Source organism: Neomonachus schauinslandi, chromosome 11, assembly GCF_002201575.2.
Source record: "Neomonachus schauinslandi chromosome 11, ASM220157v2, whole genome shotgun sequence".
NCBI classification, from domain to species: Eukaryota; Metazoa; Chordata; class Mammalia; order Carnivora; family Phocidae; genus Neomonachus; species Neomonachus schauinslandi.
Window position 1 is genome coordinate 108,365,981 of NC_058413.1, and position 72,089 is coordinate 108,438,069.

The following is a 72,089-nucleotide window of genomic DNA, read 5'->3' on the forward strand; positions in this document are numbered from 1 at the left end:
AAGTAAGATTCTAAAAGGAAGAAATGAATTAAGTGGTTCTTCACACATCTGAAAGCAGGAAGTATAATCAGGACACATGGGGAGTCCTAATTGGATTCTAAAAAATTTTGAGAAACTAGGAAAGCTACTGTCCTCATCTCCCAGGACCAAATATCTCTTTGGTTTTCCTTCTACAGGTCTGTTTGTTATGTTGTTTATTTGTTTCTAATTACTATTCTTTTTTTTTAAAGATTTTATTTATTTATTTGAGAGAGAGAGAATGAGAGAGAGCACATGAGAGGGGGGAGGGTCAGAGGGAGAAGCAGACTCCCCGCCGAGCAGGGAGCCCGATGCGGGACTCGATCCCGGGACTCCAGGATCATGACCTGAGCCGAAGGCAGTCGCTCAACCGACTGAGCCACCCAGGTGCCCTGTTTCTAATTACTATTAATGAGCTTCTTCTTCCTCACTAGCACATTAAAAAGATGGCTACCCATCCACCTCTGAGTAGGCAAGCTGAAGAGGCTGACTACTGTGTGTCAGTACTTCTCCACACGTTTAGGAGAGATCACTTGATTAACCAATCTTGGGATAGAAGATACTGCAAAACTGTCTAGAGATTTTATTTTTATTCACATTATCACAACACAGAGTTCAATTATTAAATGAGATACTACAAATAAGTTGTGAAATGTGTTACAAAAGATTGAGCTGAGCATACTTGAAACTTGCAAAGCATTTTTGTTCTCCACCGTGATGCTAGGAGTGTCAGCAAAGCTTTTTGTTTTGTTGTACTTTGTTTGTTTTAAGTGAGCCTGCTCTTATATTTAACAATTCAGAGAATTTTAGCTAGCGGAGATCTTGATCATCCAGACGGCCATCTAATTCCCAAGACGAGACACTGAGCTCCAGAGAGATTGTGAATTTCCCAAGACAATGTCTGCTATAGACTGTCATTGCAGGCGAAGTGGCAATAGTAATGCTATCCTGAGTTATGGCTCCTGGCAGCCAGGCACCAGAAAGTACAACCAAAAATTAAAAGAGGGAAACGTGTCCTGACCTTGTCCTAGTGTATTTTCTGGCCCTTAAAGAACATTAACAATAAGTAAATTAAACATATGATACTGGCTATGAGAAACCTTCAAGTTTCCACACGGTGAGGATTTTTGAGCACTGAAAGCTGGAGCTTGTCTTGAAAGAAAAGCATCGAATATTAAAAGATGACGGAATAGAGAGAGACAGAGAGAGAGAGAGAGAGACCGAGAACTCCAGAGAGATCTACTTGTGAGGTGTTCATTTACATTTCAAAGGGGATGAAGCCCAGGACAGTGAGGACATTCCAAAAATTGTAAACCAGAGGTGTCTTATCAACCCTACTAAAGAGATTTATTTTCATTCCAAAGGGCCAGAACCAAGGGACTTCACTTTTTATTTTCTATAGAGACTTTTTTCTTTAGGAAGACTAGTTTTCTGTTCTTCTCTCAGGAATGGAGGACTGCCATGCAAGCCATCTTAAATAAATTCAGAGAATCATAACTCTGGTGCTCTTTTCCAGTAGGACAATCCTTATACGGACAGGCCTGAGCATCTGACCCTCATCACATCTCCCTGAGGTGGACAAAAATGGGATATGCAGAAATGATATGATTATTGATGAGATTAATAATATTCCTTGATTCAGACACCTCATATTTGCATTCAGGAAAATAAAAATAAATACAGACATTAAAAATGTATCACTGGGGAATGGTGGTATAAGGAACTCTGTGTACCCTGCCCCATGAAACAACCATAACTAATACAAGTGATAAAAACAAATGAACCATGAGCAAAAGATGAGTGAATTTGTTAGTAGCAGTCAGTTTATGAGAAAAACAAAGCATTCCTTCAGACTGAAAACAAGAAACACTAGAAAGTGTTTTAAATCCACAGGAAAAGAGATTTGAAAAAAGTAATTATTGCATTATAAAAGACAGTTTTAAAATATATTTCTTCTTTCTTCCATTAACTGAGTTATAAAGCAACTGTAAATCACCATGTATATAATTATACTATTGGAATTATATCAATAGGAATATAAATGTATAACAGTAATAGCACAAAAGGGGGGAAGAGTGACTAGAGCTCTACAGGATTAATATTTCTATCTCACTGGAATTGAGTATAAATCTAAGGGAGATTCTGGTAAGTTAAGATGTATACAGTAAGCCCTAGAGCCACCATTAAGAAAATAACTAAAAGTGTGAAAAATCATTCCAGAAATTAAAACTAGAAACTATACATTTAATAAAAAATAATAAAGAATTAACAAAAAAAATTTTATGTATTTCAAAGTAGAAACATATAGAAAACAAAAGGCAAAATGGCATGCATAAACGCACATATATCAATAATAATGTCAAATGTGAATGGATTAAGTAATCCATTCAAAAGGCAGAGACTGTCAGACTGGATGAAAAACAAGATCGAAATATATGCTGTCTATAAAGGACATACTTTAAATTCAAACATATAAGTATTTTGAAATTAACAGGAGAGAAAAGTACATATTATGCCAACAAGCATAAGAAAGATAGTGTCTGTGCTAACATTAGACAAGATAGACTTTAAGGCAAAAAGGTTACTAGAGGTAAGAGGGATGCTTTATGATGATAAAATGACCAGTCCTTCAAAAATACATAACAATTATAAACATATATGCACCTTACAACAGAGCCCAAAATACATGAAGCAAAATCTGACGGAATTTGAAAAGACACTCAATTTAACATTAATAGTTGAAGGCTTCAATGTTCATTTCAGTAATGGATAAAAATAAAAAGAAGGTTGGCAAGGAAACAGAAGACTTGAACAACATTGTAAATCAACCAAACCGAATAGATATGTATAAAACGCTCCACCCAACAACAGCAGAACATACACTGTTCTCATGTGTTCTCAATTTTTTCACTGGGCAGGGGTTCTCAATTTTTTCACTGGACAAATCTCCATAACTTTAAAAGGACTGATATCAAACAAAATATTTTTTCTGACCACAATGGAATGAAATTGAAAATCAATCACAGAAAGAAATTTCATACATAAAAACCATACTCCTAAATAATCAATTGATCACAGAAGAAATCAGAAGAGAAATCAGAAAATACTTTGAGGTGGATGAAAATGCAAGCTACAACATATCAAAACTTCTAGGATTCAAATAAAGCATTCCTACAGGGAAACTGAAAGAATTAAAAAAAAAAAGGGTATCAAATATAAAACCTACCTCCCACCTTAAGACATTGTAAAAATAAGCAAACAGAATCCAAAGTGACCAGAAGAAAAGAAATATTAGAGTCAAAATTAATGAAATGGACAAAAGGAAAACAATAGAAAAAAATCAATGAAGTGAAAAGTTGGTTCTTTGAAAAGATCAACTAAATTGATACTCTTCTAGCTAGGCTGACAAAGAAAAAATAGAGAAGATTCAAATTACTAAAATCATGACTGAATAAAGGAACACTGCAGACCTAACAAAAATTAAAAAGGATTATAAGGAAATACTGTGAATAACCACATGCCAACAAATTAAATTATTTAGATGAAATGGGCAGGTTTTGGCAAAGACACAATGTACTGAAACTGATTCAAAAGAAATATAAAAGACTGATAGAGCTACGAAAACTAAAGAGATGGAATTTGTAATTTCACAACTTCCCACTGAGAAAAGCCTAGGCTCAGCTGACTTAATTGGTGAGTTCTACCAAGCAGTTTTGGAAAAAATACTAATCCTTTACAATCTCACCCAAAACATAGCAGAGGTAACACTTCCCAAGTCATTTTATGAGGACAGTATTACTGTGAAACCAAAATCAGGCAAATGTAAACAAGAAAACTAGAGACCAATTATTTATTATGAACATCGGCACAAGCGTTCTCAACAAAATACTAATAAACAAAACCCAGCAACATATAAAAGGGATTACATACCACAATAAAATGGGATGTATCCCAGGAATGTTACCCTGATTTAACATAGAAAACCAAATGATGTAATCTACCATATCAACAAAGGACAAAACTCACATGATTGTTTCAACAGACACACACACAAAAGCATTTGACTAACTCCAACACCTCTTAATGGTAAAAACATTTTAAAAAATTAGTAATGGAGTCTACTTCCTCAACTTGATAAAGGACATCTAAGAAAAACTCACATTATTATCATACTTAATGGTGAAAGACTAAAATGCCCAAGAGAGGAATAAGGCAAGGATATCTAGGTGCTCCCCTATTTTAGTTCATCTTGCATCGGAGGTTCTAGCAAGAACAGTTATGCAAGAAAGTGAAACAGAAGGCACCCAGGTTTCAAAGGGAAAAGTAAAATTATCTCTATTTGCAGATGACAGGGTTTTGTATATAGATGACCCTAAGGAATCCACTAAAAAATTATTAGAACTTATAAATCAGGTCAGTGAGGTTGCAATATCCAATATCAATATAAAAAATCAATTATATTTCTATAAACTAGCAATGAATAATGTAAAATCAAAGGTAAGTAAACAATTCCATTTACAATGGCATCAAAATTAATATGCTTAGTATTGAATTTAATATGAAGGTGGTGTGAAACTTATACCCTGAAAATCATAAACTATCTTGGAAAAAAATTACAGAAGACCTAATAAGTAGAAAAACAACCCGTGCTCATGAATCAGGGGAGCTACCACTGTTAAGATGGCAATACTCCCAAAGTGATCTACAGATTCATCCCAATCTCTATCAACATCTCATATGGCATTGTTGCAGAAATGGACAACCTACCCCTAAAATTCATGTGGAAATGCAAGAGATCCAGAATATCCAAAATCATATTGAAAAAGAACAAAACTTGTTGTCTCATAGTTTTCAACTTCAGAAGTTACTACAAAACTACAATAATCAATATAGTGTGGTACTGACATAGATTCGACATACCTAGAATTGTGTTTCCAAAAATAAATCCTCATATTTATGGTCAATTTCTTGACAAAAATGACAGAACAATCTAATGGAGAAAGAACAGCACTTCCAACCCCTGGCGGTTGGTAGGGCAACTGGATATCCACACGAAAAGTTGGCAGCTGATCCCCTTCTTTACACCATACGCAGAAATTAACTTAAAAAATGGATCATACACCTGATTATAAGAGTTAAAACTATAAACTCTTGGAATAAATTATTAGAATAAAGCTTTGTTACCTTGAGTTAGTCATATCTTTTTAGATATGCCATGAAATGCACAAGCAACAAAGAAAAAAATATATAAATTGGACTTCATCAAAATTAAAAGCTTTTGTGCTTCAAAGAATACCATAAAGAAAATGAAAACACAGTCCACAGAATGGGATAAAAACATTTGCAAAACATATATATGATGAGGGACTTGTATCCAGGATATAAAAAGAACACTTACCACTTAATGATAAAAAGACAAAAATTAAAATGAATAGACAAATGATATGAAAAGAGACATGTCTCCAAAGAAGTTACACACATGTTTAATTAACTACATGAAATGACATTCAACATCATTAGCTATAAAGGAAATGCCATTCAAAACCATAATGAATACCAATTCATACCCAATAGAATGGCTATAACCTAAAAAAAAAAAAAAAGACAGATAATAGCAACTGTTAGCAAGAAATCAGAGAAATGTGGGAAAATGAGAACCTTCATACATTGTTGGTAGGAATATAAAATGGTACAGCTACTTTGGAGAGAGTTTGGGAGTCTCATATACAGTTAAACATAGAGTGCCCATATAACCCAGCGATCCTACTTCTAGGTACATATTCAATACAACTGAAACCAGATGTCCACACAAAAACTTGCACGTGACTGTCCATTGCAGAGTTATTCCTAATAGCCAAAGAGGGGAAATAACATAAATGTCAATGGAAAAATAAACTATTGTCTCCCCATACAATGCTACTGTATTCATCTATACAAAGAAATAAAGTACTGATACCCACTACAACATGAGTGACTCTTGGAAACATGCTAAGTGAACCAAGGCAAAAGACCACATATTATATATAATATATGTATATAAAATTTATGTAAAATATACAGAATAGATGAATTATGAAAATAGAAAAGAGATCAGTGGTTACCTTAACCAATTTTTTTTTTTTTAAAGATTTTATTTATTTATTTGAGAGAGAGAATGAGATAGAGAGAGAGCATGAGAGGGGGGAGGGTCAGAAGGAGAAGTAGACTCCCTGCTGAGCAGGGAGCCCGATGCGGGACTCGATCCCGGGACTCCAGGATCATGACCTGAGCCGAAGGCAGTCGCTTAACCAACTGAGCCACCCAGGCACCCGAGATCAGTGGTTACCTAGAGCAGAAGGGTTGGGGAGGAAATGAGCAGGGTCTGTTAATGGGTACAGGGCTTCTTTGTGCGACAATGAAAATGCCCTAAAACTGATTGTAATTATAGCTGCAAAATCCTGTAAGTGTATTAAAGTAATTAAATTGCACACTTTAAATAAGTTGTCTGTTACATGAATTTTAATAAAGGTACTATATTAAAAAATTGTTGGCACTTTTTATTGTCTTTCTACAGATTGTATATTGCCAGTGAAAATTTCATCAAGGTCTCAACTACGGACTAAAATGTCAGTGGGCTAGACAAGCCCCAGCCACTGCCGAACCTGAATGGGACTGGCGCCCTCAGTCCCAGCCCACCTCTGCTGGCGCTGGTCTGTTCCCTGCCCAGCCTCCCCACATTGTCTCTCCCTTCCCAGCCCTCACCAGCCCCTAGGCTCCAGGCTTTTCCTTGTAGCTAAAGAAATTTCATGCTGAAAAGACAGAAGAGCTTCTCAATATTGCCAGGAGAATTCATGAGGTTGATGCTGATGGGACCACTTTAGGTCCTATGATCAGACTCTCATTCTGAAAGCATCGCGGTAGCAAGAAGACAAGAGAAATACGTTGGTTCAGTTAGGCCCACTGTCCCTGACATAACTAACTGCTGTGGCTAGGAGAGAGAGAGATCCACACCCACCTCAGATGGTCACGTGCAATTTCTCTTTGACCAGCTGGCTGAGAGTAGAGAAAGGAGGGCTCACAGAGGAAGACCGTGGTCTGGGTGGTGGTAGAGACTAGAAGCACCCCCAAAGCTAAGCAGGAAGTAGCCAGGCAAACGGAGTGGGAGAAAGGAAATTGAAAAAATCAGCAGTCTATTTTATGCACATCCTGGTCAGGTATGTTAATTGGTTTGTTTTATCCTAAGAAATACTGTCTGTAAACAGTTGTAAATATGAACACGGAATGTTCCGATTTGTAGCTCAGAAAATTTATTTTGGCTGCAGTGAGAGATCTATTCCCCTTCAGGCCTGGATTTCCAGCGTCCCCTAGACCTTCTCAGGGCACACCGCCCTCCCCAACAGCCCTTTAGAATTCCCGAGTAATTTTACAGTAACTCATAATCCTCTGACAGCAGAGGCTGAGTTCAGGCTAAAGATCAAGAAGGGACCTTATCAGGGAGATAAAGTATAAGCCGGTAAATCAGGGGCCACCTGCACTCCCAAAGGTAGCTTCCTGGAATACAGCGTCTTTTCTCCACATGGTAAGATCATTTCACTGATCATTTACCTACTATATTCCAGATGTTGTGCAAAGTGCTGTAAGGACACAAAGACTAGACACCCTCCCCACCTTTGAAGAGTGAACAGTGAGGCTGGAGAAGAGATTCCTACCCTCAGTCTGTGAAAACGACCAGTGGAAACGGTCTTCCCCAAGGTCAGGGATCTGCACTTGAACTTGCTCAGCCCTGGTCCCTGGTGTGTAAAGCGCTCCCAGGCACAGAGCGGACATGCGGGGACCGCAGGCTGGATGGCTGAGCTCAGAGAGGGCGTGACCGCGGGCGGCCATCCTGCAGACCATCACTTCTGCTGCGGAGGTAAAGAGTAGCATCAGCCAGCATTCACCTAGGTCTTGAAAGACAGCTGGAACTTACAGCTAGAGCAGGAACTAGATGAAGAAAGCCTGAGGGACTTCCAGGAGGAAGCGCCATTGAAACCAAAACCAAAGACAAGGCGGTAGGAAATGAAGAGAGCATTTAGTAAAAACAAAACTGAATTCTCTAAATTTGGATCCAGAGAAAGGAGTAGAGAAGGAGCTACATAAGAGAAACAATGGCTTTTTAGGGGTGGGGGTGGGAGGTGACAATTCGCTTCTGGCTACAGAGCTGAAGAGCTTAAAGAGAGGAGTACAACAGTCTATTTCTGGATTGGTTTTGTGCCGGTGGGGCAGGGGAGGTGGGGGCCTGGCACTGGGAACCCAAAACAAAGGCAATGACCTTGCCCCACCAAAAACAATCATAATCTGTAGGAACCGTATCACATTTTCATTAAACTACAGGCTTCTATCTTAAGAAAATCAATAATTCTTATTTCCCTAAACATGCCTTACAGAAATATTTCCCTACCCCAATAAATTCTGTAATGAATCACCACCACAGTTTTTTTTTAAGTGAATGACTGAAGGCCTTTTCTCCCCAAGATTTTAATGATACACTAACAAGCAAAAACAAACACACATTTTTAACAAGGACAGTATCATTACTTTTTTCCCCTGAAAGAATGAGTTAAAGTGTTGTCTCCTTACCTTAAATATTTGTATTTTATTTTAGCTATCTTGCTAAATATTTTAACAAATTATTCAATGCAGGTTATGCTAATTTTAAAGCTTCTGCTGCACAACTCAAATAACTAGAAAAGCCATTGTCATGCTGATTCTAAGTAGGTGTCACTATTTTTAGATGAACACTTTAATCATTGTAATTGTGTTAGTAATTCTGATACTTACTGCCCGAAGCAATGAAACTGAAGACAGTTAGCCAGGCCTTTGGGGTCTAGTCTGGTGATATAAAGAAAAAAAATAATAACTGAGAGCTGATTCCTAAGAAAAGTCAGAGACTTCCTCTTATGTACTGAATCCAGTAGAATGCCGCAGAAATATTTCAAATTAAACAGCAGTGCCTTTTGTAGGGGGCTGGTACTCTCAGGAAATGCTTTGAATTTCTTATGGAACAGGGAATATCTCTTGTTTCCTAAAATGAAAAAGATGTCTCCAGGAATCATTAGAAATTGCTAATTATTTTTGGAAAACAAGAAGCCTGAGGGTGATCCAAAGAGCACCAGGCAAACCCAAAAGCCATCTGGCGAGGGTTTCTTGCTTACTGTGGCTCCCCAGCCCTCGGGGGTGTTTCTTAAGGAGAGCTATGGGGTAACTGTCTCGGGACAGCTGGGGGAGAGTTTGATAGGAATGAAGATACTTGAGCTGAATCTCAGATCTTTACAATCAGTATCCATGAGCACCAGTTCCTTAGAAACTGCATTTTAAAAAGCTAATTTTCTAAAACTAAGGTTTCAGAATTCCTTCACAAATGCCAGAAATTGCCATTGTTTTTAAAAAAAAAAAAAACAAACCCATTATTTTAAAAATGTTTTCCAAGCTACTTTATTTAGGGGGGCACATTCAGGTAGATTTTGTGTAAGGACAAACAAAATTAAAAAGAGACCATTCTTTTTGTGGAAAATACGGGAAGGGAAAAGGCTACTCTATGCTCCTTTTTCTCAAAGCATTTATTTTAGGAAAATCATCCTTATAAGTACTCTTTCCTCTCTTTGAAATGAATATAAATCCTTAGGAAAACTAGATAGGCCTTTTGTCAGCTCTATGGGAGGGTCTTTCTCAAGGACCCGAGAGCCCCCTCTTTGGAAGGCAGACATTAAGATGGCACCCCTGTTTCCCAGTTTCTGTGGGAAGACAGGAGGCTCACTTCCCTGGCACTTTGCTCCAATTTTCAGGGCTAGCCCCTGTCACAAAGGCATGGGATCTATCCTCCCTGTGGATAAAGCTAGTAAGCTAACCTGGATGGCCACGCTGAGTACTTGCTGAAGCTAGGATGCCGTACGTGTGACAAAAGGTGCTGCCAAGGCCAGTACTTGGGGACTCGTCGTGGTTTATCTTGGAGCCCCGCGTTGTATCTGTTTGGCTCTGTGAGGAGACGGGATCACTCTCCGTCTTCCCAATCTGCCCTTACTGCCCATGATGTGTATCACGTCCTGACTAATGTTTCTTCAGTAACAAAAGTGCTCTCTTTTTCTACTACATCCATGGAGAGAACACCTGGGGTGGGAGAAGATTTTGTCTTTAATCACATTTCCCCAACGCTTGCCCAAGTGGGCCACTAACAAGGATGTGTGAACTGCCTGGTGTAAGGACACGTCCAAGGGGGTGACAATGGGTAACTGGAGTGGCCATATCCCTGTTAATGGCAGCACAACTCAGTTTCTTAAGCACGAGGCAGTAGAAATAAAACTTAAGCTCTGCCTTATGTATTAGCTGTGCTCTTGAAAAACAAAGACACGAGGACACATGAGTAGTGTTAGAAACCAGACAAGTGGCCCAAAATGGAGTTGCTCACACTAAGCCTCATATCCAGTCTGGGGTCTGACTGTGTAGAACCGAAGCTGAACTGGGTCCAGTGGGAGGTCTCTGGTAACACAATTTTGTTTTCATGTCAAGCAGGTTAACCTCTTCGAATAATCTTGAGCTGCAGGGGCCACAGGGGAGAACTGTTAAACCTAGAGAGGCTCAACCATGTACGAGGCGCCCTAGAGGAAAGGGGGTCTTGGCCAGGCACTCAGCATAAAGGGTGGAGGGAAAATCATGGTTCCTCCTCCGCAGTTTCTGGTGACCAGGCTGAGACCAGCCGGGACACCCCACCTGCCCCAGAGCCTGCAGAGGGGATGCTGGGAAAGCCAGCAGAGGCTAGCCAAGAGCAGGAATCCTTACAAGTCACGGTTCCCAGATCTCCAAAGTTAGCACCCGTGACCTCCCCTGAAATGAATGACGGCAGATGGGTTTCATGTTAATCCTGTCTCAGGCTGTTTTATCTGTGGAAGTGGTGTGATGCGTATTGACTGCTTCCTTCCCACAGAAGATGGAGGCTTTCTGAGGGCAATGCTGGGTGTAGGTATTATAACGTCCTCCCCGCCTGACACAGCGCCAGGCTTGCCGAGAGACCCGATTCCTGTCCGGTGGACAAAGGCGTGCTGTCTCCATGAAGCTGCTAGTTTAGAAAGAATCTTTCATTTCCATTGTAGTGCATTGTGTGAAAATAAAGACCACCCCCATGAGAACAAGCAACAGCTATGTTTTCACACTGTAACAGACTGTAAAGGAGTGTCACCATCACCTGCATGTGGGCAGATACTCAAAGGCAGACTCGGGAAGAATAAAGCTGGAGAGTGGGAAGAAGATAGGGCTTCAGGTGTGCACTGCCCGGAGGCTGCTGGGGTGGGGAAGCTGCCGGGGCGGGGGCGGGCCAGAGCCGGCACCCCCTGTCACTGGGCAGGAACGTGTATTTGGGCCAGAGTTGGAAGCAGAGGCAAGAATTAGAGAAGCTGCCAGTTCTTAACAAGCCCTTGCCACTTTGAACAAATTGTTTTTGGGGGTCACTCTCTGGCTTCCTGGACTGGTCACTAGAGGGTCCCAGACTTAACAAAGTTACAGTTTAACGTGTAGATTTTTTTTTTTTTTTTTGGAAGATGAAATAATCTCTCACTGGTGGTTGCCAAATTTTATTTCCCCTGTGAACATTAGCGGTTTTGTCTCTAAGGTAGTGATCTCGATATAAAATTATCCATATGTAATGACTTCACAAATGCTCTCTGAACCAGTTAAAACATTCTACTGGTTCCGTCATTAATGAATGAGTAGAATAAAGTTTTTGGTATCCGTACACTGTATATGTTTATGAATCATGCTTTTAATCCTTTGAAAAGCATACTTTTAACATAGATGTGTTAAAAACACCATTAGGTGTGCTTTAAGTTTTTCCACTGTTTATTGCCTACATGTCTTCACCCAGGGCCTTGCACATAATATGTGCCCAATACATGTTTGATGAATTAATAAGAATGGCTAATAGTGACCCCATAGATACATTTCTTTCATTCCTTTTTAATCACAGGAGTAGAATCTTATAATCTTTAATTAAAAATAATATTTGGGTAGTTCTTTTTTCATGAACTAGTTAAGGGTATTTGGCTTACTAAATAAGCTGATTAAAATGTGGAAATAAAATGTATATAGTTACTTATCTATTGGATGACAAGAAATAACCTGCATTTTTTAATGAAAAATGTAAATAAGTCATAGTCCCAATGAAAAAGGCAAACGTCACTCTCAAAGGTCCACACTGCCAGGGGATATTTTTCAGAATAGGTATCTTTATAAACTCCAAGCCTAGAATGTGGCCTGAAATAAATGGCACTAGAAATGGATTTAATTTCTCATGACAACATAAACAATTTCAGAGAAAAGTTTTCTACATCCATGCTACCTGATGGAAACCAATCCACAGACCAGCAAAAAAATAAAGTGGCTTTAAGCAGAAAAACACGAGAAAATAAATAAGCTACAGAGACATTGCATGAGGAATAATGACAGACAGAACTTTGAGCTTTGAAACAAACATGTAATTTTAGAAAGTAAATATATTTGTGAAGCAGTTCTATTCAAAATAAAAGCAGTTTCACATAAATTGCAGCAGCAGCATATAAAAAGGATGATATATAATTCCCACTAGGCTTTATCTAGAGAATGAAGAGCTGTATTAACTCTAAAAAATCAATCAACGTAATTCACCCTATTAAGAGAATAAAGGAGGAAAACCATATGATCATCCTAATAGGTGCAAAAAAGCATTTGACAAAATTCAATACCTATTCCCGAAAACAACTGTGCACAGATGGGAATAAACGTAACTTCTTCAATCTGATAAAAGGCATCATAAGAAAAACCTACAGTTAACACCACACTTAATAGTGAAATATTAAACTCTTTCCCGATTAAGATGAGAAGCAAGTCAAGGATCCTCACTATTATTATTTCTATTCAACACTGTACTGCAGGTTTGCTTATGTTAGGAAAACTCCTAAGGTATCTAAAAACACCTACTAGACCTAATAAATGGATTCAGCAAGGTCATAGGCAGAATACAAGGTTAACAGGTAAAAATCTACTTTTAAAATATATATTAGCAGCAAAGATTTCAAATAAGTTTAAAAATCCATTTACAATAGCATCAGGAGACACAAATTATTGAGGACATTTTTATTCACCAGTGATTATGGGAATTCTGTCTTAACGGTCTACATGCATGCTGAACCTTGGGCAGTATTTCATACACAGTCTAATTTCATCCTCAAAACAGCTTTTGAGGTAGATTTTTTTCTATGTTACTTGTCCAAATGACACAGCTAGAAAGAGACAGAGACAGAGTAAAAATATGTACTAAGGGACTCTAAGCTCATCTTGCTTCTACTATATATACCTTAGTGAAAGTCATAAAGTATGTTATTAGTCCATTAATATTCTAATGGATCATTTTTCCATAGATATTGATAGACCTAAAGTAGCTTTGGAAAATTGTGTGTATTTTATTTTATTTTTTAATTTTTGAAGATTCTATTTTTTTTAAGTAATCTCTATACCCAGCATGGGGCTTGAACTCACAACCCCGAGATCAAGAGTCATGTGTGTTCTACCCACTGAGCCAGCCAGGTGCCCCAAATTGTGTGTATTTTAAAGTGCTTTTATTCATTATAAACAAATGTTATAGGATAAGTGAGACTGATTCATGTAGGGAAAAAGCAAAACAAATTTTAAAAGAAGAAAATGGTACTAATAGAAATAAAAACTGGTGTCCTAAAAATGGGGGAAAAAGAAATATATTTCAATATGCTTAGTTTTTTTTTAATGTCTTGAAGTATTCCAACTCACATGGAATTAAAATGAAACATTAAAAAATGCATGCCTAAAAAAATAAACTATATTGCTGTCTTGGCAGTCCCATCTACTGCTTTGGTGACTTCTGGAAGAACTCACACGGCTCAACATAAAGTTATACTCATAGCTAAGATTTATTATAGGAAAGCATAAAGGGCAAGAACAGCAGGGAAAAAATAGACACAGGTGAAGGGTAGAAAGGACACTTAAAGAATTTCTTGTCCTTTTGCATGGTTTGCACAAAAATATCTTTTATCTTCAACTGTGAAGTACAAGGACACATAAGAGAAGTTCTTGCCTGGGAAATTCTTTAAAGGTGGTTGGTCATCAACCTACACGTTACCAGCCATGGTGTAGACCCCAAACTTGGCACCAGGTGTGCATCACAAACCTTAATGTTCACTTTCAACATAGTCACAAACTCTTTGATCTTGACCCACTGCTTTCCGGTGTTTAGAACAACATTGCTACCCAGGAACTATGTGAACATTCCTGCAGTTTAGTCTCCGAGTCTGATAAAGGGTCATCACCATGACTATAGTCGTAAGTGAAAACTAAATGAAGCAGATCGGTTACATGAATTATTTCCTTGAAATTGCGTGAGGTCATCTAAAGGAAGAATGTTGACAGGACTTCTGCTTGGAATTCTGATAAAAGCCTTTCCTGAAGGGTAAGAAAGTGTCAGCAAAGGACAGATCAGGCTAATACAACAGCCTGTCCAAGATTCTAAGGTCAAGAGGTAACTTTTACTGGGCAGCTATAGTCTACGCTAGGACTCTCTACCAGGGGTCAAGATCCCGGGGTGCAGCCTAGGGTCATGAACAGAGCACAGCATAAGAGTCTGAGTTCCTCCTAATTGTGCATTTTTGTGTAGTTTCTTAACATTGGTATTTTGTAATGTATATAAATGTGAAATCACTATGTTGTACACTGGAAACTGATAGATGATAGATAAACAGACTATGGGAGCTACTTTTTGAACTTTGATAAAAATAATTATGTAAGAGATGTGTGTCCCCTAAATATTAAAAAATTTATACATATATCTGATGCACCATTATGTACCCTGCTTTAGCTCAATACGCACTTAACATTTATTTTGGTATACTGATGTGGTCTGAGCATGTTAATAGATGGATATGCATAAAATATTTTTTCTAAATATCATTTTGATTCTGTACATGGAAACGTAAACAGCCTTTAAAATCTTTATTATTATTACCAAAAAGGACATCCGTCATATGGTCCATAAATATCCATTCAGTTCATATTGTAGGCAGTGCCATAATCAAAACACTGCCATTTTGGGAAAAGGAAACAAAGTTCCACTGCAGACTTTATTTAATGAGCAACAGATGCAGAGAACAGAGTCTACACAGTACCTAAGCAAAGAGTGAAAACACAGAGGTGGACTCAGAGGCTATGAAAGATTTGCTGCTGAAAACAAAACTGAGATGAAAACACAAGATATTGTATTTAACAATGAAAGAAGTATTAAAGGAAGGATATGTCATTATATATGTTATTTACTTAGTGTATAAAATTCAGCATTACCAGAAGTATAATCAACCCAAATTGATTTCCGGAGCTAATATGATTTTATTCATTTGTTATAATCTAGGGAGAGATGATAATATTATTTCATATTACATGGAGGAATTTATACAAGAAAAATAGCTCTTATTTCAAGTAATTTATATATTTTGGTGACTAAAAATAATGAAAAATAATGAGGAAACAAAAAGAACAAACAAAAACAAAAATGCCTAAAACCCTTTTAAATATCATCTGGAAAGAAAGAGCAACTATGAAATTACCGATATAAAAATACAACAACAACAATATACAGAGAAATTAATGCCTAGAATTTATAAATGGACATTATCAGGATATACAAAGATGGCATGCAACTTTAAAATTTTTGTCATCAGGGTCAAATCAGGAGGAAAAATGTGGGTTATATTTTTTCATTTAAAATGAAAATAGTTTGGTTGAGCAGAATTGGGGGAAACATACTTCTTTTTCTTTTTTTTTAAACCAAGAATGTCAATGAAAAAACTGGTAAAAGACAAAAGTTAATATTCAGGAATATTTTTAAAACAGATATTCCAGTTATAAAAGGATGAAAAACACAGCACAGGGAATGCAGTCAATAATACTGATATAACCTTGTAAGGAGACAGACTCACTACGGTATTTTGTAATGTGTATAAATGTGAAATCACTATGTTGTACACTGGAAACTAATGTAATACTGTATGTCAGCTATACTTCCATTAAAAATTTTCAAAAAATAAAGAAAAAAATGCAAAGCATACTTCTCATCCACCCTTGAAAATTTACCAATTGACACTCCTTCTATGTCCTCTGAGGATCTTGTGTCACTAATAACCATATTATGTGCAGGAAATAAATGTTTATTGTTTTATGTATCTTCTTCCCCCCAGCTAATCAATCCCTTTAAACAACTTTTGAAAATATTGTGGCATGAAATAAATTTTGTAAAATATTTCTACCAGTAAACGTATAAAATAAGAAGAAGAAGAAAAAAAAAAAAAAAGAGAAGCAACTTTCCAGTTTTGAACCTGGGAGTGTGTTTTGACTGCATTGTTCAAGGAGTTGATCTTAAGTGTTTTAAACCTTGGTTGTATGGAGGCATGACTGGGGGACCATCAAGAGAGAATTTGGAGGGAAAAGCCATCTTGGGAAGATTAGCAGAGGTGGGCACCCAACTACCAAGAATGAGAACCAATACAGCAGAGGTACAAACTACCCCGGGATAATACTTACAGAAAGGTAGGGCCCCGTGAAAAATGCTGCATAGGTGGGTGGGGAATTGGAAGATGTCTGATTTGGAGTTTAGGTGATTATTGATGCCTTTGGTGAAAGCATGTTTATTGAAAGGCAAAGTTGGATAGATTTTTTCTATTATCTATTACTGCACAACAAACTACCTACTAAAGCTTAGTAGCTTAAATCAACCACTTTATTTTTTTTCATTATCTTGTGGGTCAGGAATTCAGAAAAGATTCAGTTGAGTTGTTGGCTTTGATACACTCACAAGGCATCAGCTATGGTGCCTGAGTCAGGAGGATCAGCTCCTAAGATGGCTTTATCATTCACGTGCCTGATACCTGATATTGCTCTTTGATCTCTCCCTCCATGGCCCTCACCACTCTCTCCCCTCACTGAACATAGTTCCGCATTTTCTAGCACCTTCTCACAGCACAGTGATCTCAAGGCAACTACACTTCTTACATAGAGGCTTCCTACCAAAAGGCAGAAAAGCAGAAGCTCAAGGTCAATTAAGGGCTGTGCCTGGAATTGGCGCAAAGTCACTTCTGCCATAGTCTATTTGTCAAAGCCATACATAGTTTGGTGGTGTTCAAATGGCCAAATACTCTGGGTGGTGACATAGGATCTACTGCTTGATGGAGGAGTTGTTAGGTCACACTGAGCAAGAGCATGTACCATCCTGAGGTCATCTTTAGAAAATACAGTTGGCCACAGGAGAGTTAACTACTAGGATGCTGAGGAAAGTTCAGCATGTTTGACAAGCACTGAGTTTCAACAGAAGATACGGTGAAGGGACTGGAGGGGGAGTAGACAGAACTCATACCCTGAGACTAGAGATTTGAAGGAAGCCCAAGATATATTTAATTCAATAGGCCAGTTACTTTCAGTTGTGAAGTAATATGGTCAAACTCGTAGCTTCCTTGATATAACTTTTTTTTTTCCAGTTGATAGGTTATTTGATCTGAGTCAATGAAAGCAGTATGGAGAGACTGAAGTGGGAGGCCAGCTTGGAGGCTATTATGGTAATCCACATAAAGGAGTAGTTTGAATTAAAATTTAAGCAATAGAAATGGGAAAGAGGGAACATACTGAAAAGATGATTCAGATGTAGAGAAAAGCAGAGTAAATGTGAAAGGGAAGCCCACAGAAAATGTTACTGAGATTTTCTGGCTCTAAGCAAGACTGAAGAGATCATAATTTTTTTTCTCCTCAGAGATCTACTGAAAATATACTGCAGAAGTTTTTTAAAAGATTTCATTTAGGCTCACATAATCTTCATAGTAACTGTTGAATATCTGAATATTGTTGATTAACTGTTCTAGAGTACTGAGCACCAGAAAATAGTCACAGTTGGAAGTCAGAGGGATCCTTTTCTCAGGGAGAAGGACCTCTGTGTCCCCAAGGCAGAGAAGACAAAACTTCCCTGTGGGACTTTCTTCTGCTCTACTGTGTGAATCTCCTGAGGATGGAAGGGAAGTTTGGAAAGAGAAGGGGGCCTCTATGGCAGCAGGGCCACAGAACATATGACTTCACAAAGTCCCTTAAACCATTATCTATTTTAAGAAAAATTATTTATTTATTTTTAGAGGGAGGGAGAGAGGGACAGCAGGAGAGGGAGAGAGAGGGAATCACAAGCAGACTCCTTGCTGAGCACAGAGCCCAACACAGAACTTGATCCCATGACCCTGAGATCATAACCTGAGCCGAAATTAAGAGTCAGATGCTTAATCAACTGAGCCACCCAGGCACCCCACCATTATCTTTTTTATTATTTTTTTAATCATTTAGCTTCTTCTTAGCACCTGCTGTTACATGTACTTTTCCTAAAAGATAGTAAGGACTTCTGGGAAGATGGCAGAAAAGGAGGATCCTGAGCTCACCTCCTCCCATAGACAAACTGAAATAACAGCAACACTGGTGCAACTAACCCTAAAAACAACCCAAAGACTGACAGAGCAGACTCTCCACAGTTAATGCTACAGAGAAGGCCACACCAGAATGGGTAGAAGAGGCAGAGACATGGTTGGGAATAAACTCCTGGCAAGACTGAGCACAAATGGGAGGGACACCACAAGCACAGAGAAGTGAGAAAATCAGACCCCACCCCAGGCACAGAGGACCAGTACTGGAAAGATGAGTCTCCATGACCTCTGGCCTTGAAAACCACTGGGGCTTAATTTCACATATTTTTATAATCAGAACTTAACTCCAGGTGTTTGAAAAATCAGCAAGCTTAGCTCCAGGGAAGCAGAGGGTAAAAGTAAACTAAAGCCCCCATCTTTAAAGAGTGAGCATAACAAAGAACCTGGCCAAGATGCAGAAGAGAAGCAGCAGTGTGAAAAGCACCTGGTGTATGCATGAAGATTTATTAACTAATCTCAGAACATGCATTGGAGAGGCAAGGATCCCTACGAGACTCTCCAAGAACAAAAGTGCCATCAGGCACCATTTCTCTCCTGCCCATTACGTGGGCAGCCAGACACACGTAGGCAACAGTGTAAACACTCTCTATCTTGCTAGTTCTGCCTTTTTAAAAAACAAAATATTTTATTTATTTGAGAGAGAGGAGAGCACAAATGGGGCTGGGGAGGGGCAGAGGGAGAGAGAGAAACAGACTCCCTGTTGAGCAGGGAGCCTGATATGGGACTTGATCCCAGGTCCCTGAGATCACGACCTAAGCTGAAGGCAGACGCTTACCCGACTGAGCCACTGAGGTGCCCTGCTAGTGCTGCCTTTGCCTACACATCTACCCCATACACCCTGCCCCACTTGGCAGGTATCCCTCCAATGCAGCTTCTTTTCCAACACACTCTACAAGCAATCCCAGCAGGGATCAATGCCACTCCAAAGTGACTCCTGTCCTGGGGAGAAGGGAAAACAACCAGACGCAACAGTGCTCCGCAGTTGAACGAGCAAACTTTATGGCTGGCAGTGCAAAGAGAGCACCCTGATTGGTGTGAGAACAGCCCCGACAGATAGACGGGGGGCAGACGTCAGAGCTGACTGGCAGTCCTGCCCACGAACTAAAACGTCTCAGAGGGCAGCATAGGGAGAGCGGCCTGCAGCTCAGTGTGACTACAGCACCAGCAGCCAGACCAACGGCAGGCATCTGGTCTGGCTGCTGACACCACCCAACTAGAAGGTCATCATGGCCCAAGACAGGCCCCTTAATAGGGCAGGGACCAAACCCCGCCTGGTGCACCCAGAACAGGAAAAGTGGGCCATTGCAGCCAAATGGAATGAAGGCAAATATGGCTCTGCCACAGTATGGCACAATCAGGAGATGCCCCTGGAGCTCCTGATTCTGGTGAATAAGGAGCACTGAACTATAGGTCACTGCAAGACCTCTTCTTCATAAGGCCACTGCTTTCAGGATCAGGACCACAGCTGACTCTCCTGACACATAAAAGCAAGACTAGAGAGTTGATAAAATGAGAGATAGAGGAATACCTCCCAAATAAAAGAACAGGACAGTAGAGGAGGTAATTGAAAAAGAGATAAGCAACATGCCTGATAAAGATTTCAAAGTAATGTTAATAAAGATACCACTGGATATGAGAAAAGATTAAGGATCTCAGTTAGACCTTCAAAAAAGAATATTTAAAAAAATGTTTAAAAACAGAGAGGAAGAACTCAATAACTAAAATAAAAAATATACTAGGGGGAATCAGTAACAGATTAGAGAATGCAGAAGAAAAATTCAGTGATCCAAAGGACAGGGTAGTGGAAAGCAAATAAGCAGAACAGCAAAAAGAAACAAAAAAAAGAATAAGAAATGAGATTAGGTTAATGGAACTCAATGATATCATCAAACATAGTAATATTTGCATTATAGGGACCCCAGAAGGAGAAGAGAGAGAGAAAGGGGCAGAAAATTTATTCAAAAAAATAATAGCTGAGAACTTCCTTTATCTGGGGGAAGAAAACAGAAATCCAGATCTAAGAAGCAGAGAAAGCCCCCAACAAAATTAATGCAAGGAGGTCCAAACCAAAACACACCATTAAAATGTCAAAAAGTAGTGACAGAATTTTTAAAGCAGCAAGAGAAAAGAAAATAGTCACATACAAGGGAACCCTCATAAGTTGGTCAGCTGAATTTTCAGCAGAAACTTTGCAGGCAAGAAGAGAGTGGCAAGATATATTCATAGTGCTGAAAGGAAGAAAAACAAAACAAAAAACTCAAAAACTTGCAACCAAAAATTCCCTACCTGTCAAAGTTATCATTTAAAATAGAAGGATAGGGGCGCCTGGGTGGCTCAGTCGTTAAGCGTCTCCCTTCGGCTCAGGTCGTGATCCCAGGGTCCTGGGATCGAGCCCTACATCGGGCTCCCTGCTCGGCAGGGAGACTGCTTCTCCCTCTGCCACTCCCCCTGCTTGTGTTCCCTCTCTCACTGTGTCTCTCTCTTCAAATAAATAAATAAAATCTTTAAAAAAAAAAAAAAGAAAAAAAAAATAAAATAGAAGGATAGATAGAGTTTCATAGACAAACCAAAGTTAAAGAAGTTCATCACCACTTACACAGCCTTATAAGAAATGTGAAATGGAATTGAGTATAAAGAAAAGGCCACAACTGGGAATAAGAAAATTAGCAAAGGAAAAAAATCTCATAGGTTAAATGCAAAAATATAATAAAGGTAGTAGATTAATCTCTTTTAAAACCAATATAGGGGTTAGTGCAGAAAAGCAGTAAGACCAATTATATATATAAAAAGCAATCAAGGGAATTACAAAATAAAAGGATGTAAGATATGACATCATATACATAAAATGTAGGAGAGAGTAAAAATTTAGTGATTTTAGAATAGGTTCAAACTTAATTGACTATCAATTTAATACATGTTGTTATACACAGAAGATGACATATATGAACCTAATAGTAACCACAAATCAAACAAAACATCTACAATGGATATACACACACACACACAAAAGAAAGGAATCCAGCATAACAGTAAAGAAAGCCATGAAACCACAAGGGAAAAGACCAAGAGAAAAAGAAAGGAACAGAAAAGAACTACAAAACAAACAAACAAAAACGTGTAAAACAAGTAGCAAAATGACAATAAGAAAATACCTATCAATAATTATATTAAATGTAAATGGACTAAATGCTGCAATCAAAAAACAGTGAGTGACTGAATGGAGAAAAAAGGAAAACCCATCTCTATGTTGCTATAGGAGACTCATGTCAGACTTAAAGACACAGGCAGATTTTAAAGTAAAGGGATGGAAAAAGCATTTATCATGCAAATGGAAGCAAAAAGAAAGCTGGGGAAGCGATACTTATATCAGACAAAGACTTTAATACAAAGATCATAACAAGATACAAAGAAGGTCACTACATAATGATAAAGGGAAGAATCCATCAAAAGGATATAACAATTATAAATATCTATGCACCCAATATGGAAGCACCTAAATAATATAAAGCAAATATTAACAGACATAAAAGGAGAAATTGACAGTAATACAATAATAGTAGAGCACTTTAACACCTCACATCAATGGAGATCATATAGACAGAAAATCAACAAAGCAACAGTGGCTTTGAACGACACATTAGACCAGACAGACCTAAAAGATATGTACGGAACACCCCATCCAAAAAGTGAGGATTACACATTATTGCCAAGTGCACATGGAACATTCTCCAGGTAGATGTTGGGCCACAAAGTAAGTCTCAATAGATTCAAAAAGACTGAAATCATATCATGCATCTTTTCCAACCACAATGGTACGAAACCAGAAGTCAATCACAAGAAAAAACCTGGAAAGAACACAAATAATGGAGGCTAAATAACATGCTACTAAACAAGGAATGGGTCAACCAAGAAATCAAAGACGAAATCATGAAATACATGGATACAAGTGAAAATGAAAATGCAGTGGGCCAAAGCAAAAGTTGTTCTAAGAGGAAAGTTTATAGCAATACAGACCTACCTCAACAAGAAAGAAAAATCTCAAACAGTCTAAACTTACACCTAACGGAGCTATAAAAAAACAACAAACGGTGCCCAAAGCCAGTAGAAGGAAGGAAATAATAAATATTGGAGCGGAGATAAATGAAGTAGAGACCAAAAAAAAGGATCAATGAAACCAGAAGCTGGTTCTTTGAAAATATAAACAAAATCCATGAACCTTTAGCCATAATCATCAAGAAAAAAGAAAAAAAAAAGGAGAGAAAGGACTCAAATAAAATCAGAAATGAAGGAGAAATAACAAGCAACATCACAGAAATACAAAAGATTATCAGAGAATATTATGAGAAATGAATGCCAACATACTGGACAAATCTAGAAGAAATGGAAAACTCCTGGAAACATATAACCTTCCAAAACTGAATCAAAAAGAAATAAAAAATTTGAACAGACTGATAATTAGCAATAAAATTGAATCTGTAATCAAAAAATTCCTAACAAACAAAAGTCCAAGACCAGATAGTGTCACAGGTGAATTCTACCAAACATCCAAAGAGGAGTTAATACCTATTCTTCTCAAACTATTCCAAAAAATAGAAGAGGAAGGACATCTTCCAAATTCATTCTAGAGAGCCAGCATTACCCTGCTTACAAAAAAAGAAAAAAGAAGAAAGAAAGAAAGAAAGAAAAGAAAACTACAGGCCAAAATTTCTGATAAACATAGATGTGAAAATCCTCTAAAATATTAACGAACCAAATACAATAATACATTAGAAAAATCATTTGCCACAATCAAGTGGGATTTATTCCAGGAATATCAGAGTGGTTAAATATTCACAAATCATTCAACGTGATACATCACATCAGCAACATAAAGGATAAGAACTATATGATCATCTCAATAAACGTAGAAAAAGAATTTGACAAATACAACATCTATTCATGATAAATACTTTCAACAAAGTAGGTTTAGAGGGAACAGCTCAACATAATAAAGGCCATCTATTGAAGACCCACAGCTAACATCATACATTTTCGAAGGTAAAAAAAAGAACTTTTCCTCTAAGAACAAGACAAGGATGTCCACTCTTACCACTTTTATTTAACATGGTACTGGGAGTCCTAGGGGCAGCAATCAGACAAGAAAAAGAAATACAAGTCACATAAACTGGTAAGAAAGAAGTTAAATTTCCACTATTTGCAGATGATATGATACTATATACAGAAAACCCTAAAGACTCCACCAAAAAACTACTAGAACTGATGAATGAATTCAGTAAGCTGTAGGATATAAAATTAATATATAGAAATATGTTACATTTCTACACAAGTAATGAAGTATCTGAAATAGCAATTAAGAAAACAGTCCCGGGGTGCCTGGGTGGCTCAGTTGGTTAAGCGACTGCCTTCGGCTCAGGTCATGATCCTGGAGTCCCGGGATCGAGTCCCGCATCGGGCTCCCTGCTCGGCAGGGAGTCTGCTTCTCTCTCTGACCCTCCTCCCTCTCATGCTCTCTGTCTCTCATTCTCTCTCTCTCAAATAAATAAATAAATAAATCTTTAAAAAAAAAAAAAAGAAAGAAAGAAAACAGTCCCATTTACAAATGCACCAAAAAGTATAAAATACCTCAGAATAAACTTAACCAAGGAGGTGAAAGACCTGTATTCCAAAACCTATAAGACATCGATGAGAGAAACGGAAGATCACACAAACAAATGGAAAGATATTCCAAGCTCAGGAACTGAAAGAACCACTATTCTTAAAATATCCATTATACTCAAAGCAATGTACAGATTTAATGCAATCCCTATCAAAACACTAACAGCATTTTTCACAGAACTAGAACAAACAATCCTAAAATTTGTATGGAACCACAAAAGAGCCCGAATAGCAAAAGCAATCTTGAAAAATCAGAAAAAAGCTGGAAGCATCACAATCCCAGATTTCAAGATATACTACAAAGCTGTGGTAATTAAAACAGTTTGGTACTGGCACAAAAACAGACACACAGATCAAAAGAAAGTAATAGAGAGCCCAGAGATAAACCCATGTTTACGTGGTCAATTAATCTTCGACAAAGGATAGAAGAATACACAACGGGGAAAAGATAATCTCTTCAACAAATGATGCTGGGAAAACTGGACACATGCATAAAAAAGAATGAAACTTAACCACTTTCTTACACCATACACAAAAATAAACTCAAAATGGACTGTTTTCCTATTTGGGGTATTAACCTCTTACCAGATATGATGAGCTGGAGAAATGTATAGAATTGTTGAATCACTATATTGTACCCCTAAAGCTAAAATAACAGTGTATGCTATGTTATATAACTTACATAAGTATATTATATATACTTAATTTTTTAAAAGATGACATATAGGGAAAATATAAATATATTTACCATTTATATATTTAATTATAAATATATAAAATTAGAATAAATCATATAAAATATAGTATATAAATACATAATGTATATTATATAATACATTTAATATTTATGTTAATATTTAACAATTATAAATGTTATATAATATATATTTATGTATGTGTATATAAATATAAAAATATGGGGGCAGGGCACAGAATGAGTCTCTGTCGAGTAAAATCTTACTCCAAACACTCTCTTATGCATAACATCAATATTTAATTACATATTTATGCAATTATATGTCAGTTTTCATTTTATTTTATTAGTTGGTTTACAATTATGCATCCTTTATAATTTTCTATATTTCAACTGATAGCAACATTGCTGATCTTAATATAAAACAGTAAAACCCCAGTCTTCTATGACTTACAAAAGTTTATGTATAATATAACATAACATAAAAAATATATATTATATATTAACATGTAATAAATATATAGTCACAATATATTATATAATGTGAATTTTATACCATTATGTTAAAATATATATTTACATATTATATATAATTATATTTAATTTAATATATAAAATTATATTATCATATATGTTATTAATATTAGATTATGTATCATACAGTACTATGTTATATAGGATTATATATACATAAGTATATGCATATATGTATTATATCTGTATATAGATAGATTGATAGATAATTCGTTTGTCTTGCCAGTAGATGGCAAGGTGTTTGGCCTAGAGTGGGAGCCCCACATGGGGCTGGATCCCAGGACCCCAGGATCAGGGCTTGAGCCAAAGGCAGAGGCTTAACAGACTGAGCCGTCGAGGTGCTCCTAACTTCTACTTTAAAATTAGAATTCTTTTTGGGGTAGTAAGTCTCTGAGTTGGCTACCAAAATTATAAAAATGTGTTTTTTGTGTGTTTCTATTTTGATTTGCTTTAAAGTTAAATCAGTTGTTTCAGCAGCAAGGGGTGATAACGGAGGCTTCTTCTGAGTCTATGACGATGTAACCTTGTTTCAATTCTGTTCTAACTTCAATGCTTTTCAAAAGTACAGAAGGTAAAAGGAATCTAACTCCTTTAAGAAAGTGGGGCAGCAGTTCCTCCAAAGCCTGGAATCCAGTAATTCCCCTCCCACTGACTCAGCCTCCCTTCCAGCTTCTGCCCAGTGATCCCTAAGGCCATATGCATGAGGAGTAGCATGATCTTCGCAGCACTCCTCAGCCCATGAAAATTCTACTCTAGCCTTTCCATTAAGCATGTGGGAGTTGTGGGATGAAATCAGAAATTACCTTGCTGTGATGAGCACTGGGTGTTATGCGCAACTGATGAATCATTGACCACTACATCAAAAACTAATGATGTACTATTTGGTGGCTAACTGAACATAATAAAAAAAAAAGAAATTACCTTTATTTTTCTCCCACACATCATTCAAATCAACTCTGTAGCTCATGAGGTAGGTCTGGTTTCCCTGGGATCCTCTGAACATTAAAAAGTCCTCCAGTCATGTTTCATTCTAATCATAGTCTCATTTTAGCTACTGAAATACCTAGTCTTATGGGGTAACCATGAGGTTTTTGGATACATTATCACTAGGGATCTCTCATCTTTCCTTAAAACACTCAGTGTTTTCCCCCCGTGTGTCATTTAGGGCTTTTCATTCATTTGCTGGGCTCCTGGCAGCCCAGCCTGAGACTTTCTCTGTGGTCCCTTTAACCCAGTGGCCCTGTCTATTCTTGGAAACATCCTCCCTGCAACCATGTGTTCTCCGCTTCAGTCTGTAGTGGTGAGTATCTAGACTTGCTCTCAATGCTGACTTGACCTTCATCACCATCTAGAAATCACATTTCCTTGCTCTTCTGTTGAGTCCCCTGTTTCCTGGGTTCCAGGAAGCTGATGTCTTATTTTGAGGGGCACATATCTATCTGAGAAAGAATGCATCACCCTTCTGTAAATTGTTGACTCCAAAGGATTTATATACCATGCACATAGGAAACATTCATTTTCTGCTCCTACTGAATTATGAAACAGCCTAGGTATAAGCTTCTACATTTGGAAACCTGGCCCTAATCCTGCTCCTGGCTATTTGATTTTTGAAAAGTTTGCTATGAGGTGTTTGTGTGTGTGTGAGTGACTATATCCTGGAAGTTTTTATAATCTTCTTTTTATCCCTACATGATATCCTGAAATTTTATCATGTACCTTGATGTAGGTCATTCTTCAAATACTGTGCTAGACACTTGGTAGCATTTTCAATTTGGAAACTCGCATTCTGGATAATGTTATTCCAGGTTTAAAAAAATTTTCCCCCTCCAATGCCTCCTTCCTTTCTCTTTGTGAGTCTTCTCCCCTAGATTGGCACTCTGATTTCTTACTCTCTCTCTGATTTTCTATCTCTTTGTTTACTTTATACCCTAGAGAGCCTTGTTGCTCAGTGTGCCTGGGACTGACACCATCAGCATCACCTGCGTGCTTGTTAAAAATGCACAGTCTCAAGTCCAACCCCAGAAACACTAAATCAAGAACTTGCATTCTGTCAGATTCTCCAACTGATTTGTATGAGCACTAAAATTTAAGAAGCACTGCTTGAGAACCAGCTTCACTCATTATGTAGAACTTCTACATTTCTGCTGTCGCAGTATATTCCCCTGTTTTCCTTTTTGTTTTCTGGACATTCCTTTTTATAATAGCATTCTTTCTTTGTTTTATGAAAAAAATGTCTATTTTATCTCTGATGATATAATTATACATCGTGAAGCTTTGTGGAGGTTTTTGTTTTTGTTTTTCCTTCTTCTGTTAGATTAGTCTATTTCCACCAGGCTTATAAGCCTGCGTGTTGTCAGCATTCTGGTGAATTTTGGGGAGAGAGAGCTGAAGGTCAATCATCAATTCAGAATACAGATTTTTTTTTAAAAGATTTTATTTATTTGAGAGAGCGAGAGAGAGCAAGCGAGCATGAGTGGGAGAGCCAGAGGGAGAAGCAGACTCCCCGCTGAGCAAGGAGCCTGATGTGGGACTCGATCCCAGGACCCTGGGATCATGACCTGAGCTGAAGGCAGATGCTTAACCCACTGAGCCATCCAGGTACCCCCAGAATACAGATTTTACTTAAGCCTCTTTGTATTCAGTAAGAGTGAACGCCCTTTGTCAATGTGCCTGGTGTCTCTGAGCTCAGAGCACATTGCATGACCATGTCCAGAAACTAGATCCCCTGTCTGCTTTGCCAGGGAGGGGAGAGGGGGACGCTGCTGGCTAGCCTCTGAGGTCTGCTTTCCACGCCCCATGTACCAATGTCTCTGTGTTTACTATCACCTGACATCTTCACTCTGGGAGGTACGATGTGTCCACTTCCAAAACTACTTTGGAAGTTTTGGGAGCACAAGTGAGCCTCCTTCTTAGTTTTGCTCCTGTAGACACTTAACGTTTCAAGTTTCTTAACTTGAACAAAGCAGTTGCTACTCATATCTCAGCTCTATAAATTCAAAACCTTTATTGATGTGTCTTGTCTCTGGTGTGATCTTGTATCTTTTTTTTCCTTTTGAATTTTGTTTTTTTTTTTATTTTTTTTTGGGGGGGGGGGGGGGGGGATGTGATAGGAGGCATTTTTGTAATTGTGTCCTGTTTGTCAGAATGTCTATGTTCTTTCTTTTTAACTTTAAAAAAGATTATACTGTTTCCTATTGATTATATTATGATGAGCTAAGACAGAAAATTTAAAAAGATAAAATGCTTCACCAAGGTGGAAAAAAATACTAATGAGGATCAACGTGAAACCATATTTTCTGACTTCAACTCTCCTGGTCTTTCTGCTATTCTATCTATCAAGGATGGGTCAGCTAACTACTGACCAGGGGCCAAATTCAGTCCACTGTGTGTTTTGAAAATAAAGTTTTATAGAAACACAGCCAATATATATATTTTTTTAGGTACTATCTGTGGCTGCTTCCACATGAAAATGGCAGAGTTGAGTATTTTTCAAAGGGACTGAAAAGTCTGAAATATATATATATATATGGGCTAGACATGTACAGAAAAAGTGAGCCAATCCCTGTTGCAAATCCGTGTGTAAACACTGCCCTGATCACTCTGTTCCGTTAGCCCCATCTGCGCCTTTGTACACAGAACCTCCTCTGGAAATCTCTATTTCACTTGTACTAAGAAGTGTGTGTGTGTGTGTGTGTGTGTATTCAACTGGCTCCTCGAATGATTATAATTAAGATAGAGAATCTCTGATTGTCTTTATCCTCCAAATAACCCAGGGTCAACATTTTTTCATTTTTTAGTTCATTTTGGTTAATAAAAATATTTAGAGTTGTCTAGATACCTAACAGATTTTTGGAAAAGAACATCTGGACAGTTTCTTCAGTTCTTTGGTCCAAAACGGCTTATATAGATGGGGACTTCGGGAACGTCACCACAAGCCATATAAACACATCTGGATTTGGGAAAACAGCATCACTATGTCCTTGTTAAACAAACATCAGCATCTGTCATGTCTGCATATCTGCTTCATCCTAAGTAATGTTGGTCTTGTTAAGCATGGACATTCAAACCAAGTCTAAGGCTGTTTCTCATTCATCTGAGAATTCATTTACATGGATCTTTTCCTAGCTCTGAACCCACAAAACAAGTAAATCCAAAAAGGTAATCTAGTGGCACAAACAGGCAATTCTCCAGCATGAACTTAGTGGTTTTACTATTTTCATTACGTTTTTAATTTGTGTATCATCAGGAGTGCTGTTTTCAATTCAAGGCATGGCTGTGATGAAGAGTTTTCATGTTTACAATTCAAACCACAAGAATCATCATTTCCACATAATGGAATGTACTGTTCTGCCATCAAAGACAAATTCTTTGGTAATTAGCTACCATATAATAAAACCTCACATTCCAAAAAAATGAAAAACTAAGTCAGCAATAGAAGAGGACATTTCAAAGTGAAAAGAAAAACCAAAATGTGTTGAAATACTTCTGTTTGACAAAATATTACCAGAAAGATATTGAAGCAGATTCAGAAAGAAGAGCCAAACAGTATTACAGATAGCATTATACAAAACAAAGAGAGGATAGTACAGTTAGTCCAAAAGCACCTGGACCGAGCATCAGGAGACCTGATTTCCAATCTCACCTCCGCGCTAACTTGCTCTGTGATGTTTCCTCCTCATAGGTATTAGCTTCATCATAAAAAGCTAAAACACAAACAAACACAAGCTCGTGGGCTGGATTAGATGACTTCATAGAGTCCTTACAGCTCTCTCAATTTTAAAGCCCCAGCTATACAATTTGCTGATAATTTTGTTACATAGAAAATATTAATAATCGTGTAAGCTTAGTGTACGAAGAAAATCCTCACTATGTAGTCTAGTCCAATAATGACTGATAACATTTGTCCCTGTCTGAAAATTTCTGACCAGACCTTCCCTAGGACTGATCACTCTGAGACATGAATAAATCTACCTTGAAGTTTAGCTTTTGTTTTTGTTCCACTAAAATAAAATCGTATCTTTTTATGCTTCCCCCGATAATTCGGGTATGCCACACAATACGCATACTGAAGACCTTTGCATATCTGTATGCCATAGAGTAACAAACCTAAGTAACATTTAAATACTTATATTTCCATGCTAAGCAGAAGAAATATTGAACAGAAACATTAAAAAATGAGGCTCACCAAAAATGCCCAGCGTCGCTATATGAATTATCAGTTAATTGAGGTTCTTGTACAGATTTTGATTACGGGTCTTCAATGACTGACCATTGTCAAGAAATTTGGAAATTAAATTTGGAAAATAAGCAAGAGCAACAGTTTCCAAGGGGATGAAATATTCAAAGATTGTGGATTACCACCTCCTAGAAAGGAAGTAAGGTATTCACGATTTCTTCAAGAGAATACTATTGTCTCTTCTACTTACGCAGGTCACAGGGGCCTAACGGAGAGGGGCTCTGACAGCAGGTTCAGGTTACACGTAGCCCTAGAGATATTTCCAGTTTCATCACATCAGAGACGGAATTTTTAGCAAGACAAATGCCCTTACATTCATAACCCTGAGGAGGAGGGAAAAAAAGGAATACTTCCTAACTGAAGGGAAATGAGTAAGTCAGCTGACTCAGGAAGCAGCTTCCACAAGTGATCCTCTGAACAGAGACCTAAGGAAATGGCTCTCTGATTAGAACACCCCAGAGGAAAACGTCGGAAGCTGAACATCCTTGCTAGGGCCAGGAGTGTTTTGACGGATGGCATACGATTAGCCATGCGTATATTAAAATATACCTAAAAAGAGCTTGAATTATGTTATGAAATAATATTTTTAAGGCTTTTAAAAAAACAGATTTAGTTTCACAGCAAGGTGCAGAGGGGAAGGTGCAGAGATTTCCCACATACTCCCTGCCCCTGGCCCCCCCACCATACACAGGAATAACCTCCCTCATTACCCACATCCCCCTCCAGAGTGAACGTATACTACAGATGAGGAATCTACACAGACACTTCAAAATCACCCCAAGTCCATTGTGCACCTGCAGATTTGCTCAGCATGGTACGGTCTCTGGGAGTGCTCACACATAAAACAACAGGCATCCGACATTACAGCATCACACAGCATGTTCTCAGGGCCCTAAAACCCTCTGTGCTCCACCTGTTCATCTCCCCTCCCCCCAACTCCAACCCCCGAGCCCTGAAAACCCTTGACAATTTCTCTGTCTCTGCAGTTCTGCTTTTTGCAGAATATCATACAATTTGAATCATGTAGTAGGTAGTCTTTTCAGACTGGCTTCTTTCACTTAGTAATGTGCATATTACTAAGTACTACATATTACTTAAGTCTCTTGCACGTTTTTTCAAGGCCTGATAGCCCTTTTCTTTTCAGGGCTGAAGAGTATTCCATTGTATGGACGCCAATTCACTTAATTACATTTACCTAATGAAGGACAGCTGGGTTGCCTCCAAGTTTTGTCAGTTATGAATAAAACTGCTAGAAGCATCCACATGCAAGTCTTTGTGCAGACTGAGGCAATACTTTTACCAAATTTTGGGTTTGTAGCCTGTCCTGCCCAGATGCTTAATTCATGTTGACTCCCTGATTGTTAACATCAGGTATTCATTTCAAAGAAAAGTGGGTTGACAATATTGCTGTGTTGTGTCCACCAAAAAAGATTATGTTGAACTCTTAACCCCTGGTACCTGAGAATGTGACCTCCTTTAGAAACAGGGGTCTTTGGAACTGTAATCTTGTTACAGTGAGGTCAGACTTGGGGGGTGAGGGGTGGCTAATCCAGTATCACTACTGTCCTCATAAGAAGAGAGGACAGACAGGGCGCCTGGGTGGCTCAGTCGTTAAGCGTCTGCCTTCAGCTCAGGTCATGGTCCCAGGGTCCTGGGATCGAGCCCAGCATCCGGCTCCCTGCTCAGCGGGCAGCCTGCTTCTCCCTCTCCCACTCCCCCTGCTTGTGTTCCCTCTCTCGCTGTGTCTCTCTCTGTCAAATAAATAAAAAATCTTAAAAAAAAAAAAAAGAAGAGAGGACCGACACACAGAAACATGGGAATGCCATGTGACCAGCCAGGCAGCTGCAGGCTAAGACAGAGCAATGACTTCGGGCCACCACCAAAAGCTCTGAAGAGGAAGCAAGGATTCCACCCAGAGTCTCAGAGGGAGCATGGCCTTGCCAACACCAGAATTCTAGACTCCCACATGTGAGAGAATAAATTTCTCTTGTTTTAAGCCACCCAGTTTTTAGTATCTTGTTACAGCTGACCTAGGAAGCTATACAAATATGAAAATTAAGTTGAAGAAATTCAGATTATTGGACCCATCTTCCACATAAAAGTTTTTGGTTAATAACAGCTACTTTGAATACAAAGAAAATAGGGTGGCATATTTGAGGGAAAAAAACATGTGAATTAAGTAAATCTTGAGGGTGATTTCTGTAACCTCATTTTTTTCCAACACAATATAAACAGTTGGTTTTCATGGAGGAGGCTATATGGGAATTCAAACTGCAAATAACCAACCTGATTTTTTTTTGCTTTAATAAAGCATATTGATCAATTTGATCAGTCTCCTTTTGAATGCAGGTTTTCATGCACTACCTTCCTAAAACCTGGAATAAACCTGAGTTTCACATGCCAATGTATTTAGGCATTTCTTTCAGTTTCATTTTGTCAGCCTTCTGGAAAACATTAGTGTACAATATTTCTGATTTCATATGGGAACTAAAAACTCATTATGGAGAGAATAGTAAGTAAATTTTTGGTTGGGGAAAGACTTGTTGGCAGCAAGTTTAATGAATGTGCCATGTTAGTCAGGCTGGGTCACCTATGTTTTAATATATTAGCTAGATGCCCTTAAATAACAATATTCTGCAAATTTAAGATACTGAAACCCTTCTAAGAATCATTGTCCAACCTAACATGAGTCATACCAGCAATAAATAGAAAATGCATAAGAACTAACAGGAATAAAACAGGAGTTGCTTTTTGACTAAGCATCTGGAGTTCTGTTATTTGTAGAAGATGATGTTACTTGTAGCTTTTAAACAATCTAAACATTAAGCTTTAAACTGGAATGGGCTTGCTTTTTTCAGAGCTTTGATCCTTCTAGCTATTGTGAAATCTTCTTGACCTCTGAGAGGCACAGTGCAAAAAGAAATTGCCTAGAGAATGTTCCTTAGCAAAGTAAACTCCACACAACTGACCACACTTGGGGGCTGGGGAAGAAATCGATATTTGTTGAATAATTATGACCAGTATCACTGATTGATATGTCACTAAATGTAGAGACTGTCATTAACAAAACACACAGATTTCTTCCCTCTACTTCAGTCTCCACAAGAACATGAGAGAAGAGTTACTCAATGCCATCTTTTGGATGAGAAAGCCAAGGTTTGAGACTTTGTGTCTGAGTGCCTAAAACAGAGGAGGAGTTCAAGAAATGTTTGTGGAAGGAAGGAAAAAAGGAAGAAAGGAAGCCAAAAAAAAAAAAAAAGGTAACAAAAGGAGGGGAGGAGGGCATTGGGAAAGGAAAAGAGGAAGGAAACAAGCTAAAAATCAAGTTCCAAGACTCAGAATTAGGTAAGCATTCCAACACATGTATTTTCTTTGGTATTGTTTATGTATTTTTCTTTAAGCTCTATCAATCTTTATATTCACATGTGCTGAGAAAGAGATCCTCTCCTTCTCTCAGGTAGCCGAGAGAATATTAAGCACAGAGAATAGATGTTAAGAACTTTATGTGGCCTTATATGTTTTATTCCTATCTTTTGTAGCAATTTTACATCCAAAAATATTAGGTGGAAATAGGACAAGGAAAGTTACAGAAGAAATTACATAATACAAGTAAGAGATCTAATACAAAGAATAATGGTTAAATGAAATTATTCTATTGCAAGATTCTATTTTACATTAAGTGATACAACATTAAATCTAGGTAGATTAGGATGAATTAAAGAAGCATATTTTAATCCCCAGAATTATTTTTTAAAAATTTTATTTATTTATTTGAGAGAGAGAGAGCACAAGCAGGGGGAGCAGCAGAGGGAGAGGGAGAAGCAGACCCCCCGCGGAGCAGGGAGCCCGATGCGGGACTCGATCCCAGGACCATGAGATCATGACCTGAGTTGAAGGCAGACGCTTAACCGACTGAGCCACCCAGGCACCCCCAGAATAACTAATTTTTTAGTTATAAAAAATAAATTAAGAACTATTGTGATAAATACATCAAATTACTTTTATTTACATTATATTAAATGTATATGTATTAAACACCCAAATTAAAAATGAGACATTCTCCAAATGGTTAAAAAACCCAAATTCAACATTTTGTTTTATATAAGAGATGAACTTTAAATATAAATACAATTTCAGTTGAAAGCAAAAGTATAGATAGAGATATTATGGAAGTATTAAGCCTAAGAAAGCTGACATGCTATGTTAACATCGGACGAAATAAACTTTAATATAAGGAATATGATGAAAGAGGGGCATTTCATAGAAGTAAAATGACCAGTCTAGACAGAAGACACAAAAACCCTGAAAATGTTTGCACTGAAAAGTAGCTTCAAAACACATGAAATTAAGTGGACGGAACTAAAGTGAGAAAGAACAAGAGAAATCCAAAATTACAGTTGAATTTAACATTGCTAATTCAACTGTTGTTAGAAACTGATAGGACAACTAAACCAAAGTCAGTAGGTACACAGAGGATCTGAACAACACTACCCAATAAATGCCCTGATATGACTGAGATTTGCAGAACACTACACCCAGTAACTGCAGAGCACACATTCTTGTCAAGGATATGTGGTCCACCGGTGTATATTCTCTGGTAAGGACAGCATTATATTAGAAAGCTGTACAATTACATACCTTGAAACTCATTCCCAGTATCTAAACATTTAAACAACTTACTTCTGCATGAGCACTGACGGTTGAACAAAGAAATCAGAAGGAAAATTAGAAAATACTTAAGATGGAACAACAATGCAGGTTTAACACATCAGAGTTGACAGGATGCCACTAATGTGGTCAAAGAGTTGTTTTTGAAGAATTATACTGGAAAACAAGAAAAGTTAAAAAGCAATGATCTACTTTTTTTACCAAAACTCAAAGTACAGAGGAGGCAGAATATTACAGTACAAAGGCAGAAATCAGTGAAACAGAACGTGATCATTAGAGAAAAGAATCAAAGCCAAAAATGGATATATTGAACAAAAAAAAGTATTAAAACTGATAAACCTACAGAAAGGCTAAATTAAAAAGAGAGGGAAAACAAATTACCAATCTCAGGAATGAAAAATGAGGTATCACTCAAGCTCCTTTGGTTTTAGAATAAGGAATATGATGAACTATGTGAAATAATTTGGCCACTAAGATGAAATAGGACAAATTCCTTTTAAAATTAGCAAATGCTGAAATAGAAAATTGGGATAAGTTTTTTTTAAAGAAAAAGGTTGAATTATCAAAAACTTCCTCATAAAGACAACAAGTTCAGGGGCAAGTGGGTGGCTCAGTAGGTCAAGCGTCCAACTCTTGGCTTTGGCTCCGGTCATGACCTCAGGGTCATGGGATAGAGCTCCATTTGCGGCACCATGCTCAGCAGGGCGTCTGAGTTTCTCTCTCTTTCTCTGGCCCTCCCCTTGCTCATGCACTCTCTCTCTCTCTCTAAAAACAAAAATGTTCAGATGGTTTCACTGGTGAATTCTAACAAATAAGGAAGACATATGACCAGTTGTACGTAAACTTTCAGAATATACAGGAAAAGGAACACTTCCCAGCTGTTCTTATGTGCCTGGCATAATCTTGATACCAAAACATGAGAAGACATGAGAAGAAATTAAAAATTTGGACCAAAATCTCTAAAAATATCAATTTAAACATTATTAAGAAAATATTAGCAACTAACATATAATACTATATAAAAGAGTAAAACTCATAACTACAAAGCAGAGTTTGAAAGAATGCAAAAAATGCAAGATTTGTTTAAAACTGAAAATTATCCAAGGTTAATCATCACACTAACATAATAAAAGTGAAAAACACATCTCAAATCACCTCGATAAATACAGAATAAAATATCTGACACAATGCAATACCTATCAGCATTTTTTTTTAAAGAAGATAATGGAAGGAAAGTATCTTAGAAAACTAGGAAGAAAAGGGAAATTTTAGGCCCAACAGAGGGAGACAAAGAAGAATTACAGCTAACAGAAATACTTACTGGTGAAATACTGAATGTGCCCCGACTAGTGTCTGAAATAAGGTAGGATGTTCATAATCGGCAATTCTGTCCAACATTGTACTAGAAGTTCTATATAGTATAAATAAGTAAGAAAAAAATTAATAGCTTAAAAGTTTGGATAGGAAGAAGTAACATTTCACTGTTTACAAATGACACAACTGGTTATGCAAAAAGTCCTAAGGACTATACAAAACAACTATTTGAATCAACAAATAAATTTAGCACATCACAGGGGAAAAATTATATTTGTAATTACCAGCAACAAATAATTGAAAAATAAAATTTAAAACTCCATTTAAGGAGCGCCTGGGTGGCTCAGTCATTAAGCATCTGCCTTTGGCTCAGGTCGTGATCTCAGGGTCCTGGGATTGAGCCCCACGTCAGGCTCCCTGCTCAGCGAGAAGCCTGCTTCTCCCTCTCCCACTCCCCCTGCTTGTGTTCCCTCTCTCGCTGTGCCTCTCTCTGTCAAATAAATAAATTAAATCTTAAAAAAAAAAACAAACTCCATTTAAAATTATTTCAGGGGCAGACCAAGATGGCAGAGGAATAGGAGACCTGGATTTCGTCTGGTCTCAGGAATTCAGCTGGATAGGGATTAAACCATTCTGAACACCTACAAACTCAACAGGAGATCGAAGAAAAGAAGAGCAACAACTCTCTCATCAGAAAAGCGACCACTTTCTGGAAGGTAGGACGTGCGGAGAAGGGAATCCGAGGCGATATTCGGGAGGATAGACGGCGGGGGAGGGGCCTCCGGCGGCCGCTTCTGGCGAGTGATAGAGCCGCGGAGCACAAAATCGGAACTTTTAAAAGTCTGCTCCGCCGAGGGCCGTCACTCTGGTGGCTAAGCGGGGGGTGGAACCCTCCGGGACAGTGTGGTCTCAGGACCCTCGGGGTCACAGAAAGACCGGGGGTGCCTGAGTGCGGCAGAGCTCCCAGGTATCGGAGCAGGGAGGCCGGCTGCAGAGGCGGAGCCCAGGCGCGGGCTCTCAGCTCGGGGTTGCCATAAACCGTGATCCGCGGCAGAGTCGGGCCCCTGCTCCTCCAGCAGGGACCCAACAAGCGGCAGATCCGGGGAGACTCACCTTCCTCCCCCGGGAGGAGCCACGCGGGAGTGCACCGCAGGGATCTGCTGGGTTTGGAGACTCCACATGAGGTCGGGTGCCGGAGATAGAAATGCTCGGTCACAGGCCGGGTGAGCACGGAGTGCGGCCGGAGACCGGGGAGACGGGAGTGACTGACGGCTTTTCTCTGGGGGCTCACTGAGGAGCAGGGCCCGAGTTCTCGGCTCCTCCGGGGCAGAGATTGGGAGGCCGCCGCCATTTTCACTCTCCGCCTCCAAAGCTGTACGGAAAGCTCGCAGGGAACAAAAGCCCCGGAGAGCAAACCCGAGCAGATGACTTAGCCCCACCCGGCAAGGGCGGGGCAATTCCGCCTCCGGCAGAGATATCTGGGAACCACGGCAACAGGCCCCTCCCCAGAAGATCAGCGAGAACAGCCAGCCAAGACCAAGTTTACCGATCAATGAGAACGGCAGAACTCCAGCGCTAGGGGAATACTGCACATAGAATTCATGGCTTTTTTACCATGATTCTTTAGTCTTTCAAAGTTAATTTTTTTTAACTGTCTTTTTTTCTTTTTTTATGAATTTTTCTTTTTCGCTTTTTCAACCAACATCTTATCAATCCCTTTTTATAAAAAACATTTTTATTTTTCATTTTTAGAGTCATAGTCTATCCCTTCATAGTAGTTACCCTTATTTTTGGCATATGTATATAAGTTGTTCTCTCTTTAAAATTTTGAGATACACTTTCTTCTAACAGATCAAAATATACCCTAAATCTCTACTGTATGGCTTTGTTCTAGTCTCCTACCTGATCACATTCTCTCTCTTTTTGTTTTTCTTTTTTTTTTAAATCCTCATTTCTTTTTTCAAACAACTTCTTATCAATTCCTTTTATAAAATTTTTTATAATTTTCATCTTTACAGTCATATTCCATCCCTTCACTGTATCAACCCTTATTTTTGTACATGTATGTTTTTTTTTTCTTTAACATTTTGGGAGGCACTTTCTTCTAACAGACCAAAATACACCCAAAATCTAGTGTGTGGCACAGATCTATGCACCAGCCTGATCATATTTGATCATATTCTGGTTTGGTTTTTTTGTTCTGTTTTTGTTTTTATCTTTTTCTTTTTCTTTTTTCTTTCTTTCCCTTTCTTTCCCCCCAGTTTCAGGTCTTTTCTGATTTGTTTAGAGTATATTTTCTGGGGACGTTGTTACCCTGTTAGCATTTTGTTCTCTCATTCATCTATTCTCCTATGGACAAAATGACAAGACGGAAAATATCACCTCAACAAAAGAACAAGAGGTAGTACCAACTGCCAGGGACCTCTTCAATATGGACATTAGTACGATGTCAGACCTAGAGTTCAGAATCATGATTTTAAAGATACTAGCTGGGCTTGAAAAAAGCATGGAAGATATTAGAGAAACCCTTCCTGAGAAATGAAAGAACTAAAATCTAACCAAGTCGAAATCAAAAAGGCTATTAATGAGGTGCAATCAAAAATGGGGGCGCTAACTGCTAGGATAAATGAGGCAGAAGACAGAATCAGTGATATATAAGACCAAATGATGGAAAATAAAGAAGCTGAGAAAAAGAGAGATAAACAACTACTGGATCACGAGGGCAGAATTCAAAAGATAAGCAATACCATAAGATGAAACAACATTAGAATAATTGGGATCCCAGAAGAAGAAGAAAGAGCGAGAGGTACAGAAGGTATATTGGAGCAAATTATAGCAGAGAACTTCCCTAATTTGGGGAAGGAAACAGGCATCAAAATCCAGGAGGCACAGAGAACCCCTATCAAAATCAATAAAAATAGGTCAACACCCCGACATCTAATAGTAAAACTTACAAGTCTCATAGACAAAGAGAAAATCCTGAAAGCAGCTTGGGACAAGATACCTGTAACCTACAATGGTAGAAACATTAGATTGGCAACAGTCCTATCCACAGACACCTGGCAGGCCAGAAAGGACTGGCAGGATATATTCAGAGCACTAAATAAGAAAAATATGCAGCCAAGAATACTATATCCAGCCAGGCTGTCATTGAAAATAGAAGGAGAGATAAAAAGCTTCCAGGACAAACAAAAACTATAGGAATTTGCAAACATGAAACCAGCCCTACAAGAAATCTTGAAAGGGGTCCTCTAAGCAAAGAGAGAGCCTAAAAGTAACATAGACCAGAAAGGAACACAGACAATATGCAGTAACAGTCACCTTACAGGCAATACAGTGGCACTAAATTCATATCTTTCAATAGGTACCCTGAATGTAAATGGGCTAAATGCCCCAATCAAAAGACACAGGCTATCAGATTGGATTAAAAAACAAGACCTATCGATATGCTGCCTGCAAGACACTCATTTTAGACCCATAGACACCCCTAGATTGAAAGTGAGGGGGTGGAAAACCATTTACCACGCTAATGGACACCAAAAGAAAGTTGGGGTGGCAACCCTTATATTAGACAAATTAGATTTTAAACCAAAGACTGTAATAAGAGATGAGGAAGGACACTATATCCTACTTAAAGGGTCTATCCAACAAGAAGATCTAACAATTGTAAATATCTATGTCCCTAACATGGGAGCAGCCAATTATATAAGGCAATTAATAACAAAAGCAAAGAAACACATCGACAACAATACAATAATAGTGGGGGATTTTAACACCCTCCTCACTGAAATGGACAGATCGTCTAAGCAAAAGATCAACAAGGAAATAAAGACTTAAATTACATACCAGCCCAAATGGACTTCACAGACATATTCAGAACATTCCATCCCAAAGCAATGGAATACACATTCTTCTCTAGTGCCCATGGAACATTCTCCAGAATAGAACACATCCTAGGTCATAAATCAGGTCTCAACTGGTACCAAAAGATTGGGATCATTCCATGCCTATTTTCAGACCACAGTGCTTTGAAACTAGAAGTCAATCACAAGAAGAAAGTCGGAAAGAACTCAAATACATGGAGGCTAAAGAGCATCCTACTAAAGAATGAATGGGTCAACCAGGAAATTAAAAAAGAATTAAAAAAATTCATGGAAACCAATGAAAATGAAAACACAACTGTTCAAAATCTTTGGGATGCAGCAAAGGCAGTCCTAAGAGGAAAGTATATAGCAATACAAGCCTTTCTCAAGAAATAAGAAAGGTCTCAAATACACAACCTAACCCTACAACTAAACCCTACACCTAGAGAAAAAACAGCAAATAAATCCTAAACCCAGCAGGAGAAGAGAAATAATCAAGATCAGAGCAGAAATCAATGAAATAGAAACCAAAAGAACCGTAGAACAGATCAACGAAACTAGGAGCTGGTTCTTTGAAAGAATTAACAAGACTGATAAACCTCTGGCCAGACTTATCAAAAAGAAAAATGACCCAAATCAACAAAATCATGAATGAAAGAGGAGACATCACAACCAACACCAAAGAAATACAAACAATTATAAGAACATATTATGAGCAACTCTATGCCAGCAAGTTAGATAATCTGGAAGAAACGGATGCATTCCTAGAGATGTATCAACTACCAAAACTGAACCAGGAAGAAATAGAAAACCTGAACAGACCTATAACCACTAAGGAAGTTGAAGCAGTCATCAAAAATCTCCCAACAAACAAAAGCCCAGGGCCAGATGGCTTCCCAGGGGAATTCTACCAAACATTTCAAGAAGAATTAATACCTATTCTTCTGAAACTGTTCCAAAAAATAGAAATGGAAGGAAAACTTCCAAACTCGTTTTATGAGGCCAGCATTACCTTGATCCCAAAACCAGACAAAGACCCCATCAAAAAGGAGAATTACAGACCAATATCCTTGATGAACATGGATGCAAAAACTCTCACCAAAATACTAGCCAATAGGATGCAACAGTACATTAAAAGGATTATTCACCATGACCAAGTGGGATTTATCCCTGGGCTGCAAGGTTGGTTCAACATCCGCAAATCAATGAACGTGATACAATACATAAACAAAAGAAAGAACAAGAACCATATGATCCTCTCAATAGATGCAGAAAAAGCATTTGACAAAGTACAGCATCCTTTCTTGATCTAAACTCTTCAGAGTATAGGGATAGAGGGTACATACCTCAATATCATAAAAGCCATCTATGAAAAACCCACAGCAAATATCATTCTCAATGGGGAAAAACAGAGCTTTCTCCCTAAGGTCAGGAACATGGCATGGATGTCCACTATCACCACTGCTATTCAACATAGTATTGGAAGTCCTAGCCACAGCAATCAGACAACAAAAAGAAATAAAAGGCATCCGAGTTGGCAAAGAAGAAGTCAAACTCTCACTCTTTGCAGATGATTTGATACTTTATGTGGAAAACCCAAAGACTCCACCCCAAAACTACTAGAACTCATACAGGAATTCAGTAAAGTGGCAGGATATAAAATCAATGCACAGAAGTCAGTGGCATTCCTATACACCAACAACAGGACAGAAGAAAGAGAAATTGAGGAGTTGATCCCATTTATAATGCACCCCAAACCATAAGATAACTAGGAATAAATCTAACCAAAGAGGCAAAGGATCTGTACTGAGAAAACTATAAAATACTCATGATAGAAACTGAGGAAGACACAAAGAAATGGAAAAACTTCCATGCTCATGGATTGGAAGAACAAATATTGTGAAGATGTCAACGCTACCTAGAGCAATCTACACATTTAATGCAATCCCCATCAAAATACCATCCACTTTTTTCAAAGAAATGGAACAAATAATCCTAAAATTTGTATGGAACCAGAAAAGACCCCGAATAGCCAGAGGAATGTCGAAAAAGAAAAGCCAAGCTGGTGGCATCACAATTCCGGACTTCCAGCTCTATTACAAAGCTGTCATCATCAAGACAGCATAGTACTGGCACAAAAACAGACACATAGATCAATGGAACAGAATAGAGAGCCCAGAAATGGACCTTCAACTCTATGGTCAACCAATCTTTGATAAAGCAGTAAAGAACATCCAATGGAAAAAAGACAGTCTCTTCAACAAATGGTGTTGGGAAAATTGACAGCCACATGCAGAAGAATGAAACTGGACCATTTTCTTACACCACACACAAAAATAGACTTAAAATGGTTGAAAGACCTCAATGTGAGACAGGGGTCCATCAAAATCCTAAAGGAGAACACAGGCAGCAACCTCTTCGACCTCAGCCCTAGCAACTTCTTCCTAGAAACATTGCCAAAGGCAAGGGAAGCAAGGGCAAAAATGAACTATTGCGACTTCAGCAAGATAAAAAGCTTTTGTACAGCAAAAGAAACAGTCAACAAAACCAAGAGATAACCGACAGAATGGGAGAAGATATTTGCAAATGACATATCAGATAAAGGGCTAGTATCCAAAATCTATAAAGAACTTACCAAACTCAACACCCAAAGAACAAAGAATCCAATCAAGAAATGGTCAGAAGACATGAACAGACATTTTTCCAAAGAAGACATCCAAATGGCCAACAGACACATGAAAAAGTGCTCAACATGGCTCGGCATCAGGGAAATCCAAATCAAAACCTCAATGAGATACCATCTCACACCAGTCTGAATGGCTAAAATTAACAAGTCAGGAAATGACAGATGTTGGTGGGCATGCGGAGAAAGGGGAACCCTCCTACATTGTTGGTGGGAATGCAAGCTGGTGCAGCCACTCTAGAAAACAGTATGGAGGTTCCTCAGAAAGTTTAAAATAGAGCTACCATATGATCCAGCAATTGCACTACTGGGTATTTACCCCAAAGATACAAATGTAGGGATCCGAAGGGGTACGTGCACACCAATGTTTATAGCAGCAATGTCCATAATAGCCAAACCGTGGAAAGAGCCAAGATGTCCATCGACAGATGAATGGATAAAGAAGAGGTGGTATATATATACAATGGAATATTATGCAACCATCAAGAAGAATGAGGTCTTGCCATTTGCAACAATGTGGATGGAACTGGAGGGTATTATGCTGCGTGGAATAAGTCAATCAGAGAAAGACATGTGTCATATGACCTCATAATATGAGGAATTCTTAATATCAGGAAACAAACTGAGGGTTGCTGGAGTGGGGTGTGGGGTGGGAGGGATGGGGTGGCTGGGTGATAGACACTGGGGAGGGTATGTGCTATGGTGAGCGCTGTGAATTGTGCAAGACTGTTGAATCACAGATCTGTACCTCTGAAGCAAATAATGCAATATATGTTAAGAAAAAACAAAAAAGAAGATAGCAGGAGGGGAAGAATGAAGGGGGGGAAATCGCAGGGGGAGAGGAACCATGAGAGAAGATGGACTCTGAAAAACAAACTGAGGGTTCTAGAGGGGAGGGGGGTGGGAGGATGGGTTAGCCTGGTGATGGGTATTAAAGAGGGCACGTTCTGCATGGAGCACTGGGTGTTATGCACAAACAATGAATCATGGAACACTACCTCAAAAACTAATGATGTAATGTATGGTGATTAACATAACAATAAAAAATAAAATAAAATAAATTTATTTCAAAAACATAATATAAAATTAACAAGACATGTTCAAGATCACTATACCATGAACTACAAATCATCAAAATAAAATTTAAAAATACATTAATCGAAAGATATACCATGTGTTGTGTTGAAATACTCAATAATGTTAAAATGTCTACTATCCCCTAATTGATTTATAGATTCAAAATTTCAGTCATAATCACAGAAAGTTTTATAACAGAAACAAATTGACTGAAAAATTTATATGGAAATCCAAAAACTTAGACTTAATTTTGATAAATTTTTAAAAATTTTTATTTATTTGAGAGAGTGAGAGAGAGTGAGAGACAGAGAGAGAAGGAGCAGGGGGAGGGGCAGAGGGCAAGGGAGAAGCAGACTCCCCGCTGAGCAGGGAGCCCGATGCGGGGCTCAATCCTGGGACTCCAGGATCATGACCTGAGCTGGAGGCAGACGCTTAACGACTGAGCCACCCAGGAGCATGTGATATTGGCATAAGATGACTGAAATCAACGAATTAAACAAAATAAAGACTCTGAAAGACCCACACATGTGGAAGTCTGATTCTTAGCAAAGGCATTAAATCCACTGATTTATGGAAAAAAAAGTTATTTTCCATAAATGATGCTGAAACCACTGGCTATGCATACGTGAAAAGAAAAGAAAACCATCACCCCATCACACACCATACAAAAAAGTAATTTGAGATGTATTGTAGATTTAAGTAAATATGTCAAAACTAAAATACTTCTTTTTTAAAAGATTATTTATTTTAGAGAGAGAGCAGGGAGAATGGCAGAGGGAGAGAGAGAATCTCAAGCAGACTCCCTGCTGAGCACAGAGCCTGATGCGGCGCTCAATCCCAGGGCCCCGAGATCATGACCCGAGCCAAAATCAAGAGTCAGACGCTTAACTGACCGAGCCACCCAGGCAGCCCGAAAACTAAAATACTTCTAAAGGAAAATATAGGAGACAATTTTTGCTACCTTGGGTTGACAAATGTTTATCAGAAAGGACATAGAAACCAGTTACAAGAAAATTGATGAAACAGCCTTTGTCAAAATGAAAAGCTTCTTCTCATCAAAAGACATTGATAACAGACCAGGGAAAGACCTGGAGAGAATACTGAATAGTCACATCTCATGAAAGACTTAAATCTAGAACATAATTTCTACTACTTGGGAAAAAATAGTTCCGTAAATAAATGGACAAAGGACTTGCACAAAAAGAAGTTATGAAAATGGCCAGTGACACATAAAAAAGTAGCTCAATATTTCTGGTTTTCAGGGAAATTAAAATTAAATTAATTATAATGAGATACCACTGTACATACAATAGAATGACTAAAATTAGGATTCACAAAATTGCTGGTGGTAATGTAAAATTACACAATTTCTTCAGGAAAATAAAGTTTCTTTTAAAGGTAAATATTTATCTCCTTATGGCCCAACAATTACACTCCTAAATATCTGCGTAGGGAAATAAAAATTTGTTCATAAAAATCATATAATATTCATGGTATCTTATTTCACAATAGTTAACAAACATAAATGTCCGTTGAAAGGGGAATGAGCAAACAGTAGTGTATTTGCCCCATGACAAACTATTTAGGAACAAAGAGAATGAAGTACTGCTACACATCAATGAGTCTGAGTTATTACACAGAGAGGAAAGAGTTGGACACCAAAGAGTACATATGATCCCATTTACATAACATTCTAATCTAGGAAAAACTAATCTACGAAGAAAAAAATCAGAGTGGTTGCTTTTAGGGAGGACTGAATCATAAAGGACACAAGGGATCTTTATCCCTAATGAAATATTCTGTATCTTGATAGGCATGTGGGCTACAGAGGTGTTAATTCACCTCTAAAACTCCAAAACTCTACTCTAAAAACACACTGAATTATAAATTTAAGATTTGTACATTTCACTGTATGCCAATTTTACCACAAAAGGGAGCTGTAAACAAATAGTGACTTTTATTAGTAAGTTTGCTTTTCATAGTGATAAAGGGGTAGGAAAGCTCAAACTAACGTCTGTTTCTTCCACACTTTAGCAAATGAATAAATACATCGGGAATAATGGAAGCCAGTTTTCTCACTATTGAGGAGGGACACATACAGAAATGACAGCAGCTGGAAAGTACTCGGTCTTACTGAGCCAGAGGTGGTAAGAGATTATAGAAAGTACACACTTACTGAGCCAGAGGTGGTAAGAGATTAGAGATGCATATGAAGAGACAAGTGCAGATACATGCTTACATGCATGTGCATATGCATACACGTGCACTCTCTCATGTGAAAAGGCCTGGAGGCAACAGCACACCCACAGTAATGAGCATACTTAGGACCTAGGTCTTCTTTCGCACATGCCATTCAACACAAAAAGGAGCCAAGGCTTTTTGTAGAAATGCTTGATTCCAGGGCTGGGGAAGGAAAAGTTCAAGATGAAGCTGAAAATGTTCAAAGAATCAGAGACACGGCAAGATGGTACTGGAGCCTTCTTGAAAGGACTTCCAGTGGCCAAATCTGGGATAATTTTAGCAATAACATAAGTAATGAGAATCACAGATTATGTAGAGGCCAAGGGCAGGTTTTACTTTGGCATGAACATTATTTTGAGTTCAAAGTAATCAAAACCCAGCAAATGCAGGAAGGTCCTCAACTGTCCTTAACTTAGGTTGGAAAGAAGAGTCTGTACCAGGAAGAGAGCTATTAACAGAGACTCCCCTTTACCTAAAAAACTCATCCACATAATAGGGCAAACTTTGTTTTTCAGAACATCTTCCACTTTCCTGCTAACGGCCCTCCTCTCCTTTGTGTCCTCAGACCCTACCCCAGTCCTGAGCTCACATAGGCTTCCTGCTGCCTCACTGTCTTCGGAATTCCACGTCTGTGTGGATTCCCTGTATGTATGCCTAGTAAACATGATCTTCTCCTTTTAATCAGTCTCATGTTAATTTGATTCTAAGTCCAGCTAGAAGGACCACAGGGCAGAGGAAGATCTCCCTCCTCAACACATCTTTCCACATATTGCTAGTGTGGAGACACAGCCATTAACTAAGTGATAAAACTAACATGGCCAATATCGGGATGAACTAGCATCATGTGCCTCCTTGTGTGATGCACTGGGAAGAACAGGGCATCTATTCAGTGGTGCCTCTGCCAGAATATAAAGCTAATTCTGAGGAAATCTTAGACAACCCCGAATCTGGGAATATTCTTTTCAAAAAATAAACCCAAAAAACAAAAACCCAACAGTCTTCAAAAAAGTTAAGATCAAGGAACAAAAACAAAGTTAAAAAACTGTTCCAGGTAGAAAAGGGCTTAAGGAACATACAATTAATTCTTAAAGGTGATTGTTAACTAGATCTTGGACCAGGGAAAAACATCAAGCTATAAACATTATTGTGATAATCAATAAAATGTCGTCTCCACAATGTGTAATGTGTAATGTGTAAATGTTGTATTTCCTAATTTTGATAACTCATCTTTGGTTTTATGAGGGTATTTTTTTGATCTTAGGAAAGAGACAGGAAAGTACATAAGGGTAGTATGGACCAGGATGTCTCCAACATACTCTGTAATAGTTTAAAAAATTCATATATATAAACATATGAATGAGAAATAAACAGCCAAATGTAAACAGTTGGTAAACCTGGGCAGGTGTGTTGGAGTTCCTTGTTTTATTTGTGCAACTTCTCTGCAATTTTGAGATATCAAAGTGAAAAGAAACAACAAAAGAAAGGAAATTTAGAAGAATTCTACGTAGGTGGGTTGGTAAATTGAAAGCTACATCTGGTTGACAGATGGGGCCCATTAGTCAGGAGAGTGAATTTTTAGGGAAAGGCTATCTTTTTCAGGAGCAGCAACTTCTGTATGGTACAACCAGAACAACTTACAATTCAAGGGGACCCACTTAAGGATCCCAAAGCCATGTGGAAGTTACGTCCCTGCTATCCACACATTGGCTTTCACTGCAAACAGCAAATCCTTTTATTCCAAAGGCTGCTTCAAGGCCACTCTTCACACCCAGCTGACTACCTACGTCCTACTTTCCCAAAATAGCAGGTCTTTCGCAAGCCTTAACCCTATCGTTTCCCCCATGTTCTCCATATCTCCGTGTCTTCATGCTCAAGATACTCCTATGGCCATCAGCTACCATGAGCTTCTTCCTGCCTCAGAAGCAAAGCAGTTCCCTTTTCCAAATTCAACTTCTTTCTTTCCAAAACAACCTTTTATTCAACTGTTGAGATCACTCAGTCTGGCCTCCTACATAAGGATCTCACTCTATCACACTGTCAAGGAGCTCCCAATCCTCCTCTTTCCGTTTGCATCTTTATTGTATCTTTAATCTATATGAATATATTTTCCATATGTTTACATATATGTACATATGTGTGTATATATGGTCATTTCCTTGCCTTATATGCATATGGAGTATCTACATGTGTACTATATATACACACACATACACCTATATATGCTATTTCCTTACCATTAAAAATAACCAATACACAAACCCAAAATTCCCCTGAATGTGCTGTCTCTTCGATCTTCTTTTGTACCTCCTCCTTTAGACGCTGTAACCTCGCTACCTCCAACACTGTTGGAGTTTTTTAAAGTCTTTATTTTTTAGAGCAGTTTTAGGTTTACAACAATACTCAGAGGGAGGTACGGAGACTTCCCATGTACCCGATGCCCCTCCACACACACAGCTTCCTTCATTATCAACATCACTTACCAGATGGCCTTTTTTGTTTTTTGTTTTGTTTTGTTTTTCTTTACTAAGGGTGAACCTCCATGGACACATCACACTCATCCAAAGTCACTGGTGTAACTTAGGGTTCATTCTTGGTGTGCATTTTGTGAGTCTGGACAAAAGTATAATGACATATCCATCATTATAATAGAAAGAGTATTTTCACTGTCGTACTTGCTCTGTGTATTCATCTCTCAATTTTTGAGTGATTGTGTTTACTATGTACCAGGATGTCCATGTGGGTAAAATGTTCTAAGAAAAGGTCATTGATTCAATAGTCACCATACACCTCAGACTTCAATGCTGCTATTAACCTCATTATACAGAGAGGGAAAATAGAAAAATCAAAGAAATTAACTAACTTATCCAATGTCATGGGGCTACTTAGTGGGAGAGTGGGTTTGGGACCTGGGAGTCTGACTCCAATGTCCATCCTAGTCAGTATACTATGTTCTACAATCCTAAATTCTTTCACTGCTTGCAGCATGATTCCCTCCCCACGTCCTTCATGCAGAACTGGACAGAGTCTCCTCAAGTCAGCCGCCACTCTCCTCAGTGTCTCCGGGGCTTGGTGTTGCTCAGAAAGAGTAGAACCCTGGTTGAAAAGCTCAGCTGCTGGAGCAGGAAAGAAATGAGCTTGAATCCCAGCTCCCCTACTTCTTAAGTTGTGTGATTTCAACACTGACCACTCTAAGTCAGGTTCTTTATCTGCATTAAATGGGAGTACAAACAGAATCTACCTGCTGTGGTTTCCCTTAAGAGTGACATCAAATGTGGTCCTGCATGGTCAGCCCCATGCTTACCACTTCTGTGTGCCCCACTTACGTTCCAACAAATGGTAACAATGGTACAAACTAAACATAAGACAGTCTGATGGGACTGAGAAAAGAGACCAGTGCATGCTTCTGTCACTTTAACTTACTTTGACAGAAGAATATCTTCAGCAGCAGATAGGAAAAAGGGAAATGAGTTAAAGGGCAGGCAGACAAGAGGTCTAAAAACAATGCCTTAGAAAATAATTGTGGTAACTAAGAACACTGTACACGGAGAAGAGGCTTGGGAGAGTCTCGAATATCTGAAGACCGTTACATGGAAGATGAAGCAGACTGCCCTGTGTAATCCCAGAGGAGGAAAAAATGACCAAAGGACAGAACTTTCAAGGAGGCAAATGGTGATTCAATACAAGTAAGAACTAAAAATTGTCAGCTGCTGGTTGCTTCCATGAGAATCCCTGGACTGAGCTGGAAGACACAGGTAGGAAACGGACCAGAGGTTCTAAAATCTGCCTGCATGACAGTAGCAACTGGGAAGCTAATCAAATGTGCAAATGTCAGGACCCTATGTTCAAGAGACTCTGATTTAAGAGATGCAGGATCGGGCAGTGGCATCAGTATTTCTAAAAATCCTCCCAGATGAATCTGACATTCTGCCATGGCCAAGAATGAGTGGATCAAATGGTCTCCAGGATCCAATAAAACTCTCTAATTCTGGGATGGTTTAACTGGACTGAATTTCTGCTTTAAAGATGAAAAGGTGTAATGGAACCGCATTCCTTTTATCACAGTCATCTTCTGAAGGGGCCAAGCATAAAGATAAATCAATAAGATTGCTTTTCTCTGGCCCATTTTCTGCAGTGGTCCTTTTCTAAAATTGTGCTCAACTGAGTAACAATTGCTGCCCCAATCCATCAAAGTGTCTCGCTCTGAATGGCTGTTTCAATCCTCAATGTTTTATCCCTGTGGTCTTCAGACATGCACTTCAGACTGCTTCTCTGGCTCAGTATACCTGATTAACACCATTCTATGTGGCTGAACCCTTAACCATGAAGCACCCCCAAACTTTCATTTCTGTTAAACCCTTTTAATTTGAAAAAACCCTTGTTTATATACTTCCAGAATATAGCTCTCGTGAATTTTTCCCCATCTATAATGAGGACATTCAGTGGATCTTAAAAATTGTATTCAAATTCTTAGCATTTTGACTATTGTCAACAAGGGCTGATGATCTGTCACCTCACTCATTCCGCTCTGAAATCATCTTCTGTTCCTCTCCCCATCATTTACTCTCTTGTAGGTTCATGGCCTTTCTCACTCTGCCTCGTGCTTACCAAGAACACTTCTTCTCTTTAGGATCACTGCTCACTCTTCCCTCTGACTCCTGCTCTCTTGCTGGAAAGCTAGGTAACACTCTCCCACTCTCTCCTAACCACTCCCACTCCGTCAGAGATGCCATCCATGACCAACCTAACTCTCTAATGCCTCAACATTTCCTCTAATAGCGCTTCTCCCTCCATGCCATGGTTTTAACTTATTTGCCTTTTCTTTCCATCTTCTTCCAACTAATAGGTAAGCTCCATGAGGGCAGAGACTCGGTTTTGATTACTGGTTTATCCACAGTGCTCCTAACGGTACCTTACACTAACAGCTGCTCAGTAAGTATTTACCGAATGGAGGCGTAGGAGAAAGAATGGATAATGGGGAAATTTCATTTCTGGGGATTAGGATTTGCCAGTCAATCTAGGTCTGGTGGTAGAGCTAAGTTTGGAGTATCCAGGACTCCTGCTTTTCTCTGTATCAAAGATACTGGTTGCAATAAGAAGAGTCATTTTAAGGAGGAAAAGGGATTTGAGAGCTAGCTGAATAGAACTTTAGATTTTCACTGTTTCCATGATGTTGTAAAAATGTGTAGTAGTTAATTTAACTCATAATGGAATACATGAGAGAGTCGTCATGGGCAAATATGGAGGCGTGCAAAACTACAAGTTATAAGAGATGCAAATTCCAGGCCAGGCACAACAAAGGTGCACGCTGCACATTGTTATGCTTTCGAGGTAGAATATTATGTTGGTTTTTACAAAGCATTTCCCTAAAGCAATAAACATAGTAATTCAATTATCAGTTCAATTTAATTACTGGGTAATATACTTAATTGATATACTCTAATTTCAGTCCTGTTAAATGTAACAAATCTCTGGTGTGAAATAATTTTAACAATCAACATAAAAATAGTGATCACATTAGTGTAATTTTATATTCTGCGTAGATCGTACAGTTTAGCTCAACCTATAATTAAAGCTTACATTACAAATATAAATGGTTTGTATACGTAAGTAGTTTGAGTTTAAAGCAGTTACCCTTACAAATACATTCCATAGATGCATTTATCAATTGAACTTGATTTCTAAATTCTCTGGAGGATATATTTGGGGAAAAAAGTGTTTGAGCTAGCAGAAGTCTCCATTTGTTTACAGAATTTTTGGAGCGCCTGGGTGGGGTAGTCAGTTAGGTGTCTGAATCTTGGTTTCGGCTCAGGTCATGATCTCAGGGTGTTGAGATCGGGCTCTGCGCTCAGCACGGAGTCTGCTTAAGACAATCTCTCCCTCTCCCTCTGCCTCCCCACCCCCCTGCACTCTCTCTTTCTCTATCTCAAATAAATAAATTACTGTTTAAAAAACATTTTTCAACACTGCTGCTATACATGTAAGCCATTTACCAAGGCCAGTTAACCCATTTCGTTTCTAGATTGACTCCTAATATTTCCTATATCCCTATGTTGACAGCACGAAAGTAGGCCCTAGTCAAATACCCTGCTGTTCTCTATACAGCAAAGTCCTATATCAATTCTAAAATGAGTCAATATGAATCTGAATTACTTGTTCTCACCCATTACCAGATTTTGTTTAAATTGAAATTATATGAAAATTTGTATAGACGTGAAGGGAACTGATAGGGAAAAAGAACTTAGGTAATCAAATATCCCTCAGTACATGCAAGCCGATTATCCTTAAAACCATAATGCAATGATTCAGATAAACTACCAAAGTAGGAAGAAGGAGGAGGAGGAGAAGAGGAAGAGGAAGAAAAACAGTAAGAAGAAGACAGGGAACTTGAAAAGCTCTCGTCATGCACTGGGACAAAAACGTACCTGGGGAGATAAATTATGACACTAAACCCAGTGCAAAAATATTAAAGCCCATTGCCCCCTGAAATATACATTTTCCTCAACTTGATTTTATAGTGACTCTTTTGCCAAAAATGTGTGATGATAACAGGGCAGAAATGAGTCAGCCGGAGGCCATGGAGACCACACACTTGTTTTACGTCCTGTTGCAATTTCAACTTTTCTGAGCCCGTGTCTTGTCTTTTCTTTTTTTAAAGATTTTTTTTTATTTATTTGAGAGAGAGAGAGAACACAAGTAGGACATAGGGGAGGGGCAAAGGCAGAGGGAGAAGCAGACTTCCTGGTGAGCAGGGATCCCAGTGCAGGGCTTGGTCCCAGGACCCTGAGATCATGACCTGAGCCGAACAAAGGCAGATGCTTATCCAACTGAACCACCCAGGCGCCTGTAAGCCCGTGTCTTTTCATCTGTAAAGCGGTATTAATAATATGTGTCCTCCAATCGTCCTGAGGTAGTTTCGAGTGACAGGGTAATGGAGTTAAGTTAAGGACTTGTGACTGCAAAGTCAGGAGGGGCCCAGGGAGCTAGATGTTTGGTTTTCTGTCTCTCATGATCCATATCCTGTCAATGGGTGGGCATGGAGAATCAAATTTTACATAAAGCAGGACTGTGTCTGGGTAACATGTATGGCTTTAACCACCATCTCGTCTGCCCTCATGACCCACGGGGATGCACTCACACACTCACACACGCACACATCAGTGCTGTAGCCGTCCCGAGCCAGCTACCTCTCTCTCGGATACACGAGATGGTGGTCTGCAAATTGTACCCATTATTCTCTTCCAAACCTTTTTCATGGTCCTCAAGGGAAGAGAGCTTATATTCTGTAAACTGCTGTGCACTGATTTAAGAAAATTAATACATTTTATTTTTAGAGTTATAGGTTTACAGAAAAACTAAGCAAAAAGTACAGAGTTCTCCTATACCCCGACCCAGCTTTCCCTATTATTAATAACTTGTATTAGTGTAGTATGTTTGTTGTAATTGATGAACCAATGTTGATAGACTGTTAAGTAAGGTCCAAATTTACATGAGGGTTCTTTCATTGTGATGTACCTTCTATGGGTTTTGAAAAATGTACAATGTCATGTATCCAGCATTACGGGATCCTACAAAATAGTTTCACGGCCCTAATAACCCTCTGTGCTTTACCTGCTCATTCATCTCTCGCCTCCTCCTCCTTCCTCTACAACCACTTTTTTTTTTTTTTAACTGTTTCCACAGTTTTGCCTTTTCCAGAAAGTTGGAATCAAACTGTATGTAACCTCTTCAGACTTTTTTTTTTTCACTTAGCATAATGCATTTAAATTTCCTCCATGTCTTCTCATGGCTTACTACATCATTTCTTTTTAACACTGAGTAATATTCTATTCTATGAATATAACAGATTGTTTATCCATTCACCTATTGAAGGACATCTTGGTTGTTGCAAGTTTGGGGCAATTACGAATAAATAAAGCTTCTATAAATCTTCCTGGGTAGGTTTCTTGTGGACATACATTTATAATACCCCAGGCAAATATCAAGAAACAGAGCTGTTGGCTCTTGTGGTGAGGATATGATTAGCTCTATAAGAAACAACCCAACTGTCTTCCCAAGTGGTGGCCCTACCCCCTCGAGCAATGAGTAATTATAATTCTCTGTGCTCTACACCCTCGTCAGCATTTGGTGTTGTCAGTGATTTGGATTTAAGCCATTCTCGTAGGTTTCTAGCAGTTTGTCACTGTTGTTTAATTTTCAGTTTCCTAATGACACATGATGTTGAGCATCTGTTCATATACTGGTTTGCCATTTGGGGATCTTCTTTGTTGAGATGTCTGTTAGGGTGTTTTGATGGGTTTTTACCTAGGCTGCTTCTCTTATCAATGAGTTTTAAGAGTTCTTTGTATATTTTGGATAACAGTCCTTCATCAGCTATGTCTTTGCAAATTTTTTCTCCCAGTCTGTGGCTTATATTTTTAATCTCTCAATACAGTGAAATGTAATTCAGGAAAAGCACTGTCCTCTAAGTGGACCACCAAACAGAAATATTCATTGAATGTGGCAGGCACTGTGCAGAGGAAATAATGCTGAGGAAGACGATCTTTGCATTCATGAAGCCCAGAATGCAAGGAGAGAGAGAAAACAGATGAACATGTGATTATTCCACAATGCACGTTATGGCAGGGATGACGAGGACATATTCGGGGCAAACATCACAGACCAGAGAGAATTAGTCAAGGCTTGTTGAAGGAAGTGCCTTGGGATCTGACATTCAAAGTATGTTAGTGGGGAGGAAATGACTCTGCAGAAGAAGGGGTCCCTTTGAGGCAAGGTGTGGACAAGGGAAGTCCTGTGGTCTGTGGAGCACACTTGAAGCCTTTGGGTGTCAGAGGCAGGGAGTGACACAGATTGTACGTGGAGGGCCTAGCTGGGATTCCATTGTGGAGCCCCTCTTATTCCCAGTTAAAGAGCCTGGAGTTTGTCAAGGGTGTCATAAATCTGGAGAAAATTAAAACCGACCTAAAACCAGAGTTCTGTGATGAAAAGGAAGGGCAGGTACTAAAGGCCATCAGTCAGCACACTGGAGCGCATCTGAGCAAAGTGGACTGCAGTCCGAAGCGGAGCCACGGCTGCCCCGGGGGAGGGGAGCGCCTCAGAGAATTTGCGGAAGCTCACCCGCAGGGCACGGATGTTGCATTAGGCAAAGCACACAAAGAAAAGAGAAAACAAGGAATCACACACACAACTGAAAACATGACAAGGAGGTGACAAGTTTGAAACATGTCCTGGTGGCTAATTTGTATCAAATTGTCTCCATTTTTAGATTCTGTCTCCATGATGTGAATATACAATGATTGACATAGTGATTCTTTTTTATTTATTATATTAGTATATTTTGTAAAACTCCAAGTCAACTCTGGAGGATATCTCCTTAGTTTCCAAGACAACTAAACTGGAGAGATTAATTTGCATTTAAAATATTCAAGGAATTTCTGCCAAGGCTCGCCTTCACTGGGCAGCTCACTTACCTAAATATTGTTCATTTAAATGTGCTTAAGAGCATCAGAAATGATAATTTGGCCTCATTAAAAAAACCTCAGCTTAGCTAAGCTTCCATTTGGGACGGAGAAAACTGGAAGGAACATTGCTTCCGCGTTAACAACAAGAAAAGAACAGACTGCAGAATCACATGTTTTCTTGAATGTACCAGAAAGCTGGTGTTGTGTGGCAAAAAGTAGACTGAAATCTAAAGAAAGACATAAGTTTCCTGGAAAGGACAGTACACGAGCCCAGGATTATCCGTGGCAGAGCAAGGGAGGAAAATACATCGGGTGCCATAAAAAGCATTAAGAATTCAGCTACATTTTTAACACATTCCTAAAGGCAGAGCGCAGGTGAGCTGAAGTATGCAACAGGACAAGCTCCCAGAAGCCACGGACAGGCACATTCTTCATCCATAGCCATGAACCTCCACTGGGGGCTCACCAGAAAGTCTGGAACCAGGCAAGAGGCCATCTGGCAGTTTCTTACAAACATACATTTACAATACAAGTGAGCAGGCCTACTCCTATTTACCCAAGAGAGAGAAACACTTTAATTCATACAATATCCTAGATCTTTGTATCTTTGTAGAGGTTTTATTCATACCTATCCAAACCTGGAAACGGCCTACTGTCCATCAAATATGGAATAAACAGACTGTAATGCATCCATACGTAATAAAACACTAGTCAGCAAGAAAAGGAAGTACACTTTGGATAAACGCCGCAATATGCAGGGACCAAACAACATGCACCAACCTCACGCGCGGTATCCTAAGTCCAAGAAGGCAGAGCGGAAAAGCTACATATTAACCCAAATTCATTTATATTACATTCTGCAGAGACAGGCAGAGGGACAGAAAACAGAGCAGTGCTGTCCACAGGATGCAGGGAACTATTCTGCACTTCGGATGCACTGGTGGGGACCTGACCGTACATGTGCATTTGTCACAACCTGGAACCGTGTGATCAAAAGGGTGAATTTCACTGGATGTACACCATCCCATTATCAGAGGAGAATGACATAAGAAACTCTCCTCTGCTTGCACAAACTGAGCAGTTGCTGCTGCCTTGATAGGTGAGAAGAGAAGAAGAAAGCGATTTCAGCTTCGGCGGTCAACCAAATACCCACGCTCTAGATCTCCTTGCGATTCTGCTCTTTTTCTTTCAAACCGAGCTGCTAAGGGCTGCACAGTCTATTTGGAAAGCTCAATTCAAAACGAGCCGAACTGGCTGGGAATGAAATACAGGCCTATATGTTTAAATTTGGAGCAATGTTCTAGAAATACTCTGAACAAAATACACAATACTCTGAACAAAATGCCGTGTATTTATGACAAAAGAAACAAGAACCCTTTACTGGTTTTGAATCAGCCTGTTATTTTTAAGACAAATAAAAGGCCTTGAACAAGTGCTACCTATTACCACGTAATTTTAGAAAATATATTTTCCCTCCAGTAAAATAATGTAAAATTAGGGCCAAAAAGGTTGTGTATGTGTGTGTATGAGCGTGTCTGTGTGTGTGTGTGATTAGCTTACATTTTTATAAACTGCTAACTGGGACAGTATCTTTACGACAGATTAAATCTGCTGAGAAATGCAAAAGCAGGCAGTCCCCTTGGCCTCCTCAAAATAGACATATGCCATCTATAATCTTCTCTTGATTCTTATTTGCATGAAGGCAAAGCAACCAGGACTGTTATGGGGGAGAGAAAAAAATTTAAACAACGTGCTTTTAGTTGAAAACCTGAAGAAAACCGTGAGTGAGCGTATCAGCACCGTGCGCACCTGCCACAAGGGAGCACCGAGGCCCACCTGATATCACAGATGTCATTCGGGAAGCAACTGCTCTTTCCACACTGTCTGGCGACTTGGCAGATGCTTCCAGAAGCAGCTGGTGAGGGGAGCGGCTCTGAGCTGCCTTGAGGGCTGTCATATGCCTTGGTGGTTGTTGAATTAATCGTCCTCTCAGCTCTCCTGACCCCAAATACTTCTAGATTGCTTAGATTCTCAAAACAAATGAATCAATGAATGAAATGAAATAAAGTGAAAATCATTTTATGATTTCGGCCATCTCACAAAATCACACGGCGACCGTGCCCAGATTGGATAGCGTGTGATTGAGGGTGAGCAACTGACCTTGCTACTTTCTGTCCTGAGTTGTGGCCGGCGTGTGGGGCGGGCGCTGGCTGCCCACCCGCCGCGGGGGAGGCACGGAGCCACGATGAGGCCCACGCCCCACGCTCAGGTGCTGCAAGCCCACAAAATCACGGCAACAGCGATGCACCACCACCCAGCACCGTTTTATCCCTGTGTCAACACCAGACCACGAAAAATAAGAGCTGGGAAATCTACTTCAAGGCACGGGGACAACTTTCACAGAGGCTGGATATACCTGATCTGATTCTTAAAGAGTAAATGTGAATTTGCTGGGAGATCAAGGGAAAAAGGCATTTCCGGCAGAAGCGGCGGCACGGACCGAAGCAAGCAGATGGGAAAGCACCTGACCTGCCAGGAAAAGGCCAAAGAGTAGCAGTGACTCAGGAGGGATGCATGAACAAAGGTCCAGGGGCAGATACAGACCAAGTTGAGAAATGTGTATTCTAGATGTTGCTCTCTGACCACAGGGCACGTAGGACCCTGGGCAGACAAACTGATGGAAGTCTGCAGGGACAGAAAGCACGGTAGAGGGAGAACTCACACGCACTAGAAACCTCCCAGCGATCTGTGGGCTCTCTGCGTGGGCCAGGCGACCACGGCACCTCTCGTCCCTGCTTCTTTCCATGATTATCCCATTATTCTCTCTCTCTCTCTCTTTTTTTTCCCTAGACACTCTCCCTTTGCATAGCAACTCAATCCTGAAATCAAAATTAACTTCATCTCAGGTCCAACCAGCTGGTTGATCTCCCTCCTCACCTCATTATTTGTTTCCTGTAAGATGCGGCCTATTTGCCCTTCTGTGGTCCTTCTCAATTTGAGCCCCGGAGGCAGCCCTCAGCACAGAAATTTCTTTTTCTCTTTAGTTGTGTGTTTTTTATCTCCATCCTTTCTCCTGAAAACCCATTAAGTGTTGTTGGAAACTCCGGATTAACATTCTCTGTCTGTCTTAACTTCTCCGCCACTTACACCATGTCCTCATCCTTTTGCATTTCAGTATGAGAGAACTGAGGTCAAGGTTTTATTGCCTCATTACGTTTTCTTTTGTGTCCATTCAGGTAAGTCCATCTACTGAGGAGTGGTCTCTCTTCCTCTCCTCTCTTTTACCTCTTCCTCCTCCTCCTGCTTTTCTTCTTTCAGTCAGGTTAGGGTATGCTATGTTGTGAGAACAAAGCTTTCCTGAAATTTTAATGGCTTAAGACATTAATAATTTATTGTTGACTCAGTAAAATTATGCCAGGCAGGGAAGTGCCTCCATTTTGGCGCTCTGAAGCCAGACATGTGTACCTTCCTGCTCGGAATGACAGGGGAGGAGAAGCTGAATGCATGGAATATTATTTGTAACTGGGCTACGTAACTCTCACTGCCATCCCACGTCTGTAACCCGGCCACTCAGTCTAACTGCCAGGGGGTACCGAGAATGGGTTCACAAAAAGGAAAATAAAACGGTATTTGATAGCGAACACACAGCTTTCTCTCTGCCGAAGTTTTCATCTTCAAAATGTCTACAGGTGATAGCATCGGGAATCTTGCTTACACAGCACTCAGATTTATCTAAAGTTCCTTTTACTTTCTTGTATTCACTATGACTGCCTCTGTTGCACCAATGGGTCCTAAGGCTGTAACTGACATTCGTTATCTCCTTCTTCTAAACATTCTGCTGTTCTGGGAGGCCAGATCTTCATCCTTGATGGGGTAACTCGGATCTTCATCCTGGTTACCATGCCTTTCAGACCACACTTTACAACGGCCCACCTGTATTTACCAGCAGGCATGAGAGACCACGAAGAAGCTCAGCATCCCTGATTCCAGACACACTCCTCTCCACCCCCGTCACAGTGCAGCAAACTTTCACCTCAGTAAGTCAATCACTTCTGCTAGAATAATAACTCCTGTCTTTTCCTGCTAACCCACCGGCAAAGGAGTGGACAAGATATGCAGTAGCAGACACACCTCTAGGTTTAATGGAACCCTACTCCCCTAGCATGAGCATCCTCCCTGCAAAACCAGAACTCCAGTCAGGCGGAGCCTGATGTTTGGGGGAAAGGTGGTAGAAATTACCCAACTGAGTCAATGACATACAGTGATGGTAATACTTTCTTTTTTTAGGATCTATTTATTTATTAGAGGGAGAGTGCACGTGCACACACACGTGAGTGGGGGGAGGGGCAGAGGGCGGGAGAATCCGCACGCAGACTCCCTGCTGAGCACGGAGGCGGTACTCTGACTTCTCAGCTCAGAAGCATCTATTCTACTATAGAGGATGCAGCACCATATGATAGCTGTCGGCTTCAACCCCAGTCCTGCAAGGATTCATCCCAAAGAGCTCAACTCAAATGTACCTTTTATGAAGTCATTCTAATGTTCTATTAGGAAACAGTTTCCAAATGATGCAGTGTAATTCAGAACCAATGAATCTCACTGTCCTATTTTTTTTTTTTTAATACCTCTTTTACTGTCAAATAGGTCCATTAGCCCAAGACCACGTTAGGAAAATCCATGATCATAAAAGAGATACTCCGTGAGCCTGAGACAGTGAAGACAAACCCATTCCCAGAAAGCACTTCAATCTCAGTAAAGATAGAACACAGGTGATCTGAGGTGATTAATAAGCCACTAAGTAGCTGGTCAGTGTCCACGAGGGGCTGTGCCGCCCTGAGGGCTCAGTGTCAGTCTCTGATCCTGCCAGCCCGGAGAGTCATCATTAACAACGGCTTTGTCAGCCTAGATGCGAGGAAGCCCTGCTGTTGTTCCCGAGCTCAGTGTCCACCCCTGGCCTGTAACCAGCCCTGGACCAGTTCACCGGGCTGCTTCGAAAGCCATGAGGCACCGAGGACAAAGACCGCCTGCCTGTCGATGGGAAGTTTATTATACCCACTTGTTCAGTGATTCCTCTATAGTATTCGCTTTCCTTGGAGCTTCCTATGGGTTATCTAGTGTTGTATCACAAATTAGCCCAAAACTTAGCAGCTTAAAAAGGCATTTACTGTCTCGGAATTTCTGTGGGGAAATAAGCTGCCACGTTGTAACTTCTCCTATTGAGAGGCCCGTGTGGCAAGGAGCTGATGTCCCCGGCCCAGAGCCAGCAGGTACCTGACACCCGCCAATAGCCACATGGCCCACTCACTCCTGCAGACCCAGAAATTTCAAGGGTATTTGGATGTTCAAGGTTTTAAGACACATCCACACTTAGGTTCCTCTATCACACCTTATCATTCCCATAATACTTGTTGGGACTATGAATTCAGCTTGCTTCTATCACGATCAGATCCCAGTCTCATACACTGCCTGCAGGAAACAGGGTCCCTCTAAGTGTTAACCATAGATGTCTCCTGTTCTTCACATCTTACCCTGAGTGGTTAATTACCTGACCTGAGTCTGTAGTTTTTCCCTCCTATGCTTTGATGGCAGTTAACTCAAACCAACAAACCACACCACCTTTGTAAATACTACTGTCTTCACATCTCTTAAATGCTTTTCTTTTTTTTCCCACAAGCCAGTGAGCTAGGTAGAATAATGTCCCTAAAGATGTCCCCATCTTAATCCCCAGAATTTGCAAAGTTGTTAGTTTACATGGCGAAAGGGGATTTGCATATGCGATTAAGTTAAGCAGCTTGAGATGGTGAGATTATTTTAGATTATCAGGGTGGAACCAATCTAACCACACTGTCCGTGGAAGCAGAGAACTTTCCCCAGCTGGGGTCAGAGGTAATGTGGCTATTGGAAGAATGGTCAGAGACAGGCAGTATTCTAGGTTCTGAAGGTAGAAGGAAGCCAAGGAATGAAGGTGGCCTCTTAAAATCTAAAACAGACATAGAAATGGATGTGCTCTGACAGCCTCCAGAGGGAACACAGACGTCCTGACACCTGACACACTACTGAGACCTCTACTAGACTTCTCACCTATAGAAATCAAAAATCACAAATGTGTGTTAAGTCACTAAGTTTGTAGTCATTTTTTTAGGGATGCAACAGAAAACGAATACATCAGTATATCCCATTTCATCCCCTTTTGTCCTAATTTCTCCAGGAGAAAACATCAGTAATTGCGACGTTGAAGAGTGCCAGGAATTACCTCCAGCAAATGCAATGGAATCACTGGTGACATAGCTCTAGAAACGGGTTCATCGTTAACATTTCAGTCTGCGGATCTGTAAGACTACTTCCAGCCCAACTCTCTTAATTTGGGTTCTCCTTAAGACACATCTTGAAAAAAACAACTGGAATGTGAGTAGAATATTTGGTAAGTGATCCCAGGAAACACCAGTGGAGAGAGGTAAGTAATACAAGGAAGGGAAGGAATCCAGTGACAGATACATGACCACCGTGGGCACCCGGAGCTCAATCCTACTGAAACACTGAGGAAGACAGAGGAGAACACGCCCTTGGAAATTACTCCACCCAAGAGATGGGGAGACGAGCTAATGACCCAAACGTTCCCATCAGCCACGGCTGGAGGGATGGTTGATCCTGAGGGCTATTGATGTGCCATCAAGAGGGCAGAAGAGTCTCTGGCGGTCAGGGGCAACTGAGGCTGAGTCAGAGGTGCTGGCATTTGGAAGCTGGCCCAGAGTGCAGAGAAACAGACATGCTGAGGAGAGAAGAGGGAGTCACTTACAGTGTCTGCCATGACCATCCATCCATACTTGTTTCACTACGGGACACCCATCGCGGCCCTTCTGCTCCATCCGGGCCATTGGCTGCTCTCTATGTCGCATGCGCCTGACCTGGACCTCATCTGGCCTCCTCAAATCGGTAACCCTCTCCCCCGACTCCACTGTCTTCTCACAGAGTTTTAATTTACCCTCAATTCTTTATTCTCTATTATTTCATCCAAAGTCTTGCAACGTGGCTCAAAAACTCCCCAGGATTGCGCCCCACTTGTCCCTACTTCTTTTGTTTCTAGGACAACTGCATCTGTATGTGTTCTCACAAGCAATAGGTATGAAAAGGCAGCATTTGATATATTTTCCCGGCCCATCATCCCTCTGCTCGTTCTATTCCTCCTGAATTCTATCCCCGAGTTATTCCTCCTTTCCCGGATAGAGTACATGCTTTCAGTGCCCCATTAGCCCTGTCCCCACAGCCTTTTATGCCTTGACTCACCTCATTCTTCAAGGCCCAGCTTCGTCTGTGATCCTTTTCTCACTGCCTGGGTAGAATCATTCCCACGTCAGGGCTGCAATGGTGCTGTTTCTTCTTCTGTGTGTTTGACCCATATTACAGTTATTACCTCTAATGTCTGCCAATAAACGGTGAGCTTCCCAGGTCATGCGCACACCTGAGTGTGTTCGCCGCGGCGGGTGTCGAACAAACAGGCCTCTGGTAGCACGCGATCAGAATCGGATTAACTAGTCTAAAAGATGGGATGAGAAACGGTGTTAGACAGAAGTGTTGTTCCAAAAGACGGACACCCAGTCGAGTACTCTCAGGACTAAAGAACACATGACTTTAGTCATCTTTTAGAACAGGCTTCCAAAAGTGATAAATTAAAATGAATAAATGTTAGAATGACCACTTTGTCATGACCTAATTCTCCTTTTTCCCTTAATATTATTTCAAGTACTGCCTGTGGACTTGATTTACTTGATTCTTCAAGTATCCTGGAAGAAGGACTCTTTTGATTACAGTACAAATGGGAGGCTGCTCTCCCACGGCAGAAAAATGGTGCCAAGTTGCTGCAGACAGGCAGGCCGCTATCCGGCCTCGGTGAAGGAGCCGGATGGAACCGCACACTGCAGCCTCTGTCTTACGTTTTAAAATGATATTTGAAAACAAAGCAAAACCGAACAAAACTGAAGTAGATTTAGCAACAAGCAGCAAAAATGATTAAATGGATAAAAGCAGCCCCGTGCGAGAAAAGGTTAATGGAGCAAGAGATATTTATTTAAAAAAACAAAGACCCAGGGTGACGTTAACTGTCTAAAAGTATATTAAAGGTTGTTTTTTTAAATGAGAATGCTGAGCAACAGCTCTATTTGAACAATGCAAAATGAAAATGAAAAATAAATTTCTCTAAGAGTTTTCTTAGATAAAAGTTGAATATGTTTGATCACTAAAAATATTTGTCAAATACACAAAATATGTATGTTTAGACACATTCTGCCTGACACCTTTCAAAGTCGCTCTAATGGACAGATTACACATTTACCCACCTACGGAAATGACCCTATGACAATGTGCCCAATGCCTTTCACATTTTAGGAGAATTTTTTTTTTTTTTTAAGAGAAGAGGATTTGGATTAGGTATCAGATTTACAAAGCCAAAGTGAAATGAAGGATTGAAGCATTAATAATGTGATAGATGAATGAATCTAAACAGTGATGGTAAAAACATAAAGATATAAGAGCCACACTTTCTAGTTGTAGTTTACTTCTTCACGGAACTTCTAAGCAGGATTTAGGGATTTTGAAGCTGTTTAACACTGGGACATCATAAATGCAAATGAATGGTTTACTGTAACAGTGACCTGTGTATTTTCTCTCTGTGGGCACTGAATAGTTCAGATTTAAATCTGGAGGGAGCACCCTGTTGAAAGTCGAGAAGTAGCTAGGATCTGGTGCTGGCTATGGAGTATGTAGGAAAGGTCAAGAAGAATAAATCTCTCCCTTCCTGAATTATTCTGCACTGTGGTTATTTAGACAGCCAGAGAAAGACAGTGATAGAAGGCCCCACAGACCAGTTTGCTACCTCTCGGGAGCTTCCCAGGTATTATCTGAAATCAGCCCCTTACGTGGAGCTCAGGAAGAGACTAAAGGAACAGGTCTCCAGATTGGTAGGTGGTGGGTTAATAAGCAAGGGGTCTTTCTTACAAGGCTGGTGTTGGGTGGCCACAAGATGAGTAGATCTCTGTACCTACCCACCAAATCTTAAGAGATTATTTGGAGGCCTTAACTGGGTTTGGTCATGCACACCACTCAGATGGTCTCAACACTACACCACTTTCTTGAGGCCATGCCCTTGGACAGCTTCAGGAAGCTGGGAAGGTAAGAAGAATACATATTCTAAGGACAGGGGAGTGAGTGAGGAGCCTCTGACTGCCCCAGTCCAGATCACTGGTAAAGCGGTGGTCCCATCAATGAAATACGGTGAACAAACCTACAGGCTCAGCTTACGTGGGAAGATTCTGCAGACAACAGGGACTGAGTATTACGGGAGCATTGCAAGCTGGAGGAGACCGTAGGAGAAGAGGATATTGCAGGTTATTGTGATTTGCATATTGTATGTGTACATGTGTGGGTGGGTGTTTATAGTTGCAGGACAAAAGCAAAGGGGAACGCACATGTATCATATGCTAATTATGCAAACTACTTTCTATGTGCACTTTGAACGGATCTTCTGCCTACGTTGGTTTTGTAGACGCACACAGAAGCCGTCTGAAAGATACATTTACGGAGTCCTAAAGACCTTCCATGTGTTGATACATTTCATTATACAGTATCTTAAAACATCACATTTGTTAATATCACGATCAATCTCAACAGAAACATCTCTGAGTATCGAGAATCTCTCAAGACCATGGAGGCAGATACCATTTTTCCAAAAAACCTAATTTTTGCTTGAAAGCCCCAATATTATCCTTGGCAGCTGTCTTCTTAAAGGGATAGGTTTACTTCATCTTTCACTTTGTTGGGTTTTCCTTTTTTAATCGAAAATATCTGCAAAATACTCAAGTGTGAATAACCGTAGTTTGCCAGTCTGCTGGAATTTCAAGTAAACGACGCTTCATGAATAAAGGGACTCCCTCAGCTAGCAACTGAAATCATCACACAAGGGTTTTACTGAGAGACGAGCACCGTGCTCAGGCAGGCATCGGAAGAGCTTGATGCCCATTTCTTACTTTGTCACACGGAATATTAAATGACACATCATATACTCAGGGGTCAATACTTAATAAAACTAGTAATTTTTATTGCTTTATCAAGGTCATTCATAAATACAATTGGCGCACGCGTGTGTGTGTTGCTCGGCAATGAGAAATGCAATGACTGCATGTAGTTTGTGGCCCTGATGTCTGATAAGTTGCTGGCAGTTTTATCCACCACTGTTCTTGCACAGTCAGTGAAAATGTCATCACAGTAAAGGAGACCTAGTGTCTTAGTGTTATTATAACAATCCTTGTGACTTTGAGGAGTCCCTTAAATGACTTCCATGCACACCTGACCCCGTCTGGCCCAGAGCCCAAAGTTCTAGGGAGAGTGTGCCACTGGGGAAGAGGGTATCTTCAGATGGGACCCCTGCCAGCGGATGTCACCAGCCCCACGTCTGTCCCCATGTTAGAAACCCGTGGAGAGGCGGTGCACACGACCACGTGGAGCCAGGGGCATCTCACGCTCCTCCCTCAGTGTCTTGGGCTGTGAAACACCTGTATTCTTTCTCTGATGACATTTCGTCTCTCCCACTGGAATGTCTCATCTGCTCATTCTGGACCTCTGACCCCACCTCGGTTACTTGGTTTCTCAACCTCAGCTTTCTCCTTCTGCCTGGCCATCCCAGAAACCATTTTCCGAGTCAGTTTCCAGTTCCTCCCTCCCGGAGTTTCTCTCAGGGGAGCAGGTTCCTCCTGAGCCCTCCCCTCTGGAAGCACCGCCTAGATGTGCGAACAGAAGAAAGCCGGAAATGTCCCCCGTTTACTGGCAGTAACTTTCCTGTAGGGGAACACTCACCATTATTTAATGCCTTTAAGATACAAGGTTTTTATCAATTGTGACTTTGCCTGACAAATAATTTTCAGAGATTAATGGCTTGTGAGAATTCAGAAAGCGTACCTAAGCAGCATTTCCCAATTCCCAAACACAAGAATCCTATCAATAAAGAAACATGCATATATGTTATCCATGGTAAGTAGTGGTGATCCCTGAAGGTCTTTCCTGGGAAACAAGCCACTATATTTTAGGTCTGTATTCTCTAATAGACACAATCAACTTCAGTTAACTTTTAAAAATTGGGAAAACAGTTCCTTAGTTTCCAAGTTATGATTTGTTTTCATATTCCTAGCTTTGGAACTTTTGTTCCCAAGGCTGTCTCTGAATTTTGTCCTTAGGACAGAAATTCAGACTTTTGGACTTGGAATGCTGGGTTCATTCGGACCATCTGTGAATTCTCCTATAATTTTTCATGTATTAAACCCTAATTCCTTTTTAACCCTTTGTTACTGTGGTTATTTTATCATTAGTTTTGGTGTTAAAGAAAATTCATGAGCCATATACATAGCTGTTTCTTTTGTGGTTTACTACTTTAAAACTTGGTCTCTTTAATCAACCCCTCAGTTCTGTTATTTTAAAATTAGAAAAAAAAATAGTGCCTAAGTTCTATGGCTGTTGATGAACTCTACTGACAGTCAGGCCTATGACAAGAAAGCACCTGTTACGTCTCTCTTTAACATGGAACAGTGTAGACAAGGTGGAACCCTTCATTTAGACGGACTATAGGATCTCGAACATTAACTACATTTCATCATCTTTTATTTTCAGAAACAACAATAGTGGGAGGCAGATAGTTGTCAATAATAAAAAGTTTTGCTGGCCCACACTGTGACTATAACTAAAACAGAGACAGTATCCTCTTTTCCATCCTCCTGTATACACATTGACTCTGCCTCAACCATCAGGAGGGAACCTCCACTGAAAGTCGCCCTAGACATAATCAACTTGATCAATGTCTTCTTGAAAATTTTAGATTTTTCAAGGTTTTCTCACTCTGGGTGTTAGCATTCCTGACAATATTCCAGCAATCCTAGTCATTAGTTTATATCTGACCACATCCATGTTTTTCCTTTGTCACCTTCATGTGCTTCTTCAGGAGAAGAGTGTAGGAGAGAGAAGGAAGGCAGATCTTGACCTTCCCTCAGGCACTCACACATTTGGTACTTTGGTCTTAGCAGTTTTATTAAAAGAGACCAATTGATGTCCTGTGTGTGTCTGAGGCAGACAATTTGTTTGGAACTGTTGGTCTTATGTTGGGAAGTTATTTCAGAAAAATATGATCATCAAACTAGTTCTGAACTTTGGTTTCAGTTTTCTTCGTGTCGTGGGCTTGCACTACCTACTCGGGATGTCTGGGGAAACGGGGAGATTCTGTGACTGAGTCGTCAAGAGTCTCCCGTTGCTGATGACACAAGGGATGCTTTCTGCCCGATGTGCCATCTGTTCCTGATTGCTCAATCAAACATTGTTTCCTCGTAACTGGCAGAGTCCTCCCAGGAAGTCTCGTGACAAGCACTTCCACCACGTCCCTCATGCTCCACCTTGCATGAGCTCTTTACGGTACCTGCTCACTTTTCCTGGACCGAGAGAGAGGGACAGAATGCCCCTGAAATATGTATTTGGCTCCATACACATCACTAGGATGTTGAGCCCATCACTGGCTTCACAAAAGACATGATCAGGAACCTACCACCACCTCCTCCCATAATTTCATAAGCTCGAAGGTTTGAATCTTAATATTATTACTTGAATAACACCAGTTCAGGGCTTTAAAAAAATGCAGGAAACCAAAATGTAGGCTAAAGTTACTCAAATCATGGTCCTTAAATGATCTCAACTAGAATTACGTGGAACACTTCTAAAAATACAGATTCCTGACTCCAGCTCAACTCCCAGAAGCAGTGTCTTTGAGAATATCTCTGAAAAATTTGCACCTTTCATGAGAAATCCAGGTGGCTGTTTTTCTAACCCAAAATTTGAAAATCACTGCTCTGGCCTGTGTTCCTGAGGCTGAGGATTTTGTTTTATAGGCAAAGGGACATGAAACCTCTCTTTTACAGGAGAGATTGAGGTCAATCTTTATCCAAAATCTCTTAAAGGGGTTTTGTGCTTTTTTGAAATGGAAAATAAAAATAGTCATCTTACGTGATACTCTGCAGTAAGACAATAAATCAAAATCTGAATCTATGAGAGGAAGGGGGGAAATCCATTCTAATTGCACTTGGTCACCCAGATCCCCCTTTCGTGGGTAAGTTCATGTGTGTTCCCTGAACCCACTTCTCATTTAAGAGGGGACAGTAAAGGGGCAGAATGAGGGAAGAGGAGGAAAGAAGCAGAAAGTTCGTATCTGACAGGTTTGCCCCACCTAAAAGGAGAGATATTGAATTAAATAGGGTAAGAAAAGAGCAGGAAAAAGGTATATTAATAAAATTAAATTAAATAAATAAAATATGAAATAAAAAATGTCCACCTCACCACAATACAAAGCTTGTCTGATGTCCTCACAGTTACCAGAGGTCATGATAAAATTCTGGCAAAAATGTAATGAGTTTTGTGGGTAATGACTAAATGTAGAAAATACAGAGGAAAAGGAAATTTGTATCATAAACCATGTAGAACATCCCAATATGACAGCCCAATATGCCAGCCAGAAGGCAATTTTAAGCAGATTAATAAATATTTTGAACTCTTATTAAAGTAAGAGACAAGAGGATATGACTTTCCATATAAAGACTAGGGTAATGTTATAAAAGCAATAGCATTTACTGCAATGTGTTTCCCGGAGCACATTCTGTATATTAAAATATAGATTTACACTGTCACCAAAATGACTACACACAATAAATGCATTACAGATTAGCTCATAGAATAAGAGACTTTGTTCCCCTTTCCTGTTATCTTCTTGTGATTAGCATGCTGTGGCTACGCCCTCTCCAACCTGAACTTCCCAGTCCCACATTTGTACGTATTTTCACTAATATCAGCAGCAAACACGTCAGTATTCCCTGTGCCAAATGCTGGTGATGCTTAGGACCCTCTCCTCTTCAAAGGATGCTCTCAGGAAAAAGTGTGACACCAGATTTTCAGTCTATAAATGGCTTTAAGTCACCAAATACCTCTTGAAAGTGGAGGTACACATTTTAGGTGTGAGCTTACATGATAAAAGTTTTCATATACCACAGAAGTAATTTCAGAGATCCTAGGGAAAATGGGTAAAATGATATAAGGTCATAGTCAACGTGAATATCAGATTCTGGGACTACTAATTCAAGGATTTGAAAGGATTTCTGCATTGCAACAGGCACCTCTATGCCTTAATAAAGTGCATATTCACAGTCTTCAAGAGAAAGTGTCAAACATATAAATAACAGTGGCATTAGTTAAATTACAGAATAAATGAGTGTGATGTCCGTATCTATTTCGTGACATGTGTTTTTCACTACCGGAAGTCCAGGCACCCGGCACAGTCTCTGGTACTTAATGGATGAACAGATATTTGTTAAATATTGACTGAAAACATGCCTAGTCAATATATTTTAGTTTCACATTATCTGTTTTGGTCACCAAAAACTCTGTGTCTTAAAGCAGCACATTATCTATGGTACAATATTGACTTTCAAAAATAGCTATATATTTAAACTTTATTCCTTGCGAATTTTCTTTTGGAGAATTTTTGTCTTGATTTGAGAAGACCCATTAGTCTAATGCAAATCGCTTATTCTACAGTGACAGTGACACTGTAGATAAAGATAAGACTTGCCCTAAAGATAAGACTTTGCCTGGATGAGAGAATTTAAGCATGAGGCGGGGCAGTCACTTTGCTAGCTCACACAGCAGTAATGAGGGAGTAAGAATTTGACCTAGGCAGTCAGAATCCTGTCTGTCCAAGATTTTGATCACGTAAGAAGAGAACCAAAAGAGTACAGCTGCATGCAATTAAGGGAAGGAAGTATTTCCAAGGAGGAAAGAGAAAAGGATTTATGATTTCAATGTAGCAAACCCAACAGAGCATTCAAGAACAGTGGGGGCTAAGAGAAGTCCTTGTAGAAATAAAAGGTGAATCCACTTGGCCAGTTGTTAAGGTGGGAGTGAAAGGAAGGGAAAGACAGTGAGAATAAATTATTTTTTTAAATGAATTTTGACAAAGAAAGGAAAGGGAATGACCACTCACCCAGGTCAAAGAAAGACCTTTTTAGAGAGAGAGGCAAAAAAAAAAAAAGAAAAAAAATGGATGTGTAGGGAAGGAAAAAGCTAGTGGTGAAGGAAGGATTGAAGGATGGGGGGGGGGGGAGGGGGGGAGAGAGGGGGGGGGAGACAGAGAGAAGGGAGAGGAGAGAGAGAGAAACGGAGAGAGGAGACATAAGAGGAAACAAAGCATTGGGAAAACCAATTCTCAGACAAGAGGAACAAGGGCCACCTCCAGAAGGTGGTGTGACATAGAACAGACTATTTGTTGGAATCCACCATTTAATTATTAGAATACAACTGGTCACCTCAGTGAAAAGCTAGATATTTTAAAATAGAACAGTCCGCTCTTGATACAGCTGATATTTCTATTTTCAAGGGTAAGATTCTGTTTGAAGGATTTTATCTACAACATTTGACAGTACCCATAAACTTCCTTTTTGAACCATGGAGTTAGTTAGGAAAGAGTCATAAATATCAACGTGAAGAGTGTGGAGTGTTGATGTGATGAGTGGTAGTGTCACGAAAAATCAGCTTGTTTAAACAGAACCCTAAACATTTATCTCACTGAATAGAAGAGGCATTAAAACGTTTTTTAGCATAATGTCTTTTTGATGGTTTTTATGGGGGCAAGGATCCTCAGTCTGTTATCCACCGAGAAAATTGGATGAATCAGTGTTCCCAAAATGTATTACTAAGAAATCACACCACACATTGAGTGTGTATGTTTAACCTTTACAAAGAGCTTGAGGGAAAGACTTTTCTTTTTTTTTAACACTTCACTTAAAAAACCATTGGAAATGTACTTTTCTCAAGAGGTAATTGATTCAGTAATACCGCAGAACTTCAGAATGGAAAGTATGTAGGTTTATACCAGAATCATTTCTCTGTGTTTTGTTACACTTTTTGAATTTTTTTAATAAATAAGACGAAGAGTAAATACAAGGAAAGTGAGTGAAATTAAATTAATATTTGTCTTTTATCCTGAATGCCCTAAGAGATCTGGAAATATTGGGAAAGAAGAACATTATACATTATTTATATGCTGTTAACAAAATGGAAAAGAA